Consider the following 72,089-nt stretch of genomic DNA (forward strand, 5'->3'; position numbering starts at 1 on the left):
CCACTACTACAACAACAACTACTACCACTACAGATTCGTTCCAAATTAAATCAAATCGTCTACAGATAGAAAAATTTCAGAAAGAATACGTCATCGGACTGAAGCGACCAGGGACACCAAATAACCGAGACCGCATATTGTTGAACAGGACTCACATGCCAAGCAGGTGATAATCAAATGTACAGGGTGGTCCATATATAACGCTCCTCTTCCATTCGGCCGGGTGATTTTGTGTGTGGTGCGAGGACGGTTCAGTCAGCGTTTTCCATGTTTATACTGCATCATTCACTCATTTCCTATTCCCACTGCCACCCCCACCCCCAAACCAGCAGACTGAGCCATCCCTGCAATACATAAGACACCGCCATGTGACTGTTTATTGGTTCTATTTGCAGATCACCATTTGTAGCAGTTTCGCCCTGTGACAAACCAGCCAAGTTACAGTAAGAAAAATGTCAGGTTTCTGATTAAAATGATAGCTTTGTCACTTTCTAATTAGCGAGGTGTGATCTGCAGGAAAAAAAGTGAGACCTGAAGCCTGGTATCTCGTCTTCCTTAGTTTTTTTTTTTTCTTTTTAACTTAGACCAGATTTTCCTTCTTTTGTCTTCCATCAAGCTCTGTAGCAAATAATGACAATACTACAGCTCTACAGCCTCGTTTCCATGGCACTTCTTCGTGACCAGCTTCATATTCCAGCGTAAATCTATTGCAACAACTCAGGATTCAGGATGAGGATAAGGCAATTTTGGGGCAAAGTAGCGTAAAAAGAGTTTAATGTCTCGCCCCCACTGCCTGGTGTAATATAAACTCCTTGAATACATACGTCCTGCCTGAGCTGGACTAAATTATCGGACGGTGGCCTGACCCTCCAAAAAATATATAAGTAATCAAATAAACAGATAAATTAATAGTCAGTTTTATTCAGGTTTGGAGAGGTTTTTTGTAATGAAAGGATTAATGAAGGCTGTATCAAACCCCTCCAACTCAATAAGATTTCCTTTAAACTGAACAGAATCGTCTGGTAACAGGAAGAGTAATATAAATGTGACGTACTCGAGTTCAAGGGATTAACTGAGCTACATACAACAAAGATTTTAGCTGGTCATGCGGTCTTCTTAAAAGGATTGTATATTAGACTTAAGCACGAAAGCAGTTTTAGTTTAACACATTAGAACCTCTAAATTATCAGACTGTCGATGCCGTAGTGCGTTTTTTCTCATTTGACAAAGATTCGCAATCCATACAGGCTCTGCTGATGCCTAAGTGTAGTCAGAGTGGAGGATAAATTTGACTAGAAACCAAGGAGACTTAATTCTGGTATGGTTCATCGAATTTCCTGCAATTACGACATAGTTGCAGGAGTGGGCCAGTTCTCTCAGATGAAAACAAATTTACTATCACGTGTGTGTGTGTGTGTGTGTGTGTGTGTGTGTGTGTGTGTGTGTGTGTGTGTGTTCTCAAAATAACTCACTTTCGTCACCCTACTGTAACTCTGATTTGCTTTCACACGATGGACAACATACATGGTTAAAAAAAAATAATAATAATCTGCATTTTTCACTCCTCATCCTGGCTGCAGAGATAAAGAGTATGTACTGCAGGCAAATGATCATAGGTTTGTTTGTTATTCCCAGCCCCTTATCGTACTTGGTAGGTTTTAACATATTCGTAATTGTGCAGTAGTCATAATAATAATAATAATAATAATAATAATAATAATAATAATAATAATAATGGTCGTAGTAGTAGTAGTAGTAGTAGCAGTATAATGGTAATAATAGTAATAACAACAACAATAAAAATAATAATAATAATAATAATAATAATGATAATAACTAATAATAATATTATTATTATTATTATTTTTATTATTATTATTATTATTATTATTATTAATGTCAGAGTACCACAACTAAAGTAGAAAATGTTGTTAGTCATGAAGAGGTGCTGTGGAAAGGATGTAGAGCCATATTACTGTCTCTTTCTGCCACTGGGCTACATGAAAAAGCTTCCAAAGAGAGAAAATGAGTGGACCAAATTAGAGTAAAAACGTTATAGCTAAATCATTTTTACTTTAACCTAGACTTGTGCACAAATCAGAATTAAATTTGTGGCTTATTTAATTTGCCTACGAGGATATGATTATTTTCAAATACTTTATTGCGTCAAAAACCTTAATGTATGGAATAATTGAGAAGCATTTTAATATTTACAATTATTATATTCAAGTATGTATCAGGATATACTATAAGAAGCAAAAATAAAATTTAAAATTACATACAGTATACTTAATGTGCGTGATAATACTCAGATTCAACTAAGTCATTATGTACAAATATAATTACATATGTACAAACTGTATCAAACAGACTGAAACATATTAGGAGCACCCCTAACCCGACTTACCTACTTTAACTAATCAAACTCTAGCCTACGTACCTATAGCTACTTAGTCTAATTTAGTCTCCTTGATCTAACCTACCACTACAGTATATACAATAACAGATTCTAACATACTCCAATCTGGTCTGTTCTACTGTACCCATTCATGAGGGGACAGCTAATCTATACCATTTTTTTTTTTTTTTCCAAAACTCTTCCCTCACCATACCACCTTTTTTTTTTTTTTTTTTTTTCGCTTGCTTCAGAGGATTTTTACCTTCGTTGTTCAATATAAAATGGCTGACCGGGCTTAAAAGTTCTGTTTTACTTACACAGTGATACATGCAATGAAAGTTGCTCGCTAAAAGTGTACCATAAGGAAATGACCTACACGAAAGAACAGTAATGACACGTAAAATATATCGCCAGCGTCAGAGTGTGCCTAAATTAATAACCGGGACCAGGATACACAAATGCACTTCCAGTCAATTCCCTGTTATTTTAATTTGCAGGAAGGACAAGGAGGCTGTCGACTCTTCTTGTGTCGCTTGTTCTAACTTCATAAATAAATCTTAATTACGAGACGAAAATTACAGCAGGTTATGACTGTTTTTCCGGAAAGATCAGGGAAAGGAGTGAAAAATCTTCCCTTGTTTAGTTCTTCCTGTGAAAACATGTCTAAGTAACGACAGGGAATCGATTGAAAATGGTTTTGAGAATTCCAGCCAGGATTTACCACTACGTCATTTCATTTGACCAGCGAGGGCTGTATTTGTTTATACACGTGTGGTACATCAATTTTACATTTAACTGTTGAACAATGAATCATTTTGCTTTACTAAATACATAACCTATAAAAACATTTACAACTTTATATGCATATATTACAATTGTTATGTGCATATATATATATACATACATACTCGTACCCTATTTACATATATGTACAGTATATACCAGTATATGTGCAAGTGTAAGTACGCGCGCTCGCGAGTGTGTGTGTGTGTGTGTGTGTGTGTGTGTGTGTGTGTAGTATCTGGTGTGTAGTATGTAGCGGTGCTTGTAGTGGTGTGTGATGTTTGTGGTGTGTGTTGCGGGATCAAACCCACATGAAATCTATCGCCACAAGACTCATGTTCATACACATAGACACAGGCACTATGCAAGACATTGGCCTTATTATCTTGGGATGCTAAGTTCCCTTGGCACTCCTTACCGATTTATTTTTACATATAACACGTTAATAATCTCTTGTGCCTTATGTCAACTGTATCGTCAATGAAATGAAAATATATGAAAAGTGTGCAATAGAGTACTGAGGTGTAATACGCGAAACCAGTCTATAGGGAAGATGTGTTTGTAGGCTTCCTTACGTCAAGTGTTCATGGTCAAAGGGCTGTAGTTTCATCGGCAAAGGAAGCTGTCTAGAATATTTTCCCCCAAGTTTATTTCTGTACCTTTGACGCTGATATATTGTAGGTTACTTTTACAATCTATGTCACTACAAGGAATATGTAAGTAACGTGAAAGAGAATACCAAGGTGCAAAGTTCAAAATAAATCGCTAGGGATGAGGTGCTTGAAAGCCTCATAGGTTGACAAAATTACGGGTCAAGGTCACTAACAATGGCTACCAATAGGCGTGCCCTTAACCATGAGTGTTTGCGTACAGCGGCTCCTCGTCCTGATCACTGTCGTTGCTCGGCGGTGCATGCTGTGGGGTGTCGTAAGGGGACTGGGCCTCTGCTGTGTTGCTTTGTACGGGTCTATAGTGCTGTGGTGGCCGGTCATAGACATTCAGTTCCAAGTCGTCCCTTCCTACCAGTCTGGAGTGTTGTGGCGGCCGGTCGTAGTTATCCTCTTCTAAATTGTAGTTCCTAATCGGTCTTGGTGTTGGTGGTGGCCGGTCATAGATGCTCCGCTCTGAATAATCGCTTCCAACAGCTCTCAGGTGTTGTGGTGGTCGGTCATAGTTATCCTCTTCTATATGACCGCCCCCTACCGGTCTGGAGTGCAGTGATGGCCGATCGTAGTTATCCTCTTCAAAATTACCGTACCTAACCGGCCTGGGTGTGTGTGGTAGCCGATCGTAGTTACTCTGTTCTAAACTGCCGTTCCTAATCGATCTTGTTTGCTGAGGTGGCCGGTCATAGTTATCCTCTTCCAAACACCTGTTCTGCCCTGATTGTTGGGTGGGTGTCTGGTTCATAGCCTGATGAAGAGAGTGGTCTTGTGTGCGAGCCTCTTCATAATCATTCGGCACAGGGATTGGTGTCTTCCTCTGACAGCTCTGCTTAGTTTTAAGTGAACGATTCACTGGCGGTGGAACATTTGGTGCGTGATCATATGCAGAGTTGTAGTGAGAATTTTCCTGTCCCATAGAAAAGGAATAACCGCTGATAGATGAAGGCAGCGGCGCAGGACTGGCATCCTCACTTACTGACAAGCAGACGGAGTCGTTAGTCTGGCCTTCACGAAAGTTACGACCATTCTCCCTGGTTATGGGTGGTCTCCACTGAGGTGAGGGGATCTCTGAGTTGTCTCCAGTTCTCACAGGATCGGTCCTCAGTGGATCTACTGATGGCCCAGATTCAGAAGCAGCATTGAGGATAGAGCTGGATCGCCTACAATATTTCATTAGAAGAAGCGCAATGACTATTCCCGAAATGACCACTGCCACTAACAAGACACTCAGCAAAATTATTAAACTTGTGTTATCCATCGCAGGGGCTTCCTCGCTGCTGATATTCTTCTTGAGTGAATATGGTGGATCTGTTCTCGTGGCCAGCGGGGTGAGAATATTTCCATTCGTTTACAAAAGGAAGGCGTGTTGGCCTTACTTGCTCTGGGTTACTGTAGTCTTGGAATGAAGCGCATTCTTCAGTTTCGGGATGCTCTTCTGCAGTGTCTTCAATAATGTTATTCACTTTTTACACTGAGATCTAAATTTTCTTCTACAACACTGCACGAGGACAGAGGTCGTTGTCAAATATCTTGTGAACAATTATGCGGTAATATTTTCAAAAGATCCGCCTTGCTCGGTCTGATTAAAGACTAATGCTGTCAGAGGTGTCCTTGTTTCATTCAAAACACTGACCACCATCACTCGAGGTATCGTGTTGTCGACGTACTGAGTGACTCGCCTCTCTCTTGGAAGCCGTTCATTGTCCAAATTATCAGTCACACGACATCCGGGAGCGTGGCACAATATCTGTTGCTACACAAGACAACTGCTGAGTAATGTCCCTGCGTTCGCTCGAGAAATATTTATAAAACTTTTTGGAACTGTGTGACTACAGGGAAACTACAGATACCGGTATCTGTATAACACGGATAAATATTTTATACTTTGACACTGATCCTTCCATTTACCACATACAACTGGCAACCGCTGCGATCATGACGTCTCTTCCTGTCTGTGTCAGTCAGGCTGTGTGTGTGTGTGTGTGTGTGTGTGTGTGTGTGTGTGTGTGTGTGTGTGTGTGTGTGTGTGTGTTTCTTGATCCGACAGTTTGCACCGGTAGCATATGAGAGAATTAAAGGGCAAAATGTAATAAGCAGAATAATGAGCAGAAAGAAGTATTACGAAGGCTCTTGCGTTAATACGTACCCTCTACTGTGATTTGCTGGAAACATCTCAGTTACGTGTGGTTTGATGATATTTGCAGGGGTGTTTTTGTGATGTGCCAATGGGCCGTATGGAAGAGCAGTGAAGTCGGCTGTCGGAAATACATTCTGAAGCGATTTCCTGCAACTGTCGAAAGCTGAAGACGGATCGAAATCCATATAAACAATAACCCACTCTTGCTTTATCCACTCGACTCGCGTCGCCAGCAAAATCTGAGAATTCTTATCTCGTGTACATCCTGTCCGATATTTCGTCACCAGTTCTCTTCACCGACTCACTATCCCTGTATCGATCTTCACATCAACATATTTTTCATTCATATTTCGTACATGAGTGATGAATACAGTGTACAGAATAGTAGTTCGGAAGGGGATGTACCAGCGGATTTCATGGGAAGCTGATCCGTCACTCCTCACCCGGATTTCCTAACAGCCTACAGTAGCTCTTCCTCCCTGTGTTCGTTTTTCCTTATCCCACAGGTTGAGTTATATTTTTCAAGAATAACTGAAGCATGTGAACGTACCTTTAAAAATGAGCATCAGTTGTTACGACCGAGCAAGCGAAACGATATTTATTCTACGTTCAGCTGAGAAATGAATGGCCCGACATGACCCGGCCCAGCCCGACAGCGGCGGTTAAGTAGTTAATACTGTGCCTTGTTTATGTACAAATTTTTTCAGAGCAGAGGGGAAGTTGCTTACCTAGGCACACATGACAGAAATAATTATATATATATATATATATATATATATATATATATATATATATATATATATATATATATATATGTGTGTGTGTGTGTGTGTGTGTGTGTGTGTGTGTGTGTGTGTGTGTGTGTGTGTATCATAATTATGTAAACCATCTACAGTCAGTTGCTGGGAAAGTCTCAGCCAAGAGTGGTTTGATGGTATTTGCAGGGGTGTTTATTTTATATTCTTGTTTTATCTATAGGAGCATAATAATATAGGCAAGTGCAAATTCAGTAAGATATTTATTGCATATATTTTGGCAAATAACATTGTTCTTTTTTGATAAGTAATCATTGGTCTCCCGGAAATAATGGGGGCGTACGCCTCCCATCCCCACCCCCAATCCGTGCCTGTGGTGTTATCAGCATCTTCCTGTCCGGTGGCACACATGCACACATTAACACAAGTCGGGCACTGCGCTTACAGCTGGCTCAGATGGGAAAAGGTTGCCATAACTGTCTTGGTCACCCTTGAATACACGACGAATTCTGGTGGTTCTTAGAAACTGTCTGCCATCAGCAAGTTAAAGAGAGACGTAAGGATAACATCTTGCACTAGGATTCTGAAATAGATGAAGGAAATCGCCACCATCATTCCTGGTCTTTGATGTTTCCTGTACTCTGGCAAGATAAAAAGCATGATAATATTTTTTTTGTTTAATGGGTGATTTGCGGAGCATACCCGGCAATGGACACGTGTGATATTTAGTTTCAACTTCTGAGAGCTGTATTGTGTGATAAGCCTAAACAGAAGGGAACTGCTGGCTGAGAAAACTGAAGTGTCTCTAGAAATTCGATTTACCAGCACTACCAGAATGAGTCTCAGTTTCCATATTGTCATATTCCTTACAATAGTAGCAGCCTGGAGACGAACAGATGACGAGTACACTCGGTGTGAAAACTCTACATTAAGCCTCTCATGTCCATCATATAGTTACACGAGTTATAACACATCAGAAAAACACTGCATTATCACTCACAAAAAGATGTCAGGCAAATCATCATGGGTGTTCGATATCAAACCTGGCAGTGACTTAGAGAAATTAACTATACATTATGATATCATTAATGGAACTCGCACTTCAAATCTGAGTGACGAGCTGCTGCGGGACCCTCACACAGCAAATAAATGGAACACTATAAAACTGTCCACCAGAGTTCCAAAGCAAATTGAAGGACGCCAATTTCGATGGAAAGTATTTTTAAATATTATCGGTATCCTTCATAAGGAGGTGAAAGTTACTAAAAGTGAATTCTTAGAAGTATACATTACAGTAAAAGGCAGTCTTTCGTGGCGTGAATACTGCGAATCTACAGACTCCCTGATCGCTGTCATTATAATAACGGTGGTAGTGGTGGTGCCAATATTCATCACAGTACTTTCCTGCATCTGTGTTTCACGAATAAGGAGGTACTCTGCGGCTTTCACACTAACTTCTCATTCCCAGCCTCCGTTCGTAGTTCATTACCACGTCCATTCTTATTCGAATCCTACGAGCCAGAGGGAAGAACACGTTTACGAAGAAGCACACTTTAGTGCGGAACGAGATAGCAAATCTAGTGAGGAACACACTTACGAAGAAGTGCAATATCCATAGTTCAAGTAGAGGTCATCTGATCATGAAGTCGAATAAGACACTGACATCACTGAAGCACGGGATCGAGTTACCAGTAGGCTGCAATGAAGCACGGACCTAAGAGACCATAAGCATCAGTACTCCATGAAGCCTTGTGAACCATGGACTTCAATACAGCATAAAGCTTGTGAATCATGAAGATTTATGAACCATGACAAGTAGGTGACCATGAACCTTATGAACCATTGACCTCATTGCATCATGAAGACTCATGAACCATGAAGCCTTTTGAACCATGGACTTCATTAAGACTCAAGCCTTGTGAATCATAAAGACTTGTTAACCATAAAGGCTTGTGACCCATGAAGTCTTGTGTTTCATAGGAATTTGTGCATCATGAAGATTTGTGCACCATAAAGACTTGTGCGTCATGAAGACGTGTGCGTCATGAAGACGTGTGCGTCATGAAGACTTGTGCATCACGAAGACCTGCACCATGAAGACTTGTGCGTCATGAAGACTTGTGCACCATGAAGACTTGTGCATCATGAAGACTTGTACACCATGAAGACTTGTGCATCACGAAGACGTGCACCATGAAGCTTTGTGAACCAGGTGCATCGCTACAGCTTAAGCTTTGTGAATCATGGAAGTCTTGTAGAAACCAAGGACGTCACTGAAAAATGAAATCTTATTTACAAACATTTCTGTCTAAGAGATCTTTTCTAAGTTGCATACATCGTAACTGCATGAAGGCTGCAAGAATAGTGTGAAGAAGACACCATCGTACTGAAGGGGTTAAAGATGTACTTATGTTTTCAAGCCATACAGTGTAGAAATCTTCCCTAAACGTAATAATTTTTCTTGAAAGTGGTAAGATTAAAAAAAAAAAAAAAGTCACTGAAAATGGGAACTAAATTACTTTTGGCTGGTATAAAAATAGAAATTGATACAAGATGGGGAAACCTATGCAGGAGTCCTCGATAATTATAAGAGTTTGTCAGAGTGCGGCACCTGTCCCTGTTATCCAACTTCCCTTGCTACGGCCTATCATCTTTTGTCCCACTGAGCTGCTCCTATCTCAGCAACAGAAAGAGAAGACTAAAGGTAGATGATGTACGAGCTGCTGCTCAAAAGTTCGGAGAATTTGACCTTAAAAAAAAAAAAAAAAATCAAACCTCTAACTCCTAGTTCCCACCATCTCCCTCGAAGTAGTCCCCTTGGGCATGTATACAGCGATCCCAGCAGTTTCCCACTTGCTAAAACCGCCTGAAAGAAACTCGGATTATTGTACAAAACGTCATTGACGAGCAGTTAGCTACAAGTGACAAAAATCACGTACGCTCTCAGTTCAAATATTGCTCACCCTTGTGGAGTGGATGTGGAAAGGATGCACTAAAACAAATGGACAAAATTCAGAACAATGTTATAAAAATAATTAATGACTCGGCATTTACAAATGAGCTACCCTCTCTACAAGTATGAGGGAATGTTGCCTTCCTTGCATTCTTTTACTGTTACTTTTATGGCAAATACTCAGACGAAGTTGCATCCTTTGTGCCACCTCTTCACAACTTCCCCCGTGCTGCAACTGGCATCTGGTAGCGTTCATGACTTGGCTGTCACACCATTTTAGAATTTCTGCCTATCAGAATGTTTTTATTTTCCGAACTGCTCGTCTTTGAAACGCGTTTCTCCGGATTAGTTTCCCCCAAAACTTCAGCCTGCAGCAATTTAAGTCCAACTGTTACATTTTTTTTTTTTTTTAAATAAATGAAGGATACACATAATCTGCCGTGTGGATTTTTTTTTTTTTCGTTCCTCTGTTCTGTTTTATTTTCTTTTTTTAAATGCATTTCTTTAGTTTACTGCCCTTGAATGTCTTTAACTTTTTTTTTTTTTCTTTCGCTTAGCCGCTGATTTCGAGTCTTCATGTAGATAATTACTAGCCCTTTACTGAGTTTGTTTACTTCTTATTTGTGAAGCGCTCATAACTCCACTGGAATTATCTAAAAAATCGAGTAATTATATTTTATAATGTGGATATTCAACTGTTTACAGAACTGTAGAGTCTATAGCCCATAAATTTATGAAATCCATTTTTATCTTTTATTTCAGCATCATATACCTACATGTGAACTGCATTCCAAGCTAAATGTCAGAGAATACCGTAATACTCCATCCATCCATCCATCATCAACACCTGTCTTGCCCCATGAGGAGCGTAGGAGCCCAGGGCTAGGCAAGTTGATCCTGACATTTAAGATGAGTGACCAGCCTCCCTCATCCCTGATTGGCATTATGTAAGCAATAAAACCCAACCATCCTTTGGATATAAACCTGCACAGGCGCAATCCGATTGGAGCGCCTTAATTACCCACTAAACCACCAGGCGCCATAGTTTGGTTATATGGTTACCACCCAGGGTAGTATATGGTTTCCTGGTGTACAGGGAACCATTTGGCTTGTCACTCAGTGTAGAGGCACCCATAGACAGAGGGAAGAAAGAATGAAAGAAAGAACGACATAAGAAGAAGGATGGAAAGAAGGGAGGAGGAGAGGAAAGGGCAGCCACTTGAGAGCAGCTCTACATCGATTGAGTGGATGGTGAGCGTCCCCACTTACCAAGGACAGTAATACTTTTGTTATTTGCCTACCCCTCTCATTTTTCCTACTCTCACATTCTCGTTTATTGTGCACCCTCACACAGCTATATCGCGTATCTTATATTTGCCATTTATTTTGATTCAAATAAATAATATATATATTAGGGAACGATGTCGCTGAAGGCCAAGCAGGGACGGGTAGAGGGATACGTGGTAATTACTTGTAAAACGAATGTTCGGATTATGTGAAGTCAATGGCTAGGGAAATCAGGAAAGAGAGTAAGAATGTCCCACAAAACACTGGAGTGAGATATAAAGTACTTACTCAGTCAATCATGATACTGTAGGTTAGGGAATATAGCAAATGTGAATGATAAATGGACAAGTAATATTATGATGGCAGAGCAGATGAGATGTGGAATCGTTACAAAACTTGTACATCATTGGCCTTTTTTTTTTCTCTCTCTCTCTGAAAACCTGCACCCTTCGTCCCTCACCCCCAGTGTATATTGCATACTTCTTTTATTGCATGCCTTCCGACATATCATTCCGATTAATTAAAAAAAAAAAAAAAATCGAGAGAATCCTTGCAGACTCACAATGATATATATATATATATATATATATATTTTCTTCGCCTTTTCCCCTACTCTCCTTCTCAACATTCAGGTCCGAGGACTTTACTGAAACCCCCTCTCGTACGACCTTGGATGCATCCCTGGCGTAGTGGACGTCGTCGTTTCGGAGACTTTCTCCAAATACCCAAGGCGAATGCAAGCAACCGCCATATCACGCTGCATGGCGTGTGAAGGTCGGATAATTACCGCAGATATTTCTTATCGCGAGCGCCTTTGTAATGTCAAAGGGAAATTATTTCAGCTTATTCAGCAGCATGCAGTACCCAGGCCCAGGGCTTCCATGGCCTCTTGAAGGATTTGCTTTGCCTTCGCCTTGGACACAGGGAAGTGGACAGCAGAGCAGAAGTTGCACACAGCTCTGGCAAGTTCATAACATTCATTCCTAGTGTAGCCAAAATGTTTTGGAGTCCAGGATAAGAAAGATGCAAATTACGAGCTTTCGCCCAATGGAAGACGGTAGTGGAGGAAAGAAAAGAGAAAGAGGACATGGGGGAGGGGGAGGTGATTGCGAAGGAAGGAGAGCGCTGCAAGGTGATCACTGACGATGAAGCCTGACAAGTTTTCAGTAAGAAGGAATTCAAGATCAGAGAGAGGAACAGACAATCACATTGGGTAGCCTGCTGCCTCAGCTGGGGAAACGGTATGAAGAGGAGAAGGAAGAAATGTAGGCACTGGGCAAAATGACAGCCACCACCAGCCTATTTGCACCGACAGAACTGCCACAGTGGAAACAATGAGCAAGTGGGGCAGGGTAGATGTGAGCAACCTAGGATAGGGTTTCAAGGATACAAAACCAAGCAGGGAAAGGGTGGGATTCGATACCGTTAACAGAGGTTGTATAATGAACAGGAGCGGTCTCTTGCGTCCATACTGGGGACAGGATCAGCAGGCCTGGTGTGGCAATATCAGTGTGGATCAGTGGAGGGGCGATGAGAGGAGTGCTGAACAAATTACGTAGGACAAGGAGGCCTCGCCAGTACAGTACTACAAATATGCTTAATTCGCTCATGGAGGTGTAGTCCGGGGCAAAATTAATCATCTGAGAGGAAAGTGTCAGTACAGAAATGGAAATGTGGCCAGACTCTGCGTGACAAAATGGACACTGAGAATATAAATGTGATTAGTAAGAGAGCAACACCAAGTTCACTATGTTTACTAATTAGGTCTGTTGTTGATCAACGCCAGACAATGCAGCATGAAGAGGCCAAGTGTAAAACAATATATACTTCAAGATGCGGTTCTGATGGACATACTGTCACTGCAGGAGTTAAAACTGTTCGGAGTGTTGGTGCAGGGGTTACGAAAAGAAGGGGGAAAGGGAGACAGTATTATCATTAAGGGAGGGGACAGTCTGCTGAAGGTTACTGGTAGAGTGAGGGGCGACGGTGGAAGAACGAGTACATGACGTAAAATGTCTATTATCCTGACCTGGCAGCTGAGTATCAGCAGGAGCAGTTAGTGTGCGGAAAGGCAGGAAGAACCGAGTGACGGTGAGGATGTTAGGCAGATACCACTCAGGCCTCATTGTTGACGTCGATTGTCAGGAGAGAAAAGATAGCCTTGGGGTCAGTAGCTACAGTTGGCGTGGGGTCCACAACCGGGCGTGGAAAAACAGTTGATGAGGTGTCAGGTTCACGAAGGATCTGGACATGAACACTGTCGGTGAAAATGGCAGGATAGGATGCGGTCTCCTGTGCACCACTTCATACTCAATCCAGCTTCTTGGACGTACAGTACATTGTCGTGAATCACGATGTGTAAGAGCAGCAGCACAGAGACGTTGAGTGACATATTGAAAAGAGACAGAAAGAGTACCTTGGCCATGGCCCGAGAGATACTTCCACATTGACCGCTGCAGGAACGACGTACTACTCACTTCACTCCGTGTATATCAAGGAGAATGTCTTAAGTCCACGGCCAGGCGCTTGAAAAAGAATTCTAGAAGTTTGTTTGGACAGGTAAAGGTGCTACACAGTTCAAAGACAAAACCGAAGTGGCCACTGTGTCTTAGTGATGATAGGATAATCCATCCATCCATCCATCCATTGCCAGACGCCATGTATCCCAAACGGGGTGGTCAAGGACTTAGAGTTAATTGTTTTACAGGGAGGGGCACTAATCCTCCACCAACCCCACTTGACACGTCCTATCCCTGTTATTATAACAAATGCTTGGAGTAGCATGGAACATAAAGCTTACAGCAGCTACAGCTTGAGGGTGTGCAGTAATGTAGTGTTATGTTGATATCTTACGTCAACACCTTTTTATTTTTTTTATTACTATATACCATTCAGTACAATGTTGCTGAGTGTCAAGCAGAATGATTCCAAAAAGTTTTCTTTAGTTACCCATAGCGGTTTTTCGTCGTTTAGTTTCCCTTTTTATGAGTCGTTCTACGTAGCCTAAAATTGGCAAACTAATGAATTATAAAGTTCAGTATTGAATTCTTTGTAAACAAATATTGTTCACTAGACTGTTTGTATCAGTGTCTCGTATGACTACAGTGGTAGACCGCTGTAATCTTTCAATGTTGGAGAGGGGTAATCCACTTTGAGGGTGATGTGCGCCATGTTGCCACAGTTAACGCTCCCTGTAAGTAGCTAGTTATGTAATTATATGCATTTAGATATCATGATTATATGTTATTAAAGCATTTACAATCATCGCTTATACCAAAATGCCTACAATAATGAAAACTTGAAATATAGTACTTGTAGCAATGCCAGAATATCATTTGAAACCGCGTTAACGTTGCACATTATATAAAATTATTCACGGTAGTTTTACATTTTTGCACTAACTATTAATTATATTTTACTACGGTTACTTTATCTGAGTGTTCATCCAAGCGAAATTTTTATAAATGATAAAATAGTGGAATAATATGGTGGAGAAGGGGCTTCATCCCAGTGCGACAATCACAAATGCTGTGTGCTATCAAGTTTATATACAACACTCAGTGATGTGAATATGTAAACATGGCCGACGATAGTAATTCTTATGAATTACATGAAAGTGTATTTAATGGTGATATAAGAAGAGTGTCAGCTTTAGCACGAACTTATGATGTTGCAAAGAAGGACAAACATGGTATGAAATATGAGTCATTAGTGTTATAATTCTCATATGGAAGAAAAAGTGTTTGGAAATGTCGTCGGGCATGACAGCCAACAGTGGTTATTACAGATAACGAAGCAATACAAGTGGCTGTGCCTCGTTAAGTAGTAGCTGTAATGAGAATTGATGTATTACATGCATGTAATAAGTTTGTAATCGTGGTTCAACATGTTCTTTCATTTAATCCATAATATACGAAGTCAAGCGTTAAGTTAGAGAACCATTACGTTGTTTTCGGTAATTTGAGACTATTATTATATATCGTAGCTGCTATTTCTAAAAAGTAATGTTATTTTTCAAGTTTGTCAATACGGTAATGAGAAAAACTGCAGGAGAGCTTCCACGATAAGATACATTATTATTTTTTCAATGTACATAATTATCATTGTGATACCGTAGCTTGAAAAAGTTGTGGAAGGGAGAAATTTTGAAGGTATCATCTATAAAACTACCAGTTTTGCTTGCAAACCATGGCAAGTGGCCATCTGCCATGTAGGACTTTCAGGTTGAATTGGCTCCAAAGTCGTTCTTTCATTAATCATTCTTCCCTACTAACCTTTCTTAGTGTGATCTAACCTAACCTAATTCAACCAAACCTAACAATTTACCCTGATATAACCTGGTTGAATTATTTGGGGATGAATGAATTTTGTGTGAATCGGCCCAGTGCCCTCTGCAGGACGCCACGGCTGATGTCAACAAGCCTGCCTTTGTGCTTTGGAGTAGGCTTAACATGTTCAGTTTTGCAGAATTTGGGTGTCCTGAGTGAATTATAGTCTTAAGTAACATAAATGATATTTTTGTAGAATCTGGTTGCCATAAAAGAATTTACATTTATGAAAGACTGTTGCAGCTGCACAAGGCTTACATGAAGGAGTGTTAGTGCCAACTTTAACATATGGATGTGAGACTATGGTGTGGCATGAAAATGAAAAGTCAAAAGGAAGAGCAGTGAAAATGGGACTGCTGGGGAATGTGTATGGCATACAGAGACTGGATAAGATATGAAATACTGTGATTCATGAAAGATGTGGAGTGAGGATGTCTGTGGGCACCAGAATCGAAGAGACTATACTGGGATGGTATTAGCATGTGGAGAGAATAGATAACAATAGCGAGGTGCAAAAGGTGTATCTGAGTGAATTTGAAGGAGGGAGGAGACGAGGTAGGCCAAGGAGAAGGTGAAGGGATATGGTGGATGAGTGTGCAAGGAAGAAAGGTTTGGAAGTCAGTGAGGCTAGAGGACTGACAAGAGATCGAGCTGGCTGGATGAATATTGTGAGGAGAAGTGCATGATCAGGGATTTGGCACCCCTTTTTTATGTGACAGCGTCCGGATTGACTCTGTCGAATACATTAACATGAAGCTACAGAACATGGTGAATGTTTTTGGCATATCAGATAGAGCCAGGCTTCCGGGGGCTTGAATGGTGAGCGAATGGAAGCGTGGCTCATTGGATCGGACAAATTTTGGCTGTCTGGACATTGCTACTCCTCACCCTGCCCTAGGGTAGGAAGGGAGGTCCGGATGATGATGATGATAAAAGACAAACCCTGCCACTAAATTTTCCTAATTTATTAGTGGCAGTTCTCCTGCAGTTTGACCCAATAATGTCCAGTCTTAAAAACTTCCATCAGCTGAAACATTCCCCAATACAATACAAAGTTGGTGAAAATTACGGTAGGAAAATGCCCATCCAGAAAATTGAGAAGCAGGTTGTGGTATTAAGGGTATTTATTGTTCTTGAAAATGTGACATAAACTAGCTAATAGAAATTTGCCTGATAATGAGTTGACAGATTCGTGCAGCATTATTGACTTCAACATTTTGTTCCATTTCACAGTATGCAATATAGCCTTTTGAGTAAAACCTCATCTATCTATCTATCTATAGCCCGACGCCCTAATCCCGCAAAGGGTGGCCGCAGACAAAATGCCTCCAAGTCACTCTGTCACCCACCATTTGACTCCCCTCCCCCCAACTCACCCCCCCCTCCCTCATATACCTCTCAACTCCATCCCTCCACCTCATCCTCGGTCTACCCCTCCCTCTCCCTCCCTCCACCTCACCTACATACACCCTCTTAGTCAGTCTTTCATTCTCCATCCTCTCCACATGTCCAAACCACCTCAGTGTATTTCTCCTAATCTTTTCAACCACATCCACATCTACCCCACAGCGTTCCTTCACTTCTTCATTCGTCAACCTGTCCCTCCATGTCACTCCACATGCTCCTCTCAAGTAACTCATTTCCACTGCTCTCACTCTTGACTTGTTCCCCTCTTGCAAGGTCCACGCCTCGCTTCCATACGTCAGGGTAGGGATCACAATACCATCATGCAGTGACTTCTTAACTTCCATACTCACCTCCCTATTTCTCATCACTGCTTTCAGTGTGCCAACAACCTTCCTTCCCTGCTGTACCCTTTCACGTACTTCATCCCCCAAAGTTCCATCCTTACTCATCACACTACCCAAGTACTTGAATGCACTCACATTCTCCATATCCTCACCATCCAACCTCACTTCACACTCTGTGACTTCATTCCTCTCAAACACCATAACTTTACTTTTGTTTACATTAACTTTCAGCTTCCTCCTCCTACACACTGTCCCAAATTCATTCACCAAACCTTGCAACTCCCATTCATCTTCACTCAACAATACTGTATCATCAGCAAACAGCAACACCGGAAGCTTCCAAATCTCACCCTCATTCATTAGGGCCACCCCCACATCCACTGCCCTACCTTGTACCTCCTTTACGACCCCATCCATATATATATTAAACAGCCATGGAGACATTACACACCCCTGTTTCAGTCCCACATTGAGATCAAAGAACTCACTCAGCTCACCATCCACTCGCACCGTAGCCCTAGCTCCCTCGTACATACTCTTCACAGCACTCATACTACAGATAAATGGCTTACATGGTACTAATTTCCAGTAATACGGCTTTGTAAAAATTCTGATGTTTATTGGAATTACGTCCAGCTAAAAGAGTACTAATTACTGGTAATCTGATCACCGTTTGGTTTTATTCAATTTTGTGCAATTCCCATTCTACGGATGTCCAGTAGAAGTTAGAAATACAATTTTATATACCGTACATGTACAGTATGGTACCTTTGTAAATGAGAAGGGGGAGATTCCCCAGTTCTTGCCTCCTTCCTTTATCATATGTACATTAAAGTTTGGGTAGGGTAGGTTGGGTTAAGTCTGGTTCAGTTAGATTACGTTGATACCGGTAACTTATTTCTTTAAACCAAAGATGAGATAATGGACTGAGACAGGAGTTGGAGAATCTCCCCCACCATCACCTTATTTACCATGGAGGACATAAGAAAACTCAGCATTTCAGACAGAAGTTTATACAAGAGAAATTGCATAGCCTAAACTAAGTGATGAGTGTGTAAATTCCAAAGCCAGTTAGATTGGTGTCACTCCAGAATTTAAGCTGAATCAATTTTTTTTTTTTTTTTTTTTTTTTTTTTTTTTTTTTTTGTGCATGTAGCTTCTGCACGTGCTCCATATCCCTGCCAATTTTTTTCAAGGATATATCAGTGCCTAAATGGGTTGCAGCATGTACCACTGTAGCCTATAGAAAACATGGGCATCCAGTCACCCCAGTTATGGGTTGACAGTGGACACCAATAAAACTTAACCTAACATGAAATCTGTTGGATATGAATTATTGATATCATGGACAGATAACTGATCACTGTTGTGCCCATCTAGGCCTCTGAAAAATTATTTTGCCTTAAGAAAACCTCACACAGTGTCTGGAGCCACCTCAGTTCATGGTACCGGTATCCTAACTACCAATAGGCTATTTTATTGGACAGCTACAGATGTTCAGATGTTACATTTTGTTGTCTCATTTATGGCCTTCTGAACTTTATTCCTGTGCAGTAATATGCAGCATTATACAGCAGTTTATTAATGTATTGGGATAGTTTCATACTGGGATGTTTATATATATTTTTATATTGTTATGATACTTTTTGTTTTCAGGGAACACACCACTTCATTTGGCAGTTATGTTGGGACACAAAGGTAGGTGAAATGTAAATTTGATAGCTAATTATCTATCTATCGCCTGACGCCATAATCCTGTATGGGGTGGCCATTTGACTCCGAGTTATTTGTTTTACAGGGAGGGGCACTAACCCTCCACCAACCCACTTGACACGTAGGGAGCACGTATGGTTTGGTTATATGGTTACCACCCAGCATTGTAAATGGTTTCTTAACTTACAAGAAACCATGTGGCTTGTCACTCAGTGTAAAGCCACCTGTCACGGAAAGAAAAGCATTAAGTAGTGACAGGAAAGATGGGAGAAATAGGAAGAGAGGAGGGCAGGCACAGAAAAAGAATGATAAAGGCTAAGGAAGAAGTAGGCAGCACTACATCAAGTGAGTGGATGATGGTCGCCACCAGCTAACTACTATACTGTATCATATTTGTAAGTACTTACAATGGAGTAAAAATTACTACTATACTGTATTTGTAAATACCGGTACTGTACAATGAAGTAAAAATCTGAATCGACAAATTGCAGTATTGATTAAATAACTTACAATACATTGGTCCCTCATGTAACATGTCATTTTCTCTCGTGTAAATTAGTAGTGCGGTACAGCAGTTACGAGTAAAATTGTGTTAAATTTTGAATGATGCAGTCTGATTATGACTACTGTGGTTTAAGGTAACCATGACATCATTCTACATTGTGTGTATGTGTGTGTGTGTGTGTGTATTATGAATTTTGTGTGTTGGAAAGGTGTTTAAGGTAGCTTCCATCAGAGATGTAAGGGAAAAAGGTTATTTTGAACAGCTACTCTGAAGCATTTGGGCCTTTTTTAATGGTTTTCCAATACTGTACTTGTCTGGTTGTCAGTAGCTAGTATACGGTACTAAATTGCCAGTATGAATTACCTAGGCTACATCAAGTGAGGGACCAGTAGTTTATAAATGCTCATCTAAGTTTTTTGCTTTAATACAGTGCAATAGTTCTTTCTTTATTTATACTGATTTCTAGTTAAATTACTCGTCATAGGTTTATAGAATATGGACACTTCTCGGGTTACGCAGTGGTTCAGTGCCAGAAGGGTTAGTAAAAGTTAAATTTTTCGCTTCTTATTTAATCCATAGCCATGCACGGTACAGTACCGGTACTTTTAATCACTGAATGCCCATACTGTACCGGTATATTCTGGTGTAATAAGAATTTACATAGTATACATAGTAGTAATATAAATGTAGGTACTGTAGGCTATACAGTGCAGTAGTAATGTAGTAGTACCCTGTGGTACTGTATACTGTATTAATAAGAATGCATGACCCATCCAGTAGGTTGAATTTTTGACAGTCAAGAATTGCTTACTTTTCAGAATTTCTTTAAACAGTGGATCTTCCATATTCATGGGAATGTGGAATAGACACCCTCAGTAATTGGTAAAATCTGTTACGATAATTAATGGTACCCCCCCCCCCAAAAATGGTCTTGCCAGTTGTGATTCTGCCATATAATTCCCTAAAACCATTTGTACCATAGTGCCCCAAAACATCATCAGACATTTGATCTGCATGCTGTAGTTGTTGCCATTGTTGCATAACTCCTGTCTGTCTGACTGAGCAGACTTTTCACCCAGAGATAAGCACCTGCTTCTGGGGGTTTGTCCTGCAGGAGAGTACAGTGCAGTACATACACCATTTAGGGAATTAGCAGTGCCTTTGAGGTAGACTGCACTTTCCTAGGTTTGGACCAGGGACCTACCCTGCAGCAGGGTGCAGGGAAATGAGGAGGTTTGGCTTGTGGATGGACACTCCAATGAGGGTATGCTGCACCACCACATATAGGCTCCTTATAAGCTCCAGAATCCACCGGTACTTGCTTAAAGTGTATTTTGATTTAATTTAACGACACTGTCATCTCAAAATATAGCTTCTGCTAGTCTATTTTGAGATGGTTTATTGACCAGCAAATAACATGGCAAACATCAAAGTTGCAAATAAGGAGGGACACCGTGTATCCAGCCCTGATCATTCGTTGGTTCAGCATTGGTGTCTCAGATTATTCAAGACAGTCACACAGATTGCCTGTTCAGCCATTCGTGCTTCCAAGTAGCCTTCCAGAATGTACAAGAAACTTCAAGAAAGGATGTGGCACACAGTTGACAGTGCTGCGATATACTTGAAAGCTAAGAAGGTGCAGTAAAAAGTCGCTCCAAAAATTAAAATTGAGAACCCAGTGCCTTTCATTGTTAGTAAGGACTGGTTTTCAAAATTTTGTATACAAAAACAGCTGTGGTACATTTATGCATCAACCTCCCATATATCCAAGGCATAATTAACAGTCATGTAAAGGAGCACTTACAACATTTGTTATTTTAATATCATGTACCAGTACCAGTACAGTACTTATATCTATTGATGGTCAGTCTATCTATCTGTCTATTGCCAGATGCCGTAATCCCGTTAGGGGTGGTAGGTGGGGGCGCCCATCATCCACCCACTTAGTGTAACGGTACTGTGTTTTTAGTGTACTGGTAGCCCAACACTTAGTGGCAAGCCAAATGATTTCCTGTAAACCAGGAAATCATTTAAAACACTAGGTGGTAACCTTTTAACTAACCAACATGTGTTCCCTACGTGACAACAAGTGGGTTGGCGGAGGGTTAGTGCCCCTCCCTGGAAAACAGCTAACTAAAAATACGAACAAGAAGGCTGATGGTCAGTTAGCAGAGTACAATGTTTGATGACATTTTGGAGTATGGCAAAGAGTTGATAAGTAACCACACACTGTAGTGAAATTCCAACTGGAGGGACTATTTGGAGGGGGACCAATTACAGTGTTTGGAGATTTTTGATGTTTGTGGCAAAGTCTGTAACACGTCCTTCACATACGTTGGGTACTGACTGTAGATATTAAAAAATGTTATGCATGAGATGTCTTACGATTATTTTGGAAATGAGTGACTTTTTTTTTTCTATAACACAAGGACAGAACAGTTAACTTTATTACATCTGATTTATTTTACAAGACTTTTCGGAAAAAGAGAAACTTGATAGGCCACCATACAAGCATAGCTATTTGTACAAGTATGCTGGACATCCATCACAGTGTGTGGTTATGCCTCATGCAATTTTTCTGTTTCTGCTGGAGGAAATAGTCTAGCATTCCAGATTAGTTTTTAAAAAGTTGAATAATAGTATCCAGTAGGTAATCATGAAGTTTTTTAACTAATAGCTATAAGCAGAAGCTGCAAGAGGAAAATTTTATTGTACAGGTACTGGGAAACTCAGTGCAACGAGGCATATCTGAGATATTGCAACATAAATTACCATACTATATGGATAGAAGTGTATGGCCTACACTGAACCAATAACCATTGGTTGTACTGCATATGAGTAGTGCAAAGAGAAATGCATATGCATATCATTGAAGCTAAATGAACATACAAAGCAGAACCATAACAGTTCAGGATTGGTTACTCCCTGAAGTAGCATTTTCTTCTTCATTGGACTGTCTGATTGAAGAATGTCTGATAGGTCCATTGTAACGTAGGTTTGCTGCTGGCAAACTATACAGTAGCTATCATAATAGGGTTGGAGGTTATCTGGTCGAGTTTTGTTGTAAGAATGCAGGTTTCTCCACAGCATATCACACTTGGTGTTATTTATAGTTAAAATAAAAAATTGTAGCTACCAAGATCATAGCAGAAGTTTTAGCTTGCAGTTACGAAATGCACAATTTGTATATTTTTTGCGATCCAGGTCTTGAAATACTGTGTAGTATGGTATGTGTAGCTAAGTTAAAAGTAAGCTGCTGCTCACTCCAGTATGACATTGAATTTGTAGAGAATTCTTATTATGGTTTTCATGGTTGACTGGTAGGCAGTTCGTATAGTTGAATAAAATTGGAACAGTCCAAAATTATATGTACAGTATACAGTTATTGTACTTAAGTATGACATTCCATTGAAAGGATTATCAGTAAGTGGGATAGTAACTGGGTGCATTAAGTGGTTGTAAGGAATGATGTGATTGATAAACTTATTTATAATTAGTTACTTAGTAACATACAGCTTGGCACCCTTTTTTAACGTGACAGCATCTGGCTTGACTCTATTGGATACATTTATGTGAAGCTACAGAATGTGGTGAATGTTTTGGTCATATCAGATAGAGCCGGGATTCTGGGGGCTTGAATGATGAGTGAATGGAAGCATGGCCCATTGGATTGGGCAGACTTAGGCTGTCTGGACATTGCTACTTCTCACCCTGGCCTAGGGTGGAAAAGGAGGTCCGGATGGTGATGCTGATGACGATGACATAGTAACATGTTATTTATCCTTTAGAGTGTATCCACCTGCTGCTAGCACATGGAGCACCTGTCAAAGTCAAGAACCTGAGTGGTTGGAGCCCCTTGGCAGAAGCTATAAGCTATGGGGACAGACAAACTAGTAAGTCATGTTTATGTCTTTATATTGCATGTACTATAGCCTGTATAGTTGTAGCATAATTGATTACACATAGTTTTCTTGAAGATCCTGATGACTTAGGTACATTCAGAATTGTATGTGGTGAATTCTGTTTATTCAGTACAGCAGACCCTGTTTATACAATGATTTGCTCATACCAGTGGTTCTCAACATTTTTGGGGTCTTGTCTCCCTTAGCCTTGGTTCACATATCCACACTCGTGCTTGCCCCTTCTTGCCATCATTTGACTAAAAACTTATTCCTGAATTATTGTTAGTATTGTTGCCGCCAGCTCAAGTGGACGTTAACCCAGTTGAATACAGGCTGAATTACCCCTCCTCTTGCAGTCCAATACCTGTATGGGAGATGAGTGGAAGGGTAGTTGAGAGACATTTATACTATGCTAATATATACTGTATATATATACAGTATATATATATATATATATATATATATATATATATAGTAATACCTCGATATACAATACCCCTAGATGCGATACCTCGGCTTAACGACGGGGGTAGAAATTGCACCATACCCCAGCTAACAATGGCCAAACCCTGGTTTAATGATGGGTTTTGATTTTTCTTACCGAGTTTGATTATATTTTAGACTAAAATTGTATGTTTAGGTTGATTTATAACCTGTTTTTAGACTTTGATTAATGTGTTTTAGCGATAGGTGGGGTGAACATTGTCATCTTGGGGTACAGTTTACTAAACTTTATTTCTTCCAGACTTATATTTAATGATATTCAGATTTGATTTGTTGGTTTTGATGAGTTATTTACAGATTTTGGGCTTAGGTTAGCTTCCATTACAGCTGTTAGGCCATTTAGATTGCCTTTAAGCCTGTTTTGGGGCTCATCTGGGTGGGTTTTGGACTTGGTTTGGGCGGAAACCCAAGGCTGGTAAATGGTCCACATTGAAATACATGTTAAAAGTACCCCGATATATGATACCCCGTCTAATGATGGAGTTTTACCTAACCAATTACATCGTTAAACCGGGGTATGCCTGTATATGTATATATATATATATATATACTATATAACAGCTACCACAAATTGACTTAGGACCTTCCCCCACAAGGTATTAAAAAACACAAATCCTAGTATATTGCAATGTTTGTTCATGAAATGCCATTCATTAATACGAAATCATGTTTCCTTTGTTTTTCAGGACCAGTTGGATGCATTTTGGCATGGAATCCCTTAGATCTCTAAAGTAATCTAAGGACATTTCTTTGCACCAAACATTTGTCAGTTCAGTCTTGAGGTTGTCCAGATTGGGTGTCTTCTCTGTCATGATTTTCTTCATCTTTGCCCAGCAGTTTTCTATCGGATTTAGATCCGGACTGTTGCCAGGCCAGTCGAGGACCTCAATCCGATTATCCTGAAGTCATTTGGTCACCTTTCTTGACTTGTGACATGGAGCTGAATCATGCGTGAAAAAGTCGTACCCATGAATAGCAAGAAAGTTTAACAAATAATCTTTCAGAACGTGAATGTACTGGCCACCATTCATCATCAAGTTTTTAACAAGAAAGTAGAGGCCTCCCCTTCCCATTTCAGCTGAGAAACACCCCTATACCATTACTGATTGTGGGTTCTTAACAGTCGGCAATGTGTAAGCAGGGTCATATCGACTATGGGAGGCAGGGCGAAGAACCTTGGCAGAACACACGTGGAACACTTGAAATGTGCTCTCATCGGAAAACATAGCCTTTTTCCACTCATCCGATGTCCAGTCTTGATTACTTCCCTCATCAGAAGTGTATCTGTACCTCTGGAAGTCGTCCTCTTCTTTCCACCACCATGCTTGTGCTCTGGTGTGACATCAGGTGGCAGGCCACACACTGCAGCAAGACTATTCATGACGGTCGACTTTGCACGTCCAGTACGTTCACAAATCGTGTTGATAGGCAAATTGTCCTGCCTCCACACAATGGTACGAACCGTCTCATCCCTTGGGTTGTACTTTCCAGGCATGACAACTCGACTATAGGAAAATAACAGGCCAAACTGTAATGCATACGAAAAAAGAGGGAGGTGCTAGCTCGGAGTGACGGGAACTTATACTTTCACTCTTGCTTCTGGGCAAGGACCGACATGCTGAGTGTTTCACCACCTCCCGCAAACACCAGAGGAGTTGCCAGTTACTTCTTGCCCCCAAAATTCACATGGTAGAGGTGGAAACAAATCAAAGACAATCAACTCTCCCATAGCAATTCTGTGTGTAGGTCCTAAGTCAATTTGTGGTAGGTGTGTATATATATATATACAATATATATATATATATGTTCTCCCTACGTGTCAAGTGGGGTTGGTGGAGAATTAGTGCCCCTCCCTGTAAAACAATGAACTCTAAACCCTTGGCCACCCCGTTTGGATACATGGCGTCTGGCAATGAATGATGAATATATATATATATATATATATATATATATATATATATATATATACAGTAAAAGCTTGATATAACGAATGCGGGACAAAACGGAAGCTTGAGATAATGGAATGATTTTTTTCCGTAAGGTACTCGTAATATTCCAGAAGTTTTCCGTTCTGTTGCGAAGCATTGGGTTTCCGTAATGGAGACAAGCCAGTTTGTCTGTGGCTGTGGAAAATTGTGATGCACCGGAACGTTTCCAGTCAATCACGAGGCGCGGGGCTTTGTCGCAGGCCGTGGCATCAAGCCGCTTTGTTTCAGGCCGGGTGAGGCCACTCACCTCGCTGTAGTCTGCCAGCAACCCCCACGAAGTTCAAATCTTCTCTGCAAGTGTGCGTGATTACCTTGGCACTACAAACTTTTTTGTGCCTTTTCTGTAGAAAATAAGCAAACCAATCATTTGCCATGCCTAAAGTGCAGGAAGAAAAGGAAAGGGTGAGGCTTTCTCTGGGCCAGAAATTAGAAATAATCTCGAAGCATCATGCCTGACACATGTTTGGGGGGCTGTGTCAGGCTTAATTCAACAAACAAGTCATGTCCTCCCCATTTGGAGGTGAGTTTTTTACTGTTTTATTTATTATTATTACTGTATTATTATTATTATTATTATTGTGGGTTCTGACTGCATTGTGTGAATCATTATGACTAGCATAGGCAGCATGTGTGTGTGTAGCAAAAGAAGCTACTTAGTAGCTTCAGGTCATGAGTTAGGGAAGAAATGTGGGGAAAAATCGCAAATTTCAGGAAAATTCCATTCCATTTATGGTTTTGGAGTGGAAGTTTGAAAAAGCGGAATACCGGTATTTGATAAAACAGAATAAGGGTTGGCTGAATTATTCCGTTATATCAAGCTTTTACTGTATGTATATATATATATATATATATATATATATATATATATTATAATCATTTTACAAGTAATTTGTTTCAAGTTGTACTGCCTACTTTTTTACAAGTAATTTGTCTTAAGTGGCCCCCACTTTCCCTTCCATCTCCTTTGTTAGTTTCAGTGTTGCTGCGGAAGCTGAAGCAACAGTCCAGGGAACACATGGAAACCCGGCGACCAGACCTAGTCCGGGCACTGTCGCAGATGGGAGATTTTTACATGGAACTCAAATGGGACTTCCAGAGCTGGGGTAACTAGTGATACTTGGCTTCTTACTGAGATCCAAAAAATGTTCTTACTATGTGCATGCTTTGTAACTGAAGTGTAACTTTGCAAGGGGTTTCCTTTGTGAGACGTGTGAAAAATAGTAGTTTTATATAAGCACAGTAGTTATTGCCAATTTTAAAAAAATGTAGGATTAATGATACAGTTTTCATCTATTGCACTAAACAGTTCTTAATAAACATACTGATATTTACTTGTACTAACGTAGTTTTGAATGAGTGTTGTTCAGCAGCATATTGATTTACATTCAACCATAATTTTCAAATACTGTTAAAGGTCTCAATAGATAGGCTTTTCAGCACTGTATTAGTACGACTTATGATATATTGTATACCTGGTTTTCCTTAATCATGGATTTAAGAGTCATAGACTCCTAGTTGTGCAGTCTATCAGTACAGGCAGTCCTTCTCATAAGTTGGTGATGTGTTCCACAATATCACAACTTTTTCTCCACAAATGATGCTATTAACTGGAGGAAGCTGGCAGATCAGCTTTATAGGAAGTAGTAGAACTTCAGTAGGCAATTTGTCTCTGAATTGCTGTGGTCAGTATAAAAAAAATGTCAAAAAGATGACATACAACAAAGATTTTCTGTACTAGTTTTCCTGCTTATATAGAAGGTACAGTAAAAACCTCAGGTTGATGAGTTCAAACATGTCCATAATCACTCAGCACATATTAACACATTTTGCATTTGTGGAACATATTTCTCAACAAGCATGTAATCTATCAGGCTCCTTTCAACATGATCTCCATTTCCTGTATACCACATATATTTATGTACATCTCTGTGTATAAAATAAGAATTACAGATGCACAACCTCCTTTTTCCTGACACGTGCCCTTCAGTTGCTTCCCATTATCATTCTCTACTGGTACTCCATTATTAGTGGTAGGTGGGGGTGCTCGCCATCCATGCACTCAGTGTAGTGCTGCTCTCAGGTGACTGCCCTTTCCTTTCTTCCTTTCTTCTTTCCTTCCATCCTCTTCTGTCCTTCTTTCCTTCATTCTTTCCTCTTCCATCTGCCTGTGGGCGACTCTGCACTGAGTGACAAGCCAAATGGTTTCCTGTACACCAGGAAACCATTTACTCTGCTGGGTGGTAACCATATAACCAAATTCTGGCACCTGGTGGCTTAGTGGGTAATTAAGGTGCTTCAGTTAGATTGAGCCTGTGCAGGTTTATATACAAGGGGTTGTTGGGGTTTACTGCTCACATAATGCCACTCAGGGATGAGTGAGGCTGTTCACTCTCATCTTAAATGTCAAGACCAACTTGCCTAGCCCCGGGCTTCTACGCTTCTCATGGGGCAACACAGGATTAGATGACGATGATAATGATATCATTCACAGGACCAGTGCCTACTCTACCATTCATTTTGCCCATTACAGTCAGTTTATAACTCCCGGGCATTCCTACTACTTCATCCAGCTCATCTCAAAATCTGTCTTTCTCAGTCTCACTCTTGTCCTCACATGGCCATACGTTACAGTCACTGCCACTTTCACCTTCTCAAACTTGAACTTTACATACTTACATCTTGATCTGATACATTTGTAATATCTCATTCCACTCTGCCACATTTCATTCATCAACAGAACAACTTCCTTCCATTTGTATGCTGATGATGCAGTGCTACTTGCAAATACCAGACAAGAGCTTGGCAGACTAGTGCAGAGTTTTGTAGGTGTCTGTGAGTACGTGCCTTGAGAGTAAATGTAGAAAAGAGTAAAGTGATGGTTATTGAGAGAGAAGGTGACTCCCAGTGTGATGTTACAGTGAATGGAGAGAGATTGGAATTGGTGTGAGTTCAAATACGCGGATACAGGGATAGAAAAGAGAGGAAAATGTGCAAAAGAAGTGGAAAGTAGAGTGACACAAGGAAGGAAAGTAGCTGGTGCTATGAAGGCCTTGATAAGAAACAGAGACTTGAGTGTTGCAGCTGCGTAGGGCTTATATGAAGGAGTGTTAGTGCCAACATTAATATGCGGATGTGAGACTATGCTGTGGCATGAAAATGAAAATTCAAGAGTAAGAGCAGTGGAGATGGGACTGCTGAGGAATGTATGTGGAGTACAGAGAGTGGACAGGATACGGAATAATGTGATACATGAAAGATGCATAGTGAGGAAGTCTGTGGATGCCAGAATCAAAAAGAGTGTACCAAAACGATATGGTCGTGTGAACTGAATGGATGACAACAGAGTAGTGAAAAAGGTATATCTGAACGAATTTGAAGGAGGGAGCAGGTGAGGTAGGCCAAGAAGAATGTGGAGGGATATGATGGATGAGTGTGTGAAGAAGAGAGATATTATGTTTGTGAGGCTAAGGAACTGAAGGAGACTGAGCTGGCTGGATGAATTTTGTGCGGAGAAGCGCATAACCAGGGATTTGGCATTCGGATTGACTCTGTCAGATAGGTACGGTATATTTGAAGCTACAGAATGTAGTGAAAGTTTTTTGTTCTCTCTGATGGAACCAGGATTCCATGGGCTTGAATGATGAGTGAATGGAAGCGTGGCCCATTGAATTGGGCAAACTTTGGCTGTCTGGACGTTGCTGCTCCTCACCCTGTCCTAGGGTGGGAAAGGAGGTCTGGATGATAATGAGGAGGAGGTGGAGGAACATATTTCAATCACTGAAAGGAAGACATTACTGCAAGTCCATTCACAGAATAAGTCAGGGTCCATTTAAGGAAAAGATCTGAGAGTGCATAGTTGTAGTGGTTGGATTCCTGTAGTCTGTCAGGTTCATGTCCAGATGAGCCTGAGGTAATAACAACAAAAGCATCACAACAGCTGCCTCACATTTATTTTGTAAACAGTCTCATATCTTTTGAAGTACAGGGAGGTGGGGGAGAGAGAATTGTACCTTGGGGCCCCCTTCTTCATCTGTTTTATGATTCACATAAAAGCAGAGATATTATTAGTGGATGTTCTCCACTTAATGTCCATCTACCCATGCCTCATCCAATCCTGTGTTGCCCCATGAGCAGTGTAGGAGCCCAGGGCTAGGTAAGTTGATCCTGACACTTAAGATGAGAGTGATCAGCCTCACTCATCCCTGAGTGACATTATATGAGCAATAATCCCCAACCACTCCTTGGATATAAACCTACACAGACTCAGTCTGATTGGAGCACCTTAATTACCCACTAAACCACCAGGAGTCATAATTTGGTTATATGGTTACCACCCGGCGTAGTAAATGGTTTGCTGGTGTATAGTAAACCATTTGGCTTGTCACTAAATGTAGAGTCACCCATATGCAGAAGGAAGAGGAAAGAATGATAGAAGAGGGAATGTACAGTCACCCATAAGCAGAAGGAAGAGGAAAGAATGAAGGAAAGAAAGACATAAGTGGAAGGGAGAGAGGAAAGGGCAGACACCCAAAGCAGCACTACATTGAGTAAGTGGGTGGTGGGCAACCCCACCTACCACCTCCACTTTATGTAAATGTGGGATATTTGATTAGGATAATAATTAATAAAAAAAAAAATGTATTGAAAAGTACTAGTATGCTGCATTATTAGAGGTACAATAGACAGTCCTGATTATTTAGCCATATGTGTGACATTGATACCTGTTTGTGAAGATAAGCTGCTATGTCATCCTAGTGTTTTCAGTCTGATACTGTGATATCAATAAACTAGGGTGTACTCATCCATTTTGGTAAGTCCAGTACAGTACTGTAGGTCTGCTGTCCCCTTACCTCATGCAGGTACTTACATTCCCCACTTTACTCCAGATTAATTCTTGTAGTACCCTGTCTGTAGCTAATGATCAGGATTGCCTTTTCCTGATGCCCGTACCTCAACTTTCCTCACATTTTTAGTGCCATTGGTGTCCCGTATGCTTCCGTCCGACATCTGCAAGATACACAAAAAAGGCGCCTCCATCCGACTTGACACAACGCTCGTGGACTTCAATGATATGCGGTGGGAACGGGGTGATATAAGCTTCCTCTTCTCTGGTAGTTCTAAGCCTTCACATTCCCTCACCGTCCTAGACAACAAGCTCAGGGTCTACCAAGGTGTCAGGCATGAGGTATGTTTCAGTTGACAGTATACTGTTCATAGTTTAAACTGCAGCATCGGATGGTAGGGTGCCCATCATCGACTTTTTGTGTGTAGTACTGCCTACTTCTTCCTTCATGTCTGTCAGTCTTTTTTCTGTGTGTCTCCATATTTCTACCATCCTATCTATCTATCTATCTGTCTTTAGCCCAACACCCTGATCTATCCGTTATCTCCCCTGTCATTATTTATCATTATTCATTGTACTCTTCTTTCCACTTCAGGTGGCTCTGTGCTGATCCCTTGCTTATCGCACATAGTTGGTACTGAACACGGTGTGTGATAACAGAATTGCTTGATAACCAATATATACACAGTTCCTATGAGATTTATCCTAAATCGTGCCAAGTATTTCCTGTTTGTCATAGAAGGTAACTAAAAGGGACAGGAACCAATCTTTTATCCCTGCCACTTTGTACCAGCATAGAAGTCTAGCATCCTCACTAACCAACTCTTTACCTGTACTATAAATAGAGTTATATCCTTCAGCACAGAAGGATGGGAAATTGTACAGAAGGCTTCCTTTGTCCCTTGTTTCATATCTCCAAAGAGGTCCGATAACCCATTCTTTGTATTTCTTTGTATTCTGTGATTGTGGGAACTTGAGCTAATGTGATGATAATTGTAAACTGTACTTTGCCAGGAAACTGAAGCAGAAATAGAAGACGAGGTCGATATTCTAATGAGCTCGGATATAGTTGCCGCCCAGATGTCGACTAAACAGATCACCTTCTCCAGAGCACAGACAGGCTGGATATTCAGAGCAGATAAAAAGGTAAATTTGCAGATAAAAAGGTAAATATGACAATAATTTTTGTGAAAGGCAGACAGTGAAAATGTGATAGCTAGGCAGTGAAAGTCTGAAGAGAATTTTTATCCTTCAGTTTCAGTACATATTTTGTTGATATTTTGGAAGTTAAATCTATGTTTTCTTGCTGGTTCTATTCATGTGTTAAAATTGAAATATAAAAACAAGAGCAAGTTGAATTTCATGAAGCAAGATTTATATCAGAGAATGATTTATTACTGGTATCGTATATGCATGGACTTTCTTTTGGAACTGGTGGAAATATTCAGCACTGAAATAGGTTCCACTTTCACCACAGTACTTTGATGTTTTCTTATTACTAGTAGTTGCTGTAGTAGCTAGTAAAGCAAAAGTCCTCACATTCAGCATCTTCAGAACCAAGCAGATGCCGAAAGAGCAGAAGATGCCAGATGAACGGAAATACCTGCCAAAAAAATTCTAGCAGTCATAGTCAGTCACCCCAGTGCAGTCACAGTGTCTAGCAAGTATTATTGGTCAACCCTAAGCTCTACATCAGCCTTGTGTTTCTTAATTTCATATATAGTGGAAGAGCTCACACCCAAATCTTCCATTATCTTCTTCCTAGGAACACCCACCTCCAATTTTTTCAATAATTCGATCTTCTTGGTGATAATCAGCACCTTATGGATGCATTTTTTCACAACACTAGTTGGCTTTCTACTATTAGAAGCCATAGCGCAACATGAGAACAAGAGGATGACCATAAAATAACATGACAAAGTTTCCAAACTTTCTAAATGTCCCGCCCACATTAGCCAGTCACTCACTAGTCATAATGGCTGACGGCAAACACAGTGTTGGCAAGCAGAAATCTTCAGAAGCGCTAAACTCAACTTTAAAACACGCTAAGCTATAGGTGAACTGTTCAAACTTTTGTGCTAAATTGAACTTCAAAATGCACTAGATATAGAAGTAAACCTAATATTTATTGGTCCAAAATGATTATGAAAAGCACTAAATTATTATGAAGTGCTAGATCTAGCACCAACAGCGCCAAATTGGTAACTATGGGCAAACAGCGTGGGTACCAGCATGGATACCATTGGTGAGCCAGCAACCCCGTCACTGGTGCTGATCGGCTTAGCATATGTAGCCTACCGCAAGAGCAGAGAACTTTCGTGATGAGACTATGTATGAAAACTGCTGAAAGACCAGATGCTGAATGAGATGACTTTTACTGTAGTAGTAGTAGTAAGGATAGTACTGTTGAGATTTGAATTGGTAAATAAGTGTAAGTACAGTATCCTAATGTAGCAGCCGTGGCTCAGTGGGTTAGAGCGCTCCGCTCTGGCCGAAGGGTCGGAGGATCGAATCCACCCAAGGGTCATTGGTAGACATCAGGAAGGGCATCTGGTCATAAAATGCTACATGCTCCAGTCCAAAAGTCCTCTACCCAGAGGCAACGCCTTAGCCCTTCGGGGATACCTGGCGTAAAACCAAATTATTTATATTTATTATAGTATCCTAGTGTCCTTATTAAAAATAGAGGTACAAGTAAATGTGTTGAAGGATGTGGGGGTTTGAGTGGCTTAAGAAAGAGAGGTGGCTGGTGCTATGAAGACCTGAACTGAAACAGGATTGAGTAGCTATGAAAGCTGTAAGAGGATTGCATGAAGGTGTGTTGGTCCGTGCATTAACATATGGGTTTGATACTTCAACATGGTATGAATGTACAAAGTTAGAGCAGTGGGAATGGGACTATTAAGGATTGTGTGTGGTTTAAATAGTGTAGATAGGATAAGAAATACCCCCAAAAGTGATTTGTAAAAGATGTGGTGTTGATAGTAGGATAGAAGGGAGTGCTTCGATGTTGTGTGGTACTATGGAGAGAATGGATATCTGTATGGTGATGATATGGATGTATGTTGTGTGAGTGAGTTTGAAGTTGAGTGATATGGGGTAGGTTAGGAAAAGATTATTGGATATGGTAAACTGAGTTGTGTGAGAATCAGAGGTATAGAAGTTGGTGATAGTAAGGAATAACACAAGGAATCAAATGGTTGAATGCCTATTTACAGAGAAGCACATGACAAGGGTTTGGCACCCATTCTTTAACAATTGATGAAGTGGCTGTTTGTAAATTGGTAGGTCTATGTAATGTGCATATAGACAAAGCATAAATCATTGTGCAGATGTTTATGATTGTGAAGTGGATCCAGAAATCTGAAGGTTTCAATGATGTGTGAATAATTGTGTGGCTCATTTTATTTAGCTTCAGTACATACTGTTGATCTTCCCACTCTTAGGTTTTCCCTTTCCATGCTTCTGAATCATACCTCACTTCATCAGTAGGTGAGAATACAGATGGTGATAATGATATTTTGAATAGAGGTGTAAATATTCCTTACAGATTTGATGAGCATATCCCTTTACTGTATTTATTGTTTCTCAGGAACTAGTTGGAAAATTCAATGCAGATTTCTACCAGCTTAATGGGCTAACATTAGAGTCAAGAAAACGACGAGAACACTTGAGCGAGGAAGATCTACAGAAGAACAAAGCCATTATGGAGAGTTTCACTAAGGGAGCTGGCACACACTCTTTTGATGAGGTAATTCTGTTTGATGTGTATATGGATGGAGTAGTGAAAGAGTTGAAAGTGAAGATAGCTGGCACAGGAGCTAAGCTGTAGAATTAGTAGCATTTGGAGATTAAAGTAATTTATATGCAGATGCCCAAGAAGAAAACGTTAGGTGAATGTAATCAAAAGCTAAATGTATTTTTTGAAAATAAATAATCTGAAGGGAAATTTTGGAATGCAGCATAGATTAGAGATAACAGAATGAAATATAAAGTAAAGATGGAAGGTGAGATGTTTGAGGAAATTGATAGTTTGAGATATTTGGAGCTTGTGTAGTGCAAACATGACTAGGTGGAGTGTGAAATCCGATAGGGGTCACTTCAGAGGAGAGCATTCATTGAAGAACTTGGCAGTATGTTGAAGGGTAATAGTTTGGAGATGAGGGTCACCCTGTAAGAAACAGTGCCGCTTCTGATGCTGTAACTTTATTTTGTTTTGCTCTGAAAGGCTTTTTACATGTTTGCATATGTTGCAAGAATTGAGGTCCTCCAGCTCTTTTATCAAACATTGTGGTTATACCATACCGGTATCTCTTTAATCAATAAATGTATTGATGGATGAATCGTAGTGTTCTTGGATATTGTCCTTCCATACCAGACTGTGCGCCGGGCATCACTAGATCCACCGTCCACTGAGCGAGTATCCTGGGAAGAATACCTTCTTGCAGAGCCTGGCCACCCACCCTCTCTGGGACGCGCATTAATTTGCAAGGAGTCCTCCAAATCTTTTAAAGCTACTGTTGCCATGGTGTGTTGCCTTATTTATTTATTTTTTTCTTGATCCTTGCTTATGCAATAAAATTTATATCTTTCTAAGAGGCATTGTTTTCTTTGAAATTTGCTGTTTTACATTTTATTCATAATAGTGTAGCAGCAATAAGTTTAAAGTACCTATCTGTTGAGGTTTTGGTTACATGTGCCTTTTTCTTTCTCCAGAGTGAAGAATTCCCTTTGACTGTCGAGATGCTTTTAAACGTCCTTGAGGTGATTGCTCCCTTCAAACACTTTGCAAAGCTTCGTGAATTTGTTCAGATGAAACTTCCCCCAGGCTTCCCAGTTAAAATAGGTGAGCTGCTAGTAGTCATATTAAAATATGCAGGCTTCAGTTTTTATTTTTGCTATTATTAGCTGTCTGCAGTTAATTAAAGGAAAATCTTTTATTGTTTATGATATTCATAGTTCATTGTCAGGAAAATATGCTGTAGTATTCATCACCCTCATCATAATTCTGGCCTTATTTCCATCCCAAGGATAGGTCCCTGAAAGCAATGAGAACAAGAAAGAGAGGGCACTAATGAGCAGCATGCCTGGTGAAATGGGTCATACACTTTTCCACTTGTTATTGGAGTTCCCATAGTCATGACTCTGTTTCAGAGGCCCCATCTCCTCTTGACTTACTACCTTCCACCTTCTTTAGAATCATTCCCATATATACTCTTTTCACCAAGCTAACTATCTTTTCAAATAGAAACATCATCTACATCCTGTACTGTAGATGGAGTGTAGCTAATGTTTCGTAAGTTGACAAACATATATGTCGTTTTTTATGTAAAATGTGAAATCCATGTTAAATGTTCATCCATCCATCCATCCATCATCCAATCCTACATTGGCTTATGAGGAGCATAGGAGTTCGGGGCTAGGCAGTTGGTCCTGACATTTAAGATGAGAGTGACCAGCCTCACTCATCCTTAAGTGGCATTACGTGAGCAATACACCCCAACCATCCCTTGGTTATAAACCTTCACCGGCTCAATCCGCCTGGAGTGTAATAATTACCCACTAAACCACCAGGCGCCAAAATTTGGTTATATGGTTACCACACGGCATAGTAAATGGTTCCCTGGTGTACAAGAAACCATTTGGCTTGTCATTCAGTGTAGAGTCACCCACAGGCAGAAGGAAGAGGAAAGAATGAACGAAAGAAATACGGAAGAGGGAGTGTAAAGTCACCCGTAGGCAGAAGTACGAGGAAAGACTGATGGAAAGAAAGACAGAAGAGGATGGATGGAAAGAAGGATGGAGGAGAGGAAAGGGCAGACACCCGAGAGTAGCACTACATTGAGTGAGTGGATGGTGAGCACCCCCACCTACCACATTGTTAAATGTTAAAATCACAAAACTTGTGTTTTTAGTGTAATGCCATTTCCCTTAGATGTTGATGTTGTTTCTACCTTTCTACCTGTGTGTTTTTCCACTAAATTATAGACAAGTTAATGGGAGGATTGCGAGACGAGTTTTGGGAATGCTTGTACTGTATTGACCCAAGGTGGAAGTCACAGCAGAAGACAGGGACATAAAAGTATACCAGCTCAGCACAGCATGGTACTGATATCATTCAGCTAATTGACCATCTAGCTACAGAGTGTACCCACTCTCTCACAATGTGGATCTGTCAGTCATCCAGTTCTCTATTGCTAGATGACTTTGTCCGGATATTTAAGTTGAGAGTGACCAGATGCTCATTCCAGAGCAGTGTTATGAGAGTAAGTAAACCTCTAAAATCCTTTGGATGCAATCCGTCATGAGCCACATCTAGGTGGAGCACAGCCTTACAAGACCACTAAGCATACATTTGGTTATTTGATTACCACTCAATGTAGTTTTGAGCGCTGCAGGACATTACGGTCATGCCTTAGTATGCTGTGGGGTTACATCAAGTGAAAACTCATTTCATAACAAGTTATTGTATTCTAAGGTCAGTTTAACGTGGGTTCAGTGGAGATACCTTGAGGGTCAAGGACTACTTGTAAAAAAAAAAAAAAAGAAAAAAAAAAGTGCCCTTTGTGCCCTCAGTAGCTCCACACTTTCCACTAGGGGTAGCATCCTTGTCATAAATGATTTCCAAGTCACAAGTTTTAGTATTTCACACACACAAAAGTTATCACTTCACTTAATATTGCACACTGCTCTATTTGTTGCACACACTTTCACTGTTATTTGATGATGGCAATGGTGTTTCAGTGGCCTTGTATGCACGAAATGGAACAAAAGTGAGAGGATCACAGCGAATGTAAACACTAGGCTTGGCTCAAACGTCTGACAGTCGGCTTGCGCGGAAGGCACCATGTACAGTACTACCCCAACATACGATGCCTCTAGATGCGATACCCCAGCTTAATGATGGGGTTAGAAATACTACCATACCCCAAAATGATGGCCAAATCCTGGCTTAACTTTTTTTTTTTTAACCATTTTGATATTTTAGACTAAAATTGTGTGTTTAGGTTGATTTATAAACAGTTTTTAGACTTAAATTAATGTGTTTTAGCCATAGGTGGGATGAACATTGTCATTTTGGGGTACAGTTTACTAAGTTTGATTTTTTCCACCCTTATATTGACATTTTTCAGATTTTATTTGCTGGTTTCAGTGAGTTATTTACAGGGTATCAGGCTTAGGTTACTTCTTTTACAGCTGTTAGGCCATTTAGATTGGCTTTAAACTTGGTTTTGGGCTCATTTGGGTGGGGTTTGGACGAGGTTGGGGGGGAAACCCAAGGCTGAAAAACGCATCCCTATACTTTACATGTTAAAACTACCCCGATGTATGATACCCCACCTAACGATAGGTTTTTACCTAACCAATTGCATCATTAAACTAGGGTACACCTGTACACATTGTCGTACACAGCCACCACAATTTTCGTATAAGGGAATTTCGCCAACATTATCACAAAACTAGGTATAACTTTTATTTCATCGTTCTATCGATTTATTACACATCAACTGACACATCCCAAGGCCTTACTGTATGTGGACATCATTCTGTGTAGTGCCACGTGAAGGTAGCACTACATCAAGTGAATGGATGGTAGGCACCTCCACCCACCAGATATCTCCCCTCCCCCCCTTTTTTTTCTTTTCTCAGAATTAATGTTTTATTTTGTTTCCAGATATCCCAATCTTGCCAACAGTCTCTGCAAAGATCACATTCCAGGAATTTGCGTTCCGTGATGACATACCCAATTCCCACTTTGAGGTTCCTTCTGGGTATAGGGAAGACCCTAATAGGTAAGTCTTATGGGCCATGCAGTTGCTTTAAGTAATTAAGGTGTGAAGGAGAATCATCTTAGCCTGTAATGGCTCAAGATGAAACATCTTATGCAGAGAATTTTTTTTTTTTTTTTTTTCTCACAGGATTCCCCAAGAATACCACATAGTGAATACACTGAGCACTTTAAGTACTTCAGTTTGGAGTGTCCCCATCCCGTGGGAAGTTTGCGCTGTGATGGTGACGATAATGATATTGACCATGTAATGAAAACAAAGGTTTTTGAGCTGTCCTATTTTAAAATGCTTCCATTGACATTCTTCAAGTATGGGGCCTAAGGTGTTCATTTGATTGAGTATGGTACTCCATTTTAGCTGTCATATTTTGTAATGCTCCCATTGACATTCTTCAAGTATTGGGCATCAGACATTAATTTAGATGAGTACTTTTTATTGAGAGTAGGTTTGTTTCAGGTGCTGTTACTGGCCAGAAGCCCTAATTTACTTCCTCTGGTAATTATTGTTTGTTATATAACCCATAATCAAGGTTCCCTTCCTCTTTTCTCCACAAGACTACTCTCCTGTACTAAGCTACTTACTTATGCCCTGTTCTCATACTGGACATTATGGTTCCATGGGTCTGTGGCTTTACTTTTAAAACATTGTTAACCTATTGCTTCGATTAATAAGAGAATATTTTGTTTTGTAAGAGTCTAGTTTAATAAGTGATCAGTCATAGAGAAAGATTTAAAAAGGAGAGAGAGAGAGAGAAAGAAAGAGAAAGAGAGGAACCCACATACTGTAGTCAGGAGGCATGAACTGACATTGTTTCAGAAGTAAGGCCCTTTGTTCAGTACTGATTACTTACCTCTGTTATTAAGCATATTTGTTTGCAGTACTAATTTGTTCCCAGCAGTTGATGAATTAATATTATAATTTCATTTAACTTTAGATATACTGTATTTATCATAAGATGATAATTTTATAACAATTATTCCCATTTTAGGTATGTATGATAATGGGTACAGAATCATATACAGTGCACAGCACCCTGACAGTCCCATCATTCATCAACAGCCTTCATTAGCTGTATGATATACATTGCATAGCACCGTGACAGCCACAACAATCATGACTGTATGACTCCTAAACCCCCACCACTCGTAGCACAAACATCACAGCCGCCTTCTTTGAGAGATGTGGTAGTTTTACGTGCTTTTTGCCCTGGGGATCGAAGTCTTGTCTTCCTTAGATAGGGCTGACTTGCTCCTAATGGCTGCTTATACATGGGAACACTCTGGCAAATATGGCTCATTACACCTCCTGCTAATGCTGCGTCATGAGCTCACTCTTCTTCTTTTACCCCATGCTCTTTTGTGTTTCAGTGCATGTCAGACTGTCCCAGCCATCTTAGCCCATCGGAGAAGCAGTCCCATCTACAGCCTTTCTGTATTTTAAATCCCTCTTCAACCTATACAGGGTCTTCCGTTGCTTTAGATAACATTAGAACAGTCAGTGATACTATGCTATGGAAAAGGACATTGATGAGTTCCCAGATCACTAGCTTGCCAGTTTGTTCCCCATATATCATAACTAGCATACATCCCTATTCTAGACATTGCCTTTTTGGCACAGTACTTGATGATTCAATTTCAGGTTGATACAGAGGCCATTCTGTCTACCACCCAGCAGCAACCACCAATCACTTTTTATTGTACTACCTCACCCGCTTCCAGCTGGAAAGAATTTGCCAGTTTGTATAGCATAGTCTTTGATACAGTCGAATTATTTCACATTATGGACAGATTAACCTGGTGAATATGTCTCGTCATGGAGCTGAGCCATCTAGACCTGACATGGCATCATTTCCAAAAGGAATTGGCTGTCCCACTTCCTAGTGCAAAAAGCTGACACATTGAGGGGCAGTTGAGAAACTTTCAGGATGCTTTTTCTGATCATGTGTCTCTTTATAGAGAAAACTCAAAACAAAGAAGTTGTTTCCAACCAAGGCCAGCCCCAAATTAGCTCGGTTAATCAGTACCTCAGTTGCACAGTCATCTTAACCTGTGTCTTTGCGTAGAAATTATTTTGACTTCATGGAAAGGCCATTGTAAAGGAGGACTAACAGCAATATGCATAGAACTTAGGAGTTTGAATCAGAAGGTAGGCCTTCAGTTTTTATTTCTGATGAAGGTAGAATGTACCTGACCTTTCTATGTTATTTATAATTGCATTATGAGCCCAGCCATTCTTATGTACTGGACTTCCTAGGTGAGGGAGAAATTTACAGTTAATTCCGTTTAACCAAAATGTAGAAATTGGTGCAGGAAGGTACTGTTTTAGTTCCTGAGTTAACCAGGGGAATGTCACCCTTCCCTTTTCTGTCCTCATTAAGTTGTATTTTTGTGTACGTTTCTTTTTACTTTTACTCCTTTTTTTTTCTTTAACCCGCCCCATCCCGACATTTTTGGACCTTTTTTTTTTTTTTTTTGGCTCAAACATTCGCTTTTGGTGAGAAACATTGAAAATTCATAGAGAAATTTCTCACCTGAGGTTTAAAATACCTGATTTAGGTACAAGTTCTTCCTTACCTGACTGGGTTTTCTAACAGGCTGGCACTAAAGAAAACGAGTTCTGTGGGAGGGTAACTATTTTATCCACTCATAAACAGTATTTATTTATTTACTTGGTACGAATTTATATGTAGTACAAGAGTATATTGGTTTTCAAACAGTAATATAGGCATTATAAGCATTGTTTCACTCACTAACTCATCACCATTCATGACCTTTTTTTTTTCCCACATTACCTGATCATCATTTCTGACTGTTTCTTCCTCTGATGCTATGTAAACATTGTCCTCCACATTGTCATCGATTGAGGAATCACTCTGGCCCTGAATGTCTTTATTGGCCAGGTCACTAGTAACAGGTGAATTGCTGAGACAGTGGCGTGCAGGGGCGGGGGAGAGGTTATGCGGTGTAAGGCATTGTTCCTGCTTGTCATCTTGTAGAGGAATAGAGGAAGGTGTCCCGTGTATACATGCCAAAAATCACTCGCAAAATCACTCGCGAAAATTGAAAATTGTGCAAATTGGGGACCTTGCAATGTTGCCGCGTTAATTCATGTCGCCGGGACGGCGTGGGTTAATGTGCAGGTGACTAAAGGTGGGAGAATGACACTCTAAAATTGTCACTGGTTTTTAATGTGATTTTTTTGCCACTAAATCCCACATACAAGAATAACACATCTGTCAAAATAGGTAGGGATGAGCTAGGAGGGATCCAGAGATCTCCCACTTGTAACCACCTCTTCTTGCACTCCTAAGTCAGCTCCCATGTGCTAGAAAGAGTATTGTTTGTATCAAATCCCACAGTACATTATAGACTGTACTTTCATGCATAACCAAATCCCAGTCAGTCTTAAAATATCAGTAGCATAATTCTTGTTTTGGTAAGTGTTGTTTGTAAGATTGGAATGTTTGAGAAATCAAGGCATGGTGTGGTCCACTAAACCTTTTGCATATGTACTGTATATGCATGTAGTTTATATGTATGTTTACAACATACAGATATATATTGTCATTCCTTCCATAATATGTATTTCCATAGCACAGTTCATATACAATATTCATAGCTGATAATCAGGTTAAAAAAGTGTGCATAAAAATGCATAACGCACAGCACAGAGTCCAAAATGGCCGAATATGGAATTTCCGGCTATTGCATGCCCTTCCTTCCCATAGCATGTGGTACATGACTGCACAGGAGCTCACTACACACCATTCACCTCCCTCACTCATCCATCCTCCATCACACCAAGCCCATCTACCATCACTATCTATCTATCTATATACCTAGGCTGATTCCCCCAACGAAAGGGAGGTAGCCGAGACAGGACGACACACTCCCCATTTACTCATCCATTCAAACACATTCATTCGCCTCTTAGCCCCAAAGGGGAGAACGGACAGATCCTCACCACACCACACTGCACAAGGGTCAACTGCGCAATGCAATCAGTGACATCCGCAGCAGGGCCCGACAGCAGAACTGGTTTACCCCTGCCACATCATAACAGACCCATCCCCTTACCCGCACCTGACCTGACTAGCTGATCAGACCAAATGTGGGAGAATATCCCCTCAGGGCTGCGTCATCACTTATTCATTCACAATTTCTCTCCATTTATTTCTGTCACGCACAGCCACTCTTCCTTGCTCAACAGACATCCCTCTCGCATCCAGCGCTCTCTTCACAGTTCATTTTAAATATAATAATTGTGTTGATCGTTGTGTTTATCAATGTGTTTTACACTCCCTTATGAATGTTTAGTATTTTTAAGGCCAGTTTGGGGAATGGTAGGGGAGGCTCAAGGGGTTCATTGAGAGTGACACTGAGGGAAGTATGGGCCAGATTCCATTTTCCCGTAGTCTTTGTTGTTTTCATAACATGTACCCATAGTTCTGACCAAAGTGTCACGTTATTAAATATATAAAACAGTTGCCTCCATTTCATAGTGGTAGCAGTCTTGCTTAAGAGAAAGTTGTGCATTAATGCATCAGAATTTGAATCCAGGAGATATTGAGGTTTTTCAGTATTGTATATTCAGGACTAGCGACACCAAATGAGTAGATGCTAGTTGTCACCACCAACCATATACTGTATATGCAAGATTTCATTAGTGATATATGTTTAAAAGAGAATAAGGCATGGAAGAGGATGCTTCTCGGAAATGCTCTGAGAGAAACGAGAGAGATAATGCATTTGAATAGAAGAGTATGAAATAAAGTGTAAAATAGACTATAAAAGAACCTAGAAAAAGTATATGATGAGTTGGTCAAACTCCCCCCCCCCCAATCATCCTTTCACCAATATTCCCCCAAGATTTGTCTGTTTGGCTTCCATCACTGCCCTTGACTTTTTATTTTTATTTTTATATGGATGATATAGGTGAGGATGCCCACCATCCACTCACTCGATGTAGTGCCGCCTGTGGATGCCAGCTGTTTCCTCTCTTCCTTCCTTTTTTCCTTCCTTCCTCCCTCTTCAGTCATTCTTGGCATCATTCTTTCCTCTTCCTTTTGTCAATGGGTGACTACACAGAGTGACAAGCCAAATACGAGTAGTTTCCTGTACACCAGGAAACCATTTACTGTACTGTGCTGGGTGGTAACCATATAACCACTTTATGCACCTGGTGGTTTGGTGGGTAATTAAGGCACCTCGGTCGGGTGGAACTGGTGCAGGTTTATATCCAAGGGATGGTTGGGGTTTAATGCTCACATAATGCCACCCATGGATGAGAGAGGTTGGTCACTCTCATCTTCAATATCGGGACCAACTGCCTAGCCCCGGGCTCCTACGCTTCTCATGGGGCAATGTAGGATTGGATGATGGATGGATCTCCGTACATATGGTATTTCATCCCTCAAGCTATATCCATCATCATTTTTTTCTCTTTATCATCCAAACCTTTCTCTCACTTACTCATTTGATATATCAAGCCACATTCTTTTGGACTCCTGTCTTTCCTTCTTTTGTGCTTTCAGATTTTCTCACATATTAGTTTAAGTCTTCTCTTTGACCATACCATTTAAATAAACACACACTGTACCCCATGATCTGCATATGTCTTTCACGAATCTCTATATTTTCAGTTATGTCCAGGCTCTGCGCCTCTAATTTATTCTTCAACAGTCCTTTTCCAACTGCTCTCATTAGAATTTTCACACTCATGCCATACCAGTGTCTCATTCCTGAATGTTAATGTAGGTAGTAGCACATTCTGTTGTCATCATGGAGCCTTTTTATTCAGTTTTATTCTCCTTATCAAAGCCTTCATATGTTGTTATCTAAAATCCATATTTTCTTTACCTAAGGAGTGTATATTGGTGCAGCTCTGATGTTTCTGTTATGTAGTTAAGGCTCAAGTAGTATTGAGCATGATGGGTTCAGTCATGTATGTATTTGTATTTTGGTACTTTTTTTTTTTTTTTTCCCCACAAAAGTAGTTTAAATGCCTAACAGCTGAATTTTGTTCACAGGTTCCCTGAGTTATGACGGTATGAAGATTTGAGTCTCCTGAGTGTGTCTAGTATAGAGGATTTGCAATCCAGTCCTCCTTCTCCCATGCACCACCAAAACCCTCAGCGATCTCCGCCTCCTTGCACGCCTCCACCCCCACTCCTCTCCCACCACACTTGTCCCTCTTCATGCTTGCAAGAGGATGAGGGAAGGTTAGAAAGGGTCAGAGTGGGTCACTCTCAGCATATTTGTTCAGTATCTAGTCAGCGGAGGAGTGTGAGTAAGACAGATTCTTGGAACTCTCAGGAAGTTAATAATCCTGCAATAGACAATCATTATGGTCTCTCTCCTCTCACATCACTGTATCCCATAACCTCTGTTCCACATAAGAAAGACACAAACCATGGTACATTAGTGAAGTCAGAAACAGAAAAAAGAACAGAGTCAGAAACTGAAATGGTTGAGAAATCATTACTACCTGGAGAAGAACTAGGAACTATGCCAGTGACAGAGTATATTGTGGTAGATATTCCGTTACAAATTGGCATGGGCAGCCCCTACTCTTCCTCTTGCTTTATCCTCATTGACCGCTGACACATAACCAACATTTATTTGCATCAATACTTGACATGACTGTCCATAGCACACCCACAGTGTAACTGAAAAAAAAAGTAGTAAGTATTTATATACTTAAAATATACCATAGCTCCAATACTGAAGTGATAAAATCACCATATGTTACATTACAGAAATATCCATATTGAAAAGGCTCAAAGCAGCTGATGTAGGCATAATAGTATACGTACTACTTTACCGGTATATATTTTTCTTTATGCTGTATTAATGCTGCAGATTGTATTTAGCCACACAAAATAATTATTTCAGTTTCCACAATTAACCCCTTCGGTCCATTGATGTATTTTGCATTTTATTATTGTCACTTTCCAACAGTATTATTCAGTTTTGGGTAGATCTCATGTAATGAAGGCTGTATATAACCCTCCAGTTGGGAAAGATGAATAAACTTGTGTGGCAGTAACAAGAATAAGCAAAAAAGTACACTGTTGGAGTGAAGGGGTTAAATAACTTATGATTTGAGCAAAACAGGATAGCTGGTTGCAAAGTTGGGCACTAAAACGATAATCCGATAACAGATGATTATCTAAGTTAATTTTTGTTATAGGACTGTTATTGGGAGTTAACTTCCATAATCACTATTGGATCAGTTAAGTTGGATACTGTAACTCGATTATTTAGTCCGATAATGTCCATTAATTTTTTTACCAATGAAATTTTTATCATTTTACACTTTCCTCTTAGGTTCTTCAGTATAATTGTTTTTCTTTGTTGTCAATTTTATTTCTTGTACTAGGAAAGTTTAAACTATATTTGGTTATGTACTGTAATTGATATACACTGTTGTTCATTCTGTTTGTTGTCCTTTACATGTAACAGTATATATGTGTTATATATACTTTGTTGTTCATTCTGCTTGTTGTCCTTTACATGTACTGGTATATATGTGTTATATAAGTAAAATATATGGCTCAGACATAGCTTTTTTCCTTGTTTTTTCAATTTTTATTAAAAAGTTACTGTTACCAGATTATCATTAACTTTTGATATCTAGGTACTGTAATAAAATTATCGGATTATCATTATCGAACTTAAAAATTGGGGTTATCAGATTATCGTTATTGAATTTAAAACTTGAGGTTATTGGATTATCGTTATTGAAGTTAACTTTTTAGTTATCGTTGCCCAACACTGGCTGGTAGCAATATTTATAATTACTTTGACTGGTTTTCTTGACTTAGAAATATGGTGACTGAAATTAATTTCTTGAAAGTGTTGACATGTGATTATGATGGTGCTTTGATTGGAGTGTGTTATTGGTTGTATGGCATAAGATTATGGTGATTGCAAGTTAGGGCATTTATCATGAATCAGATTGCATCGATGATAATAAACATACTGGATACACTGTTAGAGCTTTCTATTAAGGTTGAATGCCCAAAAGCTGAGATTTGTGTAGCCCAGGGGGCATCTTTTGTAGCAGGTGTGAAGCAGCTGATTTGCTGAACTTTACAGTGTTCATCTGTTTCACCATTCAAGTTGAGTTCCTACTTGTTTAATTTTTCAGTGTCATCAAGTTATACAGTAAGTGCCAGACTTTATAGTTCGTTACTTAATTTATAGGAATATTTTAGTTGCATTGGAAATATAAAAGGGAGCATTATATTACTTAAGGAAGTCTCATGTAAATGGCAGCTTTCAGATTTCATGCAGGTTTTAGTAACTGGTTTTGGAAGTGCTCTGAGTTTTTATGTTTTATGTTGTAGCACTTTTTTTTTTTTTTTTTTTTTCATCAAAAGGGTTAAGTTTACTGTGAAAAATTCTTTTACATTGCAACATGAAAATTATTTTCTGATAGTATGATGCAAATGGTAGACTTCTCTCATACAGATGTAGCACAGTGCAAGACATTACGTAAAGTGCAATCGTCACTGGTGGAGGCTGTTGTTTTGTGTATTTACAAAATTACAAATAATAAGGATGAAAATAACAGATGCATTAAACATTGGTTATAGGTAATAGAGTGATGGATAATAGTGATGATGTTATTATTATTATTCAAGTTACAGCAGAACAAAAATCCTTTGCCATTTATGTAAATAGAATTTCGTGAGAGAGAGAGAAGTTTCTGGATATGGAAATTTTAAAAGGACCACAACAAAACTACCATTATTTGAGTTCCCAGAAGGTAACAAAGGATTAGTGATGATGATGATGATGATGATGATGATGGTAAAGCCTGTTTTACATGCAGATAACTTTTATGCAATGTCATTTACAATATTGGATGAAATTTATTCTTTTTTGTAAAAGGACAAAATATTATCCTTACCCAGTTCTTGGTACATATGGCCAGCATGCTTTGACAGGAATTGGTTTAAAATTTTCTTTACCTGTGAGTTAAGGGCATTCTAGCCATACTGCAAGTATAGTTGCTCCTATTTAATTGATATTTAACATTAGAAGCTTTTCAAACAAAAATATGTGATGAAAGAGACAGTGCAGTATTAAAATTGGGCTGCTGCCTTGACAGGTTATGTTTTGTGTTTCAGTGAACAGATGATGGGTGATTAATGTGAGAAAAGATGGTTTCATAATATAGTAAAAAGTTGTGATAGGCAGAAAAACTAGAGTTGAATGATGCTGTGTAAGTTAGGTGCAGTAATGTGTGACTGGTGAATGGCAGTGGCTTGCAGCATATGTAGCTTTCTCATCAAAGCTAATACCAGTGTGGCTTTAAAGCAGTTGGTGTTCAGGACCTCAGGGAATTTGTGATTCATTAAATGCAGATGACAAATATATGGTACATCAGATGGATGTGTAGTGCATCCGTGAATGGCATGCTTAGGGGAGTTATGATTGTGAATGATCAGGTGGGAGGAAGGATGGAACTTGAATATACAGTAAACTCTTGCTTTATCAAACCCCAATACAGTATATCGGATTTTGGATTTATCGAATGCCTTTAAGCCCACTGAACTTTTTTTTCGGCTATACCGAATTATTGTTGAAGGATGGGACACATCAGGCGACTCTTCCTAACTGCTGGTAGTGCATGGGGTGACTCACAACACAGTTGCCAAGGTAGATGAATATGAACAGAACCAAAAGCAGGTGACTAGTTACATAAATTACATAACACAAATAAGTCAGCCTGGTGGCATCTGTCTAGTGCCATCTGCATGCATTATTGCTTAAGCATTTTATTGTTTTTCCCAGAAGGAGCTACTGGCACTATGAAATTTTCTTACATATTAGAAGTGAGAGTGAGATGCTTAGATGGATATGTGTAGAACCAAAACTAGGCCACTTACTACATAAATTACATAACGCAAAGGAGACGGTCTAGCACCATTACCATGTGCCTAATGTTTACTTAAACTTTTTTTTTTTTTTGAACATAGCAATGAAGATACAGTACAGGCACTAAGAATGTTTTGTTGTTTAAACAGTGAGAGTGAGATGCAAGGTCAGATATGACCAGAACCGAAAGCACGAAACTATCCACATGATTACATAACACGAGACAGCCTGGCTGTACATGTTTGCGTGGATGTTTATGTAAACATTTTATTATTTTCTACAGAAGAAGCTACAGGCACTAAGTATATTTTGTTATTAAAAGTGAGAGTGAAATACACAGATTGATATGAGAAGAACTGAAAGTAGGTGACTAGCTATGTAAGTTATGTAGCACAAATTGGGAGTCAGCTTGGCAACATCACCCTGGCTGTGTCTGCATGCATGTTTGCAGACAAATTTAACAATTTTCCTCAGAACAAGCTACAGGCACAATGAAAATTTTATTTATTAAAATTGAGAACATGACTCTGTCGGATACATTTATATGAAGCTACAGAATGTGGTGAAAGTTTTGGGCATACCAGATAGAGCCAGGATTCCGGGGGCTTGCATGAAGCTTGGCCTATTGGATTGGGCAAACTTGTTCTGTCTGGATGTTGCTACTCCTCACCCTGCCTTAGGGTGGGAATGGAGGTCTGGATGATGATGATGATGATGATGATGATGATGATGATGATTATGGTGATGATGACAAGAGATGTAGATGGATATAGAGCCCCTAGATTATATAACAGATTGCCATTGTCCATAAGACAACTCTCTACTGTTGAATCCTTTAAGAGACAGCTGAAAGCCTTTCTTTTTTTCAAAATGCTATGACCTGGAGAGAGGTACTATGACAGATGATTATAGGGTTTAATTATTGCCACTTTCATGTATATATGATGTAGCTTGTATTATATACAAGAAATGTCACAATTCTTGTAATTGTAAAAGTAATGTATGTGTGTCGAGTGCTATTGAATTCCCAAAAGGAAGAACTGGCGCTTTTGAGAAACAGAAGGCCAGATTATTATTATTATTATTATAACTGAAAGCAGCAGAAGGCAAAATTCTGGTTAGTGTAAAATGGATATGGTTTTCATTTACTATACTAGAATATGATACTGTAGTCATATACAGTATTGTCCTTTATGTGTTTGATGTTCCACCTGCGGGGGTGACCCTCGGATTTATTGAACTTTCGAGTTTATCGAACTACACTTCCCCCCAGTTAATTTGATATAGTGAGGGTTTACTGTATTAGCAACATGATGAGAAAGGGTAGATTGAGATAGTTTGGGCATGTGGAGTGGATGAAGAAGTACAATTGAGTGTGGAGGGTGAGGGGTGAATGCTGAGGATGGAGTTGCAAGAGACAGACTTAAAAAGACTATTGATGAGTTCTTAGAATGTGACCTCAAGGACAAGGGACCAAAGAGAGAGCCTGCTAGAGGTCAAGCAGTGTCGAAAGCCGCCAGTAAATGACCAGGGCTGATCCATGCAAGCATGTTGGCGCCTTTATAAATGAAATGAATGAACAAACAAACATACACTGTACTGGACTGCCTCCTGTAAAGTAACAAATGTGAGTTAAATGATTACCCCATTGAAAGTTCATTTGGGAAAGAATGCACACAAATAAGTCAGAGTGTTTTATTTTTATGAGAACTAAGGCATGAGACATGGTTGCCAAAGAAGATCATAGATATCAACTGACTAAGTTTGGCAGCTTCCAATTCAGTGTAAGTGTGGGCATGATTACTCATATCTTTTGAGATACTGTATTTAGAAGTATTTTATCTTGAACATCAGGGCCACAGGAGTCTGCTCTTATTTTGAAATTATTGACTGGGCAGTAACATTAAACCTGTATTTTAATGCCACTTGTATATATTTTTTACACAGCAGATTTTGCATAACTAATGAGTAACTGGAGCTGTGATGGCTCAGTAGGGAGCGTATTCATTTCATTATGCATTTGCCCTGAGTCTTGAGTTTGATCCAAAGCCATGGTGAACATTTAAGTAGTAGTATGTTCTTCAGTATTCTTGCATATGTTTACACCTATTGGCATATACAGATTCTTTGTTGTTAATGAGCAAGTTGGGTCAATCTGGTTGAGCAGACCTAGCAATCACAGGTATTAAATCCTCCCCACAAGGTTGTCTCATGCAGGGAAGCGATGTCCCCCTGGGGCAGAAAGTGTCCTGCCACAGCAAAGTGTTGGGAGAGTGTGGAAGTTTGGCTTTCAGATGGACACTGCACTTGCGTATCATCACCCAGTTAACAGTGGCATCATAGTTGGCTCCCCATCACCCCGTTATTTGGGTATATGGTCATCACCCAGTATAGTAAATGGATTCCTGGATTACAGGAAACCATTAGACTTGTCGTTTAGTGTAAAGCCACTGTAAGTGGAAAGAAGACTTATAAAAGTGACTGGAAGAATGTGAGAAATAGAAGAAAGGGAAGCAGACACAGTAAAAGAATAATAATGTTGAAGGATAAAGTAGGCAGCACTACATCAAGTGATCGAATGATGCTTGCCACCACTAACACACATGAGCATAACCATGACAAAACTTCAACTCTGACATACATTGTCTTTCCTACGGACACCATTTTCCCATTTGTACCTTGTCAGCATAGGGAAGGGTTAGTTTCGGTTATCATTCTCCTTCCAAGGAGAAGGTCTGGTTTTGCAGTGGACTGATATGGTTTGATACAGACTAGCTAGCTAGCTATATACCGTTGGGTATGATACTTAATTTTCAGGCTTGTAACACCACTTTTTCTCCTATCCAAAATTATTAAAAATATTACAGTGTGATGGATGACAAAAGATGTGGGTCAGTGGGTGGGGGGAACCTGAAAAAAAGCATGTTCCAAAATATACTGTAAGCAGACACTGGAATATAAACTTGTTTTTCCCAATAATAAAATGAATATAATTGAGGCCTGATAACCCATCAGTGGTTAATATATTAGGAATTTATATTCTAAAACATATCCTGTATCATATATGTCCAGTGTGCATAATGCAGTAGTGTTGGCATATTATTAGCATTATAGTGTGATGTTATGAAATGCCATTATGCAAAAGTCCACTGTAATTATTATGCAGAAATTAGTGAAGCTACATGCTATTTTTCATATTTATGTGTATCATGAACAGTTATATTATAAACTTTTAATGGTATGTATCCAGCTGAACTCAGTGTGCATATTTTTATTTTCATTCATTCATTCATTCTTCATCAAATCCTGTGTTGCCCCATAAGGAGTGTAGGAGCCTAGGGATAGGCAAGTTGGTCCTGACATTTAAGAGGAGAGTGACCAGCCTCACTCATCCCTGAGTGGCATTATGTGAGCAATAAACCCCAGCCACCCTTTGGATATAAACCTGCATCAGCTCAGTCCGATTGGAGCACCTTTATTTTACTTGTATTAAACCCTGTTGCTATATAACTATATGATAATTTCAGTGAGTGATACTGGTAAGTCCTATGCCTTCCCAGCTTGGGCTCCCATCCTATCTAACACCTACTGCAGTATCTTGCAGATCATACAGAACAACACCCTACTTAACATCAGTGAATGCACCTAAACCACCCCCACAGCTTTCTCACTCTTTGAAAGTAGAGTCCCAGTCAGAGAGTATGTTGATATGAGAGGTACACAAATCTATGGCAGCCTGTGCCAACATGTGATGCCCCTGTCATTACATGACAGAGCTACACAACACAACTAGATTCAAAACAATCACCACACAAACATTACCAGACCCTCAGCAGCAACATCCAGTCTTCAGACATCACAAGTCTAGCAATGGAGAGAGACCTGCATATCCATTTCACGTGCAGGGCAGTACAGTACAACGCTTTGATCAGGACAGTATAGTATAAGCCCCTCTCCTGAAATTTCACCCATCAAAGATCTGTAAATAGAGCTGAACCTTGCTAGGGTTAGATCAGGACATCACCCAGCCCTCCTCAGCTCCAGCTTAGATTCGGGTTGATTGTAATCACAAATGACCCATGCCTTTCACATAGAATAGGTCCACAGAACATTACACATTTAACAGAGCACAGCAAAGCATATGCCACATTAAGATGCAAACACATCATCAGTGGTTTAAGGAGCCTGTGTCATGACCCCATAGGGGCAGTTACCTGAAGTTGACAGGTCTGCTTAGGCAGGTAGACCAGGATTAAGCAGTAACAACTTTTGCTTCTAGCTAAGAAGATCTGTAGTAAAATAAGCAAAGTCACAAGAATTAACAGTGTCTGCCTGGCAGCCAAAATGGGGTGTGATGATGCTGCTAAATGCCTTCAGTAATTTGTATATCATATTAGTGCAGTAGTTTTTTAAATCAGGCATCCATGTACTGAATGTCAGTACTGTATATTTGAAACAAGACGCAACAAATATCCAGTTACTGGTAATGGACCACAGTGTGATCCAGTTTATAAAGGGAGCATGTATGAACTGTCTGCTTTCTGATGTACCTTTGAGAACCGTTCAGTAATTCCAAGGTGAAGCCCTCCTCTCATCAACAAAAATTTGTAAAATATAAACAAGTAGAATTTTATGCTCAAGCGAGTAGGCATGAAGTGTTTCTACAAAATTAGTGATTAAGAATTAATTCAGGCATAAATATCCAATCTGAGCAGTCATCTTGGGAATTGGTACTTATTTTTCTTGACATAAAATGGCTAGAAATGGTAATATTTAAGTAATTTTTATTGTACAGGCATCCCTTAGTTATTGCACATAATTGGTACCAAACATGGCTTGTGATAACAAAAACTTGCGATAACGAAGATCCAGAACCTGTGGGATTTATCCTAGTTGGTCCCAGGTACCCAAAATCTAACCCCAGTTTTCGCATTCATAACATTTTAGACTCTCCAAATACATACGTAATGTTATGGTAAGTACCAGAAACATATAGGCATAGTTAGGCTAATAGAAAGTGGTGAAAGGGGCAGAATATGGGAGAATCTTTAATCTTTTAGTGTGTCCATGTATCTTGGAGAAGCTTGACGTAAGGGGTTTTGATGCTAGGGCTTGGAGAGTAGTCCCAACCACCTGGAACTAACTCCTTCAGTAGGGCCTTATCTTACACAAGTAAGGTGAATGCATGTGTGCGTGTCTTGGTGAGTCAGAGCTTGGACTCGACCCATCTCATGCGTGCAGTAATGAGATTTTTATATGAAAACTGTGCTATAATGGCCGGAGTATAGATTTTGATTTGGTCGTGATAACAAAGTCTGTTTTAATCAAAGGATTACTGTATTTGGATAGTGTGTCACGGGGAGGCTTATATGTTGTCATGAAAATCTTTAATTAAATGTATACAAATGGAAGGTTGTTTGTATAAATCTTTGTAATAAAAGTTTTATGTATGATGTACATAAGCATACAAAGAAAAAAAATAGCCTCCTCTTCGTGCGGTAGTAGAGTTAACTTTTAGTCAGTGACAAGTCATAACATCACACATAAGGCGCTAAGCATGTGCTGACACTCCTGTGGCACTCACCATGGACAAGTGTGGCAGAGAATGCATTTAAAAAGACTGAGCCGGGCCATAATATATGATTTTAGATTTATTTTACCTTGATCAGATTTGTCTATAGATTTATTTTACCTTGATCAGATCTGTCTATCCACCCATCTCACCCTATATTGCCCCATCAGGTATGTAGGGGCCTGGGCTAGGCTGCTTATTTCATACACAAAAAGTGCAATGTACCAGTTGCTTGCCTCACAGCAGTGTGTGAACAATAAGTCTCAACCATTTCTTTGATTTATGGGACACAACTGGTTGGAGCCATAGTCACATCATCAGCACATACAGTACTGTATTTTGGAGTATGCTTATCCAGGTTTTCCCCCTTGCCCCTATCATTTTATTATTTATTTATTTATTTACGTCATCATCCAGACCTCCTTTCCCACTCTAGGGCAGGGTGAAGAGTAGCAATGTCCAGACAACCTAAGTTTTTTATTTATTTACAGTATTATTTATTTTCTTTTTTGCATCTAAGTTTGATGTCATTACTATCATTCTCCCCCTTTTTAACTTTTGAAAATATTGGAGGAGAGAAAAAGGGAACTCCGTTAAGCCAAAAAATACAGTATATTGCATCAGTGTCACCCTCAGATCCAATGACATTACACTTCCTCACCTTCACTCATAGATATTTTATGCATCAAAGATCTTTTGCCAAAAATGGACTGAAGTAGCACCGACAGATTTTTTATAATATTGCTTTGGGGCAGTTCTGACTGTCACTTCACGTAGTACCAAACTAATGCAAATTCCTCATCTATGTCAGCTCGACTTATTCCACTGCACATATAGCCTCTTTTGTCATGGTAACAGCTTACAATAACCATTGTGAGTAGTGTTACACACTTCTTTATTTTCTCTATATGACAACTGATGACCTCTACTGCTTCTGGTGACCTCCACTGCTTAACCAATTTTTAAATGCTGGAAACCAAAAAATTAAAGGTTACCATCAACAGGTAGGGTAGACATAAATGCATAATCAAGGCCTTCAAAAAAAAAACAAAAAAAAAGTGACATTAGTATAAATGTAACTTCATTGCTTTTAATATTTCTTTCACTCAGTGACCTTTTATTTGATTCCATTTCCCTCTGACTCCACATGCCTCCTTGCTTACTCTTATCATCTCCCGGCCAGAAATTTCCGTATATCCTCCAGTGCTGCCTGCTCACTCCTGTCACACGTGTACATCCTTTGCCTTTCACATGTCTGTCGGTTTTCTCATTAATTCTTGCAGCCTCTCTGCTCATACAGCTGTATATTCCACATTTGATCTGTCTTTGCATACACCATTTTGTTCCTTTTTGACCCAACATTACTGTGTATATGTTCAGTAACTTATTATTAACCACCACAGAAGGACATTCCTTATTTTATTTTGGCTGTCCCCCCTTCCTGCCATGCATACACCTCTGGATTGTTACAGTAGATAAGGATTTTTATTTTTTTCTGTGCTTATTTTGTAAACATTTAGTCCAGAGAGCTCAGACTTTGTTGATCTTGGATAACCAAGTTAATGTGTGGTTATCAAGGAGGGAAGGCAAGCCAAAATTAGATATGATAGCTATATTGAAGGGAGAGTAGGAAATTAGAGGAAAAATAGGAGAACAGGAGGGAAGAGTGCAAGAAAGGATTGATTGAGATCAAGAAGAATTGTAAGGAAAGTTGGAAAAGGAAATAATTTAAGATAGTATGTCTAGTAAGGAACAATATTAGTTCTAACTCAGATCAAGCAGGGGCTCCTTGAAAAACAATTTTTTTTTTTTTTTCCCATCATTTTGAAACTTGCAGAAGTGAATTCCATGTTTACAACTTCAGCCACCCATTTTGTACCATGAAGTGGAGGTTCATTTAGAATTATTTAGTAGTACAGGTATTTAGTTATCAGTGCAACAATATCCAAGGTTATATATGCAGTATATGTTTATTGTTTTTAGTAAATTTACTTCCATGACTCACTCTCATCTTGAATGTCAGGACCAACTTGCCTAGCCCCAGGTTCCTACGCTTCCTATGGGGCGACATAGGATTGGATGATGGATGGATTCAGTTTTGTTTATTTCTTGATTAAAATACTCGGTACACAGCAACTCCACATCTGCGTTTTTATGTTGCATGTATTGTACGTACTTGAATGCCATATTACATGGCATTCAGTTCAGCCTGTCAAGTAGGAAGAGTAGTGAAGTAGAACTCAAAACTACTGCTTTGAGAGCTTGCAGTGTTAATGTCATTGCATTCATGTATTGCTACTGAAGTAAAAATGAAAAGGTATATGTCTTAGACATCAAGCTTTCTAGTGTAGACCAGCAAAAAATTGCTGCAGCTGTTGATTTGTTTTTCTGTGATTAAAATAATTTAATCATAGAAAAATGATGTATGTACTGTATGCTGAAGTAATTCTTTGTACATAATTGTACAAATGTTCTTTATTGTACAAAAGTAACCTTGAAGTTTAAGATGCCTCTTTTGTTGAATTATGTCATAAATATTGGATATGATTAGTATAAAACCATTACAGTCATTGTACGGAGTACAGTAACACACGTGTTTATAGTCAACCCACAATCTTCCATTTACTCATCGTTTATAAGCATTTTATATGACTAATACATAATACTGTATTATGAGACAAGATGTATATAAAGAAATAGGAGAAAAGATGGTGGTGAAAGATGATAGATGAGGTTAAGGAAGCAGCAAAGAAAGGAAGGAAAGGAGTGCTGGGAAGGAAGGAGGAACTGAAAGAGTAATGGTGAAGATTGATACGTAACTGTCTCAGTACCTGAATATACTACAATATCAGGAGCTTAAGGGAGATGCTGTCAGGACTTAAGATTTTATTATAGCAGCCCCTGTGTTTGGTCTAGGGAATTAAGATTTTATTATAGCAGCCCCTGTGTTTGGTCTAGGGACTCAGTCAGCAGTGTCCATGCTTAGATAATCACATCTTTCTGCATAATCATACATTGGATGTGTTAATATGGTATGAGAAATATTAGTAAAATGTTGTTTTATGCATATGAAGCTGACTTAATAGATTTTGTATATGTTCCAAGAGATCATTCAGCTCAAGTTTACCGAGTCCTGAGATGAATGCATGTAGAGGTTGTCCAGTAGTAGTTCTTTGAGGTAACTAAAGTTCTGAAGCTACACTGAATGCCAAAATGAAAATCACGAGTATATGTATTGTTTTGTCAAGGTAACCAGTGCAGTAATATTTACTTAAACTAGTGGTAAAGTGACATACATGTTCCCTAGTTGCAGTGGTTATATCAGCATTAGTGGTCAGTATGTTGTCCATTTTTATGGTTTCCGTAGTTTTTCCAGTAATTATCTCACTGCACTAGTGCTACGTTGAAACTGTAGGATATTCTCTACAGTTTAATTATGTTGCATGCCAAAGCATTATTCACAGTGGAAACAGTGGATAGTATGTAGCAATTGAGTTCCATGTAAACTATGAATCTACTGTTAAGAACTTAGGTATGTTAGTGACTCTGCACTGTTCTAGGCCGCTATTTGTGACTAAGCATTTAATATCACTTGTGCAAAGAAGTGGTTAATGTCCATGGTTGTAGTAGTCATCAGTTTAGTTTCTTTATGGTACATTACCTCCATGGAGTGTTGCAGCAGAAGTTATTCAACAGAAATTAAATTACAGATTTGTACCCTACAATCTTATTTTGTATATTAAAGACTGACGAAGAGAGTGTATGTGAGTGAGGTGGAGGGGGGAAGAGGGAGGGGGAGGCCGAGGATGAGATGGAGGGATGGGGTGGAGAGGTATATGAGAGAGGGGGGTGTGAGTTGGGAGCAGGGCAGTGAAATGGCGGGGGACAGGGCAACTTGGAGGCGATTTGTTTGTGGCCACCCCAAACGGGATTGAGGCGTCTGGCAATAGATAGATAGCCTCTATTTATTGTTATGACATATGTACAAATATATCTGGCAGCAGTTTCAAAGGACATATTGTTTTGTGTTCTTTCAGTGTGTGTCTTTACTGATTGTCGGTGTATTTTATTTTTAATTAGTTGGAGGATCGCAGTACCATTTATGATTTAGCTATGGAGTCATTCCTTAAATGAATGAAAAATAAGTACTGTATCAAGTAGCATTTTGTAGCGATTGAATAAATGCAGGACTGAAGAACTGTAAGGTCATATGTGACAGGCAAGAAGAGATATGCCACTACACTTAAGCAATGGTAAGGCAGGACACTAATTGCCAACTAATTATGCATGATGTATAAGTGAAAATAATCTTCAGATGATGTATAAAGTTAATGTATGTGTGAATTTGATACTTGAAGTAAGGATTTGAAGAGGTGGCATCCAATAACTTTTTTCAGAACACCAGCAGAATTGAGCATAATAAATTGTTTAAACAGCAGAGCTGTTTATGAGGATGTTAATATGGAAAAGTAGCTGGAAAAGTTATGTGCTCCTGTTTGATGGTAAAATATCCATAGTCAAAGAATGCATGTTGTTAGGATGCTTATGGAAGTCTGTGAAAGTAATATTGAAAGTAAGATTGAGGAAACTGTGAGAGAGATACAGTCAAATCGCCTAAGGCACTGCTAATTGGTTCTGGACTGCTCCCGTACTGTAGAAAACTGTGCCATACAAATAACTAAACCTATGGGAAAAGTGGAATTTGGTTCTGGACTTTTGCCCAAAGTCCCCCTTTTCACACCACTTTTTCCCATTTTTCCCCACTTTACACACACACACACACAATCATGCAATCAGTCAGTACATGTATTACATGTAACAGTAGGCACAAAAAACAGGAGGGTGATCAGATAACAAGCGATCTGGCTACACACTGAGAGGGGTTTGAACGGCGGGCGAGGGCTGAGGTTTGCATTCCAGCCGCCAAGTGAATTTGCCCACGCATTTCAAACCTTGCCACACCACCGCCGTAGGTATAGTTTATGCGCGTGGTTCGTTTTTTTGGGTCTGGCACCTTGTCGTGTCATAGAAAACTGTAGCATAGAAGCACACACCATAGGCGACTTGGCTGTATAGTGGAAGAGAAATGAGTAAAAAAGCAAGTGAAAAAAGTGTCATGACAGCATATAAAACATTTGCAGTAACAATGTCCAGAGACCTCTCTTATATAAGCTGCTGTAATGACTTGCTAGTGCTTGCTTAGTAAAGCTTCATTATTGCAATGCATTTTGAGAACACAATGAAAATTTTATTTTAGAATGTATAATCGTGATGCTGTGATTTTTTTTTTTTTTTTTTTTTTATAAGAATAATACCAGAGAAAAATTGTTTTTAGTAGACTGCATTTTGAAAGTTTTGTTGACTTCATAGCATAAAGTTATATTGACACAGGTAGAAATGCAAGTGTGGCATCAATAGATGGTTCATGAACCTAGAAATAATCATGTAGAATCTTTTAGTATTGTATATTAGGAGAAAAGCAGTTGCAATTGGTGCTTTTAGTCTAACAATAGTTAACAATCAGTCATATACATATACAGTACTTTCACACACACAGGTTTTTTGCAAAGGGAAAAATAATCATAGCAATTGAATCTGAAAGCACCCTGAAGACTAGGCTTTCATCTGCATTTTAAGTGGTGATGAGAGGAGTTATTCAAGACAAAAAATAAAGGCTAGGATACAAGAACCAAACCCTTTTTTCAACTTTACAAATCTAGTATGATTACTTGTACATAACCATTTAAAAGTTTCTGGATGATGCCATAAAATGACTGAAAGCTGTTCCCTTCAGGTGCCAGTGAAGAGTGAGTATGGGGATTGGGGAAGGGGGAGTGAAGATGTTTTCCTATTGATGAGTTTATCCAGATTACAATTATTTTACATAAAACTTACCTAGGTTAAGTTAGATTAAATGAGGCATTTAATTCACCAATACCTAATGTAGAACTTTGGCAGCATCTAGATCAGTCATTCATGCATGGGGTTTCAGTAGACAATGGAGTCACCTGCATCATATTTATTTGCTACATTTCAAATTTTATTTTACATACTGTGTTGAATTACCACACAATCAATAGCTGTTACTGAAAAATACATTTCCATATCTGATTCCATGTTAAAAAAACTCACCAGCCTAAAACAAGAAGACGCTGTCCGTCAGATCGTGTAGGAGACCTCTGGACATATACATTTTTTTTTTTTTTTCCCCTCCAACAATCGTCCTTCATGTGAAGGTTTATTGGAGGAGCAAGATGTCAGGTGATATTCTTAGAATGATTTCTCTTTCTCTGCCAGCTGTGTGAGGCACAAGTATCATTATTCACTGCTTGGTTTGTTGTTAATGCGCCAAGTTTCAATACTCCCAGTAGCAACTTATTGCACAAAAGTAGCATCAGATATTACAGTGTATTGTAAATGGTGTATAGGTAGGTAGGATTAGTACATCATGTGTTTGTCAGTGGCTTATAGTTTGAGTGCTGTCTGATTTAAAGAAAAATAAGTTGCAATACAGGAAGTGCTTTATGAGGGTATGGCAGTGGTGATGGTAATAAGGGTTCTGAATAAAATAACATTGCCTGGAGTTTTGATGATTTATGTAGCACTACAGTATTTTCTGTAAATAGTTGACATTCCACTAGATTGTACATATTACTGAGATGAAACATTGATTTTTATGGGGTTTTGAGTTCTGCACAGTAAGTCTTATATGAGTATATCCATGACTCACAAATTAGAAATACTGAAAGCCTGAAAATGCCAGTTTGTCATTACAGGTAGAAATCCTTAAGCTGTTAAGTCTTAGATTTGTAAATATTTATAGCAAAACAGCACATAAGTGAAATAAATAGGATTAACATGCACTTGAATATATTTTGAGTATATCTTATGTCCCTGTTACTGTGGGTGGTGTCTCTAGTTCTGAAAAGAAACTCTTACTGAAGGACTTGCAGTAAATAGAAATTGTTTCTAACACCTTCATTTGGAATGCTTACCCTGAATTAAATAAAATAATCTCATGGTAGCAGGAAGAAAATAGAAAAATCCTTATTGTAGTAAAGGAGTTGATGATTTGTTTAAAGAAGAGAGTGGTAGCTACCAGTAGACTGTCAAATTATCTTCAGTTTAGTACCCCTCCAGTGTGAAATTTTTTGCTTAAAAAAACGAAGAAAGGGGCAGCTTTATGCATCTGTTGATAGTTTTAGATGACTGGAACATTATTTTGCCTGCACTGTTGAATTTTTCATTAATACTTTCATCCCTCTCACTCTGTTTATGTACTTTATATTCATGCCAGGTGCAAATAATTTGTCCAGTTTAGGCGAGGCTTTTCACACGAGGGAGATTACATACGCCTTTCTGAACTTTCCACTACAAAAATCTCTATAATTATAAAAATTGCTTGGAGGTACCAAGAATAAAGCAACAGAATGTATCATCATTTTGAAATTGTCAGTAGATGAATATGTATGCTATCAGTAATGCTTCAGAAGATAGCTGCTGTAGAATTACAATACTAGGTTATTTAGTTAGCTAATAGTTCTCAGTGGCATAATCACATTCAGTGTAAGATGTGTGGGCATTGTAACTGATTATTTTTCTTTTTTGATACTAATCTAGGCATGATAAAAGCTATTGTAAGTCCTGTGATGAACAGTTTGTTTAGATTGTAAACTGACTGAAAAGAAAGCAGAAGAGATGAGGTTAGGTATAACGTTATAAACCCGTACAATGGATTTATATGAATGGTTGATTGGCAGTCAGGTAGCTGTGGTTAATACAGTCATTATTTCACATAAAATGCTATTGGCAGTATAATTAGAAACTATAAACATTAATGTGATTGTATTATAAGTATATATTTCTTCTTCTCAAACAATGAATATACAGAAGTATCACAGCACTGCAGTTATAGTATAACAAATTTAATTTGAATTCTGACTAATCATACATAGTTTAATACAGTATTGATAGATGTTTCACTATTTCTTCAGTAGATGGAACTGAACAGCAGCTAGGAGTTATGTCTATTATGCAGTAGTTAAGAAAGATTCCCCAGGGATTTTGATGACAACCATGGTTTTGTTAGGATTTTATGCCACCATTTTGATAATCCAGATGTGGACTTCTCCACCACTGACCATAACAATATTGAGTCTGCTCTCCGTCCTCACGAGTCAAAACTAGCGGCTAAGTGGGGTGGGAAGGTGAAGGTGGCAGTTGATGTAGGTGTACAGTATTTTGCCTATTTTTTGTGGTACCAGCATCTACCACCAAATTACTCCAGGCCTTAGTTCCTCCCTTTAGAATTTAGGGAGTGTGCTCAGTATCCAAGTAATTGATATGGCTCTTTGCATCTTTTTCAGAAAATCCAAGGATATTCCAAGGGTAAATATCATACTGTATTATGTATTAAAAGTGATTTGTATTTCTCAGTTAGTCGGTTTAATTTTTGTGCAGTATTTTGTGTATTGTAAATAACAGTTCACTAGAGTTCTGTATTCACTGTAAACAGTAGAAGATATATTTTGTACAAAATAATTGACTACAGTGGTTAACATTACAGTGGACTAGATAAGAGTTCTGTCGTTATTGCGGAATGCTGTTCTAGTGTTGAATACATGCAATATATTATTTTCTTTTTGCTGTTAGGTAGATTTATGTATCCAGTGAAATTTATTCATCATGTGTTTATATTTACTTTGGATACTTACTTGGATTTAGGAAACTTTCATATATCAGAGTAATAATTTACAGGGCAAGTCCAAGTATATCAGCTGGATCAGGTGCCAAAACAGTATACTTGCACTAGTTCTGATGATAGTGCTTGGATCTTTACTGACTGCAAGGAATGGACAAGGAACCCAGTATGTGTAAATGAAGGGTATGTTTAATTGGTTACTTTGTGATAGAGGAGACAAAGTACTTTTTTCTTGTTACTACAGGTATTACAGTTAAAGAGTTTTTGTAATACTGCCTAAATCTTGTCAGAGCTTAATTTAGTTGAAAAGAGGTTTAAGTTTAGTGTTTTTGCCAGTACAGTTGAATAGGGAGTTGTACTTTAAGCTAGTTGTCAGTAAACATTTAACTTATTACAACATTTTGTTTCTTCTATATGAGCCACTCATTTCTGTTGTTTCAAATGTTACCATACATATTTTTGTCTGTGATCTTATTAATGCTTTTAGGTTCAGCCATGAATCACAAGTATCGCTGTGTCATATGAAGTGTGTGTGTGTGTGTGTGTGTGTGTGTGTGTGTGTGTGTGTGTGTGTGTGTGTGTGTGTGTGTGTGTGTGTGCTACAAAGACACTGAGGTGTGTATTTAATGGTGACCAAGAATGTTACTGTCAGCAGTGATATTCTTTGTGTATGGTAGCTTTCTCAGAAATTTAAGTAGATGTATCTACTTGTACTGTATATCATCATTGTATTTTATACAAAACTATTACACAAGATCTCTTGTTCATGGTCATCATATGAGTAAGTGAATGTCTCCATGATATTTATTTCCAGGTGAATGGCATGGAATGGATTATGAATATCTGAAAGAGTTCCTCACATGATTGTTTGAGATAACATACCTCTTTATCAAGAGTGTATGATTTACAAGTGTAATAAAGTGTTGTATATCACTGTATTGGGACACAGCTGTCCATATTTATTACATATATATTACTGTACTTGGAGACCAAATTCTTGTTTTAAAATATTCATGATCAAATTATTTTTTTCAGCAATCCAGTAAAGAAACTAGAAGATATTGAATTTTATCACAGTGATTTTTAAAAACTGGATCTGGTGGTTGGTTCCAAGTGCAGTACAGTATTTGAAGTGATTCAGGGCTCAGATCAGGTTGTGCACACCAGTGCTTGCTTGTATTGTATCCCACCACGAACATTGACAGCATTAAAATAATATTGGAATACAAGTTACTTGATTTCTTAAAGGGATTAGAAAATAGTTTATGATCTTAAGTTAATTAACAGGAATAGTGGCAGTGAATAGTACTTAAAACTTAACTCATACAAACATTGTAAACTTTTTGTAGAGTCCCATACACATCACTGGTGAAATAATTATGTACTGTAATGTACTGCAAAACATTACTTATTTCACCTTAGTTCTTAAAGCATCAAGAATGATCATATATACTACTTTATGTACTTGTAAGTACAGGATGCTGTTTATGATTACCCTATTTAGTTTGTGTATTAAAAGAGGGAGCAGAAGATGAGAATCATATGTAATGGGGAAGCAAACTTTTTCAAGGGTTTGGGTCTTCTAGATATACTTGTGGTGGCGGCCGTCCGAAAGTCAGCTAAACAGTCCGTCCACTTTCACTCAATATCTGCAGGTACTTATTATTTATCCCTTTCAAACACACTACTCAATTTGTCCCATTTGTATACCATGCATCTGGTAGTCCAATATGTCAGTCTTTTGTTGCTTTGATATTTATTCTTGTCCAGGAAGTTAATATTTATGAATTCAGGTTATCGGGAGACTGAACTGCCGTGATGTTGTGAACATGAATTTTTTTTAAATTGTCATTTAGTTCAAAAGTCGTTCATTGATATTTGAAGCTGACCTGCAGAGCTCCTTGGTGATTTACAACAGGCCATGATACTCTAGTGGCATTATCTGAGAAGCATTAGGTACTTGGTAAAGTTCCTGTATGTTTAAAATTGTATTTGCTGACCAACCCAACGTAAGCATTGCTTAGTATAATATGATATAACTAATCTTGCATTTGACCTTTGGTGACCAATATTAGTTACCATATTGATCTTAACCCATTTGCCTTCTGTGGACATATTACATTATCATATTCAGGTTGCTACATCATGATGCTACCTAGCTGAGGAATATTCTAGAAGACAGAGTTAGAAAACTTTGGAATGCTGAAATTTTCCTCATGTGGACTGAACAACCCAAAGTCAACTTGAATTAAATATTCCATTATGTCTATGACAGCTAAAGGGTTAATTGAGGGATGATGATGATGAAAAGGAGATTTACCCCAAGCTGTTAATATATGGGTGCAGTACATTGTGACAGAAGAAAGTGGATCATGATATAATTCTTTGACCTGTTGTCCGTGGTGGGATATTATGCAGCATTGTAGAGCTTATGTTATTCCTATAGCTGATATAATAGCAAACACTGAATGTGAAAGCAAATATTTAAGCATACTTTAATAGTACAGTATGTGAAAGATTATTTGGTCCTAACAGTAACTGCCTGTAGCTTTTTTAGAGTGTGGTGGTGAAATACAGTATGTAAAGCTTTGTTATGTTATTGACATCATCATCTTTTATGAATGAAGTAATTTAACCTATATATTTTGTAATTATTTAATTGTTTATTTCTTCACAAACTCCTGTTCACTAGTGTCTGAGGAAGCGTTTACTTATGTCTCTGGTCCTGCAAAATATTTTGTTATGCTGTTAATGGGTATTATGTCAATGATTTTTTTTTGTGTATGTGTGCATGTATGTCTTTTTGCAGTGGAATTTTGAGAATCTGGCTCTTGAACTTTCAAACACTAATGGTGTCAGACAGAGATTGAGCTATTTGGTCTGGTAAAACTTATAGGATAGATAGTGGGACAGTTTTACTGTTTCATAGTTTCTTTGCCTTTTATATTACTGTACTGTCATTAATGTTACATTGGCATCTGTTGTTTACAATGAATGTGATTGACGTCTTTTTAAAATGATAGTTGCAGCTTGAGTGGGAGGGTTGCCATAATCCCATATTTATTGCCCCAGGATGTAGATTATGGTGTTTAAGGCATAAGAACACATCTTAGCTCAGGAACTAAAAGCTGAAGCGAATGTTTGTTGTCACGTAGGGCTATATTTGATTGTGCAGATTGTGAGTAATAAAACTGTTTTGAAGTAATTAGAGGTTAAGATGCTTCAGCAGTTATATACTGTATTGTACAGTATATGGATATGTTTCCCCTAGGCATATTGTCACTGGCTCATGAACTGGGATTGTGGCCATCATATTTATCCCAAAACAAATTTAGTCAGATGATTTAAGTGAAGTGTCAAAGAGAGGAAATGGAAATATGAGTGCATTTAAGTACTTGGGTAGTGTGATGAGTAAGGATGGAACTTTGGAGGATGAAGTGCTTGAAAGGGTACAGCAAGGAAGAAAGGTGGCTGGTTCTTTGAAAGCAGGGGTAAGAAATAGGGAAGTGAGCATGGAAGTGAAAAAGTCGTTGCATGATTGTATTGTGATATTAACTCTAACGTATGGAAGTGAAGCTTGGACCTTGTTGGAAGGATACAAGTCAAGAGTGAGAGCAGTGGAAGAGAGTTATTTGAGAGGAGCTTGTGGAGTTGCATTGAGAGACAGACTGACAAATCAGGAAGTGAAGGAGCATTGTGGTGTGGATGTGGATGTGATAGCAAGCATTGGGAGAAATACATTGAGGTGGTTTAGCCATATGGAGAGGATAGAAAGTGAGAGACTAACAAGGAGACTGTATTTGAGGTAATTGGAGGGGGGGGGGAGGCTGAGGATGAGATGGAGGGATAGAGAGGAGAAGTATATGAGAGAGGGGTGTGTGAGCAGGGGGGAAGGCAGTGAAATGGCGAGGGACAGGGCAACGTGGAAGCGATTCGTTTGTGGCCACCCCGTACGGGATTAAGACGCCTGGAAATAGATAGATAGATAGGTAGTCAAGGAACTGTGCTAATTTGGATGAGATAGCTTTCATCTGTCAACCATGTATCCCGTGTGTAAGGATGGTTAAAGCATGAAACAGCATGGAGATCTTTTCTAAATGTTTACGAGGACTTGGTACGATGATGCAGTCATTTATGAGCTTTTCTGTATGCCTCTTTTGCCGTACAATTGACAAGTCTGCACTTTTAATTTGAAAGTCATAATTTGCAGGTACTGAAAAAGTTTTCAAACCAGGTTGAGGATGCAGAATTGTCTGCCAGTTAACTTGTAAAAATAATCATGGCATAGGAAGTTCATTGCTGACTACTGAAATCTGTTGGAGACTGACTTGATTTGCTTCCAAATGTGCTAGGTACACAAGCTAGTGGCAGCCACTGGAAGATGCAACCCATGCTGAAATAACTATTCAAGTACCTACTGGAGATGAGTTTAAACTGGGATTTAATGGCGAATAGATTACAAGCAAATCTTTTCATCGAAGTTACAGTGAGCCTGCCCATAATGTCATTCTTATATAGCATACATGGCTGTTGGTCAGGTTCAAAATGGCACATAGCACATGCTCAGATATGGCATTTCCGGCCATTGCATGGGCCCCTTCTTCCTATAGTGTATGGCGTGTGACCATTCATAAGACCACTATACACCTCCCTCCTCCCCTCCCTTACACCAAGCCTGCCTATCATCATAGTTCATTTTAAATGCAATAAGCATGTTTATACTTTTGTTTATCAGTGTGTTGTTAGGCATCCTTATGAATGTTTGGTACTTACAAGGCCATTTAGGGAAAGGATAAAGCAGAAGTTGTATGCGGCTTTCATGGATTTGGAGAAAGCATATGACAGGGTGGATAGACAAGGATTGTGGAAAGTGTTAAGAATATATGGAGTAGATGGGAAGTTGTTGAATGCTGTGAAGAGTATGTATGATGGTGCTAAGGCTGCAGTGCGTGTGGATGGTGAACTAAGTGAATTTTTCTCTTTGAAAGTTGGTTTGAAACAGGGATGTGTCATGTCTCCATGGTTGTTCAATCTGTACATGGATGGGGTAATAAAAGAGGTACAAGGTAGGGTAGTGGATGTTGGAGTGGCCCTGGTGAGAGAGGATAGTGTTTGGAAACTCCCTGTACTGTTGTTTGCAGATGATACTGTGTTGTTGAGTGAAGATGAAGGGGAGCTGCAAGGCTTGGTGGATGAGTTTGAGAGAGTGTGTAAGAAACGGAACCTAAAGGTGAATGTAGAGAAGAGTAAAGTGATGGTCTTTGAGAGAGGTGAAGTCAGTGAATGTATAGCGAGGTTGGATGGTGAGGAATTGGAAAATGTGAGTACGTTTAAGTATTTGGGTAGTGTGATGAGTAAGGATGGAGGTTTGGAGGGTGAAGTGCTTGAAAGGGTACAGCAGGGAAGAAAGGTTGCTGGTTCCTTGAAAGCAGTGATAGAAAACAGGGAAGTGAGCATGGAAGTAAAAAAGTTACTACATGACAGTATTGTGATACCAACTCTAACGTACGGAAGTGAAGCTTGGACGTTGTTGGAAGGACACAAGTCAAGAGTGAGAGCAGTGGAAATGAGTTATTTAAGAGGAGCTTGTGGAGTCACGTGGAGAGACAGGCTGACGAATGAGGATATAAAGGAGCGTTGTGGTGTTGATGTGGATGTGATAGGAAGCGTTGTGAGGAACACACTGAGGTGGTTTGGCCATGTGGAGAGGATGGAGGGTGAAAGACTGACGAAGAGAGTGTATGTGAGTGAGGTGGAGGGTGGAAGAGGGAGGGGGAGACCGAGGATGAGATGGAGGGATGGGGTGGAGAGGTATATGAGAGAGGGGGGTGTGAGTTGGGAGCAGGGTAGTGAAATGGCGGGGGACAGGGCGACTTGGAGGCGATTTGTTTGTGGCCACCCCAAACGGGATTGAGGCGTCTGGCAATAGATAGATAGATAGATAGATAAAGCAGACTTAGATGCTTATTGAGAGTTACAATGGGGAAGGTACACAACACTTGTTCCCACCCATTTATAGTTTTTATTAACTTTTCAGTGTATGAATGCCTCCTTTTACTTTACTCTGGCTATAGCCACATTGTTTTCTTGAGTGTAAGAGAGAGCCCCTTGGCATTAGAGGCTAGAAATAATCATATTCAACACATAATATCATTCCATCCATCCATCCATCATGCAATCCCTTCAGTTAAATTACTTGTATTTATACTGTATATACCTTTTTTTTGGATAGTGTCAGATTTTATTTGTTTTCGGAGATAATCCATAAAGTCAAGGATTTAAAGCAGTCTCCATGAACCCTTTCAGTGTGAAGATGTCTCCCTCAAAATTTTACCCTGGCTGCTACTAGTTGATGTATTTAAACATATGACAGCTCCGTCACATGGAAATATTTAACCTGTTTCTTGAAATCCCACCTTTACAAACTCAAGGTTAAGCATGTGCTTGTCCATCATGAAAAGGGATACTTTATTAATGGTGGCCACTCTCCATAGTTACAGAAATGTTGACATCATTGAGCATATACCATAATGGCAAAGCATACCCTTCTTAGAAAACTACTGTGTTCATGATCTCGGTATTTATTAATACAGGCAGACTCCATGATACAGTACCCCTAGATGAGATATCCCGGCATAGTGATGAAGGTAGTAATGCCACCCTACTGTGCCAAACAATGGCCAAACCCCGATGTAATGATTTTTTTTTCTTTTTTTTACCGATTTTGATGATATTTTAGACTTAAATTTTGTATTTAGGTTGATTTAAAACATGTTTTTTTACTTTTTCAGGCATTGGTAGGATGAATTCTGTCATTTTGGAGTACAGTTTACTAAGTTTGCTTTTTTTTTTTTAATGATTTTCAGATTTTATTTTTGGACTTAGGTGAGTTATAAACTGCTTTTGGGCTTAGTTTAGCATGTTTTAAAGTTATTTAGGGGTTTAGGTGAGCTAGAAACTTGTTTTTGGACTCATTTGGGTGGGTTTAGGACTTGGTTGGGGGGGAAACCCAAGGCTCAAAAATGCGTCCCTTTATATAAAATCTGCCCTGTGATATGATACCCCACCGAGGGATGAGTTTTTACTTAACCAATTGCATCATTAACCTGGGTCATGCCTGTATGTTATATAGTCTTGCAGTACCATTCAGTTTTTGCACCTGGTGAATACAGTTTCAGGGCCAGCTGCTAATGTTTTAGAATGTTCTTCATGCCCGTAGGCGCTTTTAGGAATATGTGGATGCTTTGGAATTTAACTAGAATACTGGCAATATGAACTTCATATTGTGTACCAGTAGCAGCTGATTTTTAACTTAACGTTTTGAATCTAAATTTGATCCATGTATATGTTAGGTTTTGCGTCGTTTTGCTGTACTGTTGCACGACAGTGGCCATTTTCTACTGTGCTGCTGAAAAATTTTGTACCAGCACTTTCTTGGAGCAAGAATCCTTGGCATTCATATTTATAACAATACAATATGATACATTCATTCATTCATTCATTGCCAGACGCCATGTATCCCAAACAGGATGGCCAAGGGCTTAGAGTTAATTGTTTTACAGGGAGGGGCACTAATCCTCCACCAACCCCACTTGACACGTAGGGAGAACGTTATGCCAACAGCATCTGGTGTTCCCAGGCGGTCACCCATCCAAGTACTAACCAGACTCAACATTGCTTACTTTTTACAAATTTACCTTTATCTCTGAAGCAAGGAAAGCACGTAATTTCAGATACTGAGTGAAAAGTTATGATTTTTATGTAAATTACAGATTCTGTTTTACTGACCATTTGTCTTGGGAGTGGGAAACCATGGTTATAATGAAAATACAGGCATGATGAATGGACAGATAAAAATATGAAAAGTTTGTCAAGAAGGTATATATATATATATATATATATATATATATATATATATACATACTGTATATATAATTGCATCCTGCAGGTTGAATTGTGGGTTCTGAAGTTGTAAACCTTTTAACCCATTATCAATGAGGGAGTTATGAGGAGAATTGCTTCCATTGACTTTTTTTTTTTTTTCTTTTTTTTTTACACTAGTGTAAAGTGTTTTAATATCACATTTCTCCAGAAAAAAAAAAAAAAAAAAAAACATTGGACCAGACGAATACGATCCTCAGTGCATTTATCTGTACAGTACTTTACAGGTAACTGTTAATGTCTTCAGTCCATAGACACCTTATTAAAGTAATTAAATGTCAGGACCAACTTGCCTAGCTTCGGGCCCCTATACTTCTCATGGGACAATGTAGGATTAGATGATGATGAAAAATAAAATAATTTGACATTAGCTAATATTAAAGAGAAATTCTCAGCCATAAAGAAGTGTAGCATGAAAATGGTCAGTGCAATGCATGTACTGTACTGTTTGCTTTTATTGTTTTATTTTATTTTTATTTTTCTCAGGAAATATGTTTGTGTTTAAAATTGTATTCTGTTTATTTTAGCGATATATGGAAACATTCCAGGGGAAAAGAATGTTTTTTGTAATATTGATTCACTAATTTTCCTATTGTGCAATCCAGATGTAGAATAATAAATTCTTAAGATATAAAGTAAATATTTTTAACAAAACCATGTGATAATGTGATGAAACACATGGTAACTACAATAGCAGCACTGGCTGAAATTTGAACTGCAATTGATGATATTAATGTGAAATTAAATGCCATGAAAATTTTAAATTCTGTAGTTGAAAAGTATCCTGTACAATAATAAATTCTTAAGATATAAAGTATATAGTTTTTAACAAAACCATGTGATAATGTGATGAAACACATGGTAACTACAATAGCAGTACTGTCTGAAATTTGAACTGAAATAATTTTATTAATTTGAAATTAAGTGCCATGAAAATTTTAAATTCTGTAATTGAAAAGTATCCTGAGTAATAGTTGTTTGGTCCAATCTCTGATTGCCTGATTCTTAAGATTCTGCTGTAATTGGAAATGTAGGGACTTCATTAGATGTTGATGGTTGAACAGGTGATGAAACTGGCTAGTCATCTGCTTTGGAGTTTTGTATTTCATTTGACTGGAGGCTAATTCCAGCATGTTATTACTACAGAATTATTTTCACCTGTGATTTAATTATATTTTAATAATACATGTAATTCAATTCCCATTGTAGATGTAATATACATTTGCTGGTGGCAGTAAGATCCAGCTATGACAAAACACTCTTTTTGCTGTACCAGCATTATGTTTTCAGGTCAACCTCATTCCCCCAGCATGTTGCTGTGATTGTCAAAAATCTGTGATTATTGTGAGATGTAAGACATTCATCATGACACTTCTTGCCATGGATTTTTTTTTTTTTTTTTTTTTTTTTTTTTTTTTTTTTTAAGGGGTGGTTGGGGTTTATTGCTCACGTAATGCCACTCAGAGATGAGTGAGGCTGGGCACTCTCATCTTAAATGTCAGGACCAACTAGCCTAGTCCCGGGCTCCTACGCTCCTCATGGGACAACGTAGGGTTAGATGATGATGATGGTGATGATTTTTTTTTTTTTTTTTTTTTTAACCAGAATTTTTCGTTGGTGCATAAGTTACTCCAAATACAGTACACCATAGAGCAGTCCAGGTTAAAACCACCAGAGTACATACCA

At 39.1% G+C, this 72,089-nt stretch overlaps 1 protein-coding gene across 1 annotated transcript; it reads left to right on the forward strand.

Annotated features, from left to right (window-relative positions):
• Positions 1-14,557: 14,557 nt before the first annotated feature.
• On the forward strand, positions 14,558-44,476 carry LOC145391401 (ankyrin repeat domain-containing protein 13C). The gene is made up of 11 exons (XM_080266009.1): positions 14,558-14,669; positions 18,714-18,755; positions 23,064-23,168; positions 26,641-26,772; positions 30,643-30,854; positions 31,527-31,658; positions 34,105-34,263; positions 34,891-35,040; positions 35,229-35,358; positions 38,188-38,305; positions 44,331-44,476. The coding sequence occupies exons 1-11, from the start codon at positions 14,558-14,560 to the stop codon at positions 44,344-44,346; spliced, it is 1,308 nt and encodes a 435-aa protein (XP_080122135.1). The 3' UTR covers positions 44,347-44,476.
• The last annotated feature ends 27,613 nt before the right edge of the window (positions 44,477-72,089 follow it).

Source organism: Coenobita brevimanus, chromosome 18 (assembly GCF_032717465.1).
Source record: "Coenobita brevimanus isolate Jiangsu-jjx chromosome 18, ASM3271746v2, whole genome shotgun sequence".
NCBI classification, from domain to species: domain Eukaryota; kingdom Metazoa; phylum Arthropoda; class Malacostraca; order Decapoda; family Coenobitidae; genus Coenobita; species Coenobita brevimanus.

Bases quoted from the DNA above. Each gene is read 5' to 3' on its own strand.
- LOC145391401 (XM_080266009.1), top strand. From the start codon at position 14,558: ATGGCCGACGATAGTAATTCTTATGAATTACATGAAAGTGTATTTAAT. The intron at 14,670-18,713 runs GTATGAAATATG...TTTTGTTTTCAG, and splicing joins TGCAAAGAAGGACAAACATG to GGAACACACCACTTCATTTG. The intron at 30,855-31,526 runs GTATGTTTCAGT...GTACTTTGCCAG, and splicing joins ACCAAGGTGTCAGGCATGAG to GAAACTGAAGCAGAAATAGA.